We start from the raw sequence: 72,089 nt of genomic DNA on the forward strand, positions 1-72,089 counted from the left end.
ACACCAATTATACCTAATCAATAATCACATGTAATTGATGCCAGGTTGGAAATACTTAGCATCCCCGTCTCACTTCCAGTGTCACAAGTCGAATCGAATACAAATTATGTTGTGTTTACAGAGTAAAAAAGATGAATTATTATATATAAACAATATACAAACCCCGTTTCCATATGAGTTGGGAAATTGTGTTAGATGTAAATATAAACGGAATACAATGATTTGCAAATCATTTTCAACCCATATTCAATTGAATGCACTACAAAGACAAGATATTTGATGTTCAAACTCATAAACTTTATTTTTTTTTTTGCAAATAATAATTAACTTAGAATTTCATGGCTGCAACACGTGCCAAAGTAGTTGGGAAAGGGCAAGTTCACCACTGTGTTACATCACCTTTTATTTTAACAACACTCAATAAACGATTGGGAACTGAGGAAACTAATTGTTGAAGCTTTGAAAGTGGAATTCTTTCCCATTCTTGTTTTATGGAGAGCTTCAGTCGTTCAACAGCTTTCGTATTTTACGCTTCATAATGCGCCGCACATTTTTGATGGGAGACAGGTCTGGACTGAAGGCGGGCCAGGAAAGTACCCGCACTCTTTTTTTACGAAGCCACGCTGTTGTAACACGTGCTGAATGTGGCTTGGCATTGTCTTGCTGAAATAAGCAGGGGCGTCCATGAAAAAGACGGCGCTTAGATGGCAGCATATGTTGTTCCAAAACCTGTATGTACCTTTCAGCATTAATGGTGCCTTCACAGATGTGTAAGTTACCCATGTCTTGGGCACTAATGCACCCTCATACCATCACAGATGCTGGCTTTTCAAATTTGCGTCAATAACAGTCTGGATGGTTCACTTCCCCTTTGGTCCGGATGACACGATGTCAAATATTTCCAAAAACAATTTGAAATGTGGACTCGTCAGACCACAGAACACTTTTCCACTTTGCATGAGTCCATCTTAGGTGATCTCGGGCCCAGAAAAGCCGGCGGCGTTTCTGGATGTTGTTGATAAATGGCTTTCGCTTTGCATAGTGGAGCTTTAACTTGCACTTACAGATGTAGCGACCAACTGTATTTAGTGACAGTGGTTTTCTGAAGTGTTCCTGAGCCCATGTGGTGATATCCTTGAGGGATCGAAAGTCACGGTCATTCAATGTTGGTTTCCGGCCATGCCGCTTACGTGGAGTGATTTCTCCAGATTCTCTGAACCTTTTGATGATATTATGGATCATAGATGTTGAAATCCCTAAATTTCTTGCAATTGCACTTTGAGAAACGTTGTTCTTAAACTGTTTGACTATTTGCTCACGCAGTTGTGGACAAAGGGGTGTACCTCGCCTCATCCTTTCTTGTGAAAGACTGAGCATTTTTTGGGAAGCTGTTTTTATACCCAATCATGGCACCCACCTGTTCCCAATTAGCCTGCACACCTGTGGGATGTTCCAAATAAGTGTTTGATGAGCATTCCTCAACTTTATCAGTATTTATTGCCACCTTTCCCAACTACTTTGTCACGTGTTGCTGGCTTCAAATTCTAAAGTTAATGATTATTTGCAAAAAAAATATTTTTTTATCAGTTTGAACAACAAATATGTTGTCTTTGTAGCATATTCAACTGAATATGGGTTGAAAATGATTTGCAAATCATTGTATTCCGTTTATATTTACATCTAACACAATTTCCCAACTCATATGGAAACGGGGTTTGTATAATAATCAGAAATGAAGTGTGTGAACTAATCCAAATAGGTGTATGGTGTGCGACTATGTGTGTGTGAATTAACTGCAGTGTGTTACCGGGAGTTTTGCGCGAGGGGGCGGAAGTGCCGGAGGGGAAAGGCAGACTCGAAGGTACGTGAGATAGGCAGGTAGTCGGGGGCACGAGGTACAGATTAACTTCAAGGTTCAAACGCTGATGACATCTATTAAACAGACAAGAAGCAAGGAATCATGCAAAGACAGAGTTAAATTTGGCTCAATGAGGAGAGATGTTATTGGGCTGTACTCTTCTTACAGATCCAAACCACGCTCTAAAATCCTGCCCACGTGCTTCCTCTATTTATTTGGGAGGTCCCTGGTTACATCACTGAGGCTGCCGCTGAGGGAAGGGGGTAATCTCAACAGCCCGTTATCATTCATTTTTTATTTATCTCCTTCATTGATGTGCATCTTTGATCAATAGACAATTAAGCCTCAGCAACTAAACACATTTACACACCAATGCCTGAGAAGGAACAGGATGAAGAAAATCTTATATTTTCCTGCCCCCTTCAACATAATACGTAGTCTTACTTAATGGATGATGGAGTTAGACACAATATATGACTATTAATGAAATGCAAATGTGTTGACACTCGTGATATCGCCCTGTCTCTGCTCTGTCTGCGTCACGACACTCGATGTTCGCCCTTGGCAGTCAGCAGGCCGATTCTGGAAACAAACACTGATACGAGACGACTCGCTTTGCACAGATAGAAAAGTACAACTTCAGCACAATTGATAACAACTATAGCAACGGCCTTTAAGCATAAAAGTTGTGTGATAACTTACCCATAATTATTCCAACAAGCATCCCCGTCTCACTTCCAGTGTGACAAGTCGAATCGAATACAAATTATGTTGTGTTTACAGAGTAAAAAAGATTATTTATTATATATACACAATATATGATAATCAGAAATGAAGTGTGTGAACTAATCCAAATAGGTGTATGGTGTGCGACTATGTGTGTGAATTTACTGCAGTGTGTTACCGGGAGTGTTGAGCGAGGGGGCGGAAGTCCCGGAGGGGAAAACATTTCAGTCCCATCTTAAAACTCATTTGTAGACTCTAGCCTGTAAATAGACCCCCCTTTTAGACCAGTTGATCTGCCATTTCTTTTCTGCTCTGCCCCCTTTCTGCTTCATGGGGGGCACAGATTCGGTGACCACGGATGATGCGCTAGCTGTCCAAAGTCGGGACCCAGGGTGGACCACTCATCTGTGCATCAATTGGGAACGTCTCTGCGCTGCTGACCTGTCTCCACTCAAGATTATCTCCTGCTGGCCCCACTATGGACTGGACTTTCACTATTATGTTAGATCCACTATGGACTGGACTTTCACTATTATGTTAGATCCACTATGGACTGGACTCTCACTATTATTTTAGATCCACTATGGACTGGACTCTCACATTATTATGTTAGATCCACTATGGACTGGACTCTCACACTATTATGTTGGATCCACTATGGACTGGACTCTCACTATTATGTTAGATCCATCATGGACTGGACTCTCACACTATTATGTTAGATCCACTATGGACTGGACTCTCACAATATTATGTTAGATCCACTATGGACTGGACTCTCACTATTATGTTAGATCCACCATGGACTGGACTCTCACACTATTATGTTAGATCCACTATGGACTGGACTCTCACACTTTTATGTTAGATCCACTATGGACTGGACTCTCACTATTATGTGAGATCAACTATGGACTGGATTTTCACTATTATGTTGGATCCACTATGGACTGGACTCTCACACTATTATGTTAGATCCACTATGGACTGCACTCTCACAATATTATGTTAGATCCACTATGGACTGGACTCTCACTATTATGTTAGATCCACTATGGACTGGACTCTCGCTATTATATTAGATCCACTATGGACTGGACTCTCACACTATTATGTTAGATCCACTATGGACTGGGGGCAGCACGGTGAAAGAGGGGAATAGTGCGTCTGCCTCACAATACGAAGGTCCTGAGTAGTTGTGAGTTCAATCCCGGCCTCGGGATCTTTCTGTGTGGAGTTTGCATGTCCTCCCCGTCACTGCGTGGGTTCCCTCCGGGTACTCCGGCTTCCTCCCACCTCCAAAGACATGCACCTGGGGATAAGTTGATTGGCAACACTAAATTGGCCCTAGTGTGTGGATGTGAGTGTGAATGTTGTCTGTCTATCTGTGTTGGCCCTGTGATGAGGTGGCGACTTGTCCAGGGTGTACCCCGCCTTCCGCCCAGATCGTAGCTGAGATAGGTTTCAGCGCCCCCCGCGACCCCAAAGGGAATAAGCGGTAGAAAATGGATGGATGGATGTTAGAACCACTGTGGACTAGACTCTCACTATTATGTTAGATCCACTATGGACTGGACTCTCACTATTATGTTAGATCCACTATGGACTGGACTCTCACACTATTATGTTAGATCCACTATGGACTGGACTCTCACTATTATGTTAGATCCACTATGGACTGGACTCTCACTATTATTTTAGATCCACTATGGACTGGACTCTCACATTATTATGTTAGATCCACTATAGACTGGACTCTTACACTATTATGTTAGATCCACTATGGACTGGACTCTCACTATTATGTTATATCCACTATGGACTAGACTCTCACACTATTATGTTAGATCCACTATGGACTGGACTCTCACTATAATGTTAGATCCACTATGGACTGGACTCTCACACTATTATGTTAGATCCACTATGGACTGGACTCTCACAATATTATGTTAGATCCACTATGGACTGGACTCTCACTATTATGTTAGATCCACTATGGACTGGACTCTCACTATTATGTTAGATCCACCATGGACTGGACTCTCACTTTTATGTTAAATCCACTTTGGACTGGACTCTCACAATATTATGCTAGATCCACTATGGACTGGACTCTCACACTAATATGTGAGATCCACTATGGACTGGACTCTTACAATATTATGTTAGATCCACTATGGACTGGACTCTCACTCTTATGTTAGATCCACTATGGACTGGACTCTCACAATATTATGTTAGATCCACTTTGGACTGGACTGTCACTATTATGATAGATCCACTATGGACTGGACTCTCACAATATTATGTTAGATCCACTATGGACTGGACTCTCACTATTATGTTAGATCCACTAGGGACTGGACTCTCACACTATTATGTTAGATCCACTATGGACTGGACTCTCACTATTATGTTAGATCTACTATGGACTGGACTCTCACTATTATTTTAGATCCACTATGGACTGGACTCTCACATTATTATGTTAGATCCACTATGGACTGGACTCTCACACTATTATGTTAGATCCACTATGGACTGGACTCTCACACTATTATGTTAGATCCACTATGGACTGGACTCTCACTATTATGGTAGATCCACTATGGACTGGACTCTCACTATTATGTTAGATCCACTATGGACTGGACTCTCACTTTTATGTTAGATCCACTATGGACTGGACTCTCACTATTATGTTAGATCCACTATAAACTGGATTCTCACAATATTATGCTAGACCCACTCGACGTCCATTGCACTGGTCGCCCTGGGGGGGGGTGGGGGTGGGGGTCACCCACATCTGCGGTCCTCTCCAAGGTTTCTCATTGTCATCCCACTGGGTAGAGTTTTTCCTTGCCTTGATGTGGGATCTGAACCGAGGATGTCGTTGTGGCTTGTGCAGCCCTTTGAGACACTCGTGATTTTAGGGCTGTATAAGTAAACATTGATTTATTGATTGATTGATTGATTGATTGATTGAAAGGCAGGCTTGAAGGTCTGTGGGATAGGCAAGTAGAAGTAAGTCAGCTGAAATGGTTTTCATTTCACAAAAACAGACATCTTTGAATCTCAGTTAAACTAAAATAATGCTATTTGGTAACAGTAGAAGAGAAAGTCAAACACAAATACAAATAGACAGAATAGAAATTGAAAGAGTAAAATAAAACACATTTCTAGGTATAATGATTGATAATAAATTGAACTGGAAATCTCTTGTAAAGAAATATACAACTTAAAGTAACAATAAACACATAAATAATGAATAAAGCAAAACATGTTCTAGACCAAAAATCACTTTATATTCTCTACTGCTCGCTGGTGTTACATATCTGAGTTATTGTGTAGAAATTTGGGGAAAAACTTAATTCATTAACGATGTTACAAAAAAGATCAGTTAGAATAATACATAATGTTGGATATAGAGAACATACAAACCCTTTATTTATTGAATCAAAAATACTGAAATTCCATAACATGGTGAATTTGCAAACAGCTAAAATTATACACAAAGCTGTCATGATCCGTGGTCCGGATCATGTTTTTGTTATTTTCTGTTAGTTTTGGACTCTTTTAGTTCCTGTTTGTGACACCTCTGAGTTTGGTTTGATTGCCACACTGCAAAAAGTCAGTGTTCAAAAGCAAGAAAAAAATAAATAAAAAATAGGGGTATTTTATTTGAACTAAGCAAAATTATCTGGCTTGACTTTCCCAAACAAGTCAAATTAGCTAATATCAATGAACCCAAAAATAACTTAAAATAAGTATATTCTCACTAATAACAAGTGCACTTTTCTTGGTAGAAAAAAAAAAATTGAAAAATATTCTTAAATTAAGTAAATGCTAGTGCAATTATCTTGACATAATGATATGCGCTCACCATTACATTTCTTGAAACCAGCAAACTTATACTAACAACTAATTTATTGTTCTTAAAGGAAAGGCAACAAGGCAACCGGATGCTACTCTCGTGGTCTAGCTGCTCAGGCAAATCATATGGTCTTAAAATGCATTTTTCCATCGACAACATGACATCATCGCGCCAAGTGCGTGCTCTTTCAGTCAATTAGTGCGCATATATACAGCCCGGCCCCCCGGCCAAAATTTTTTTAATTGTAATTTTGACGAATTTATCTGAATGTGCATGAACTATTTCTGTTCAAAATTGTTAGAAATGTTTAAATATTAACTGTCAGTTTACTGTACTGTGCCAACTGTACTACTATATGAGTACGTGTTTTCTTTTGTTTCATTGAAAATAAAACAGCAAAGTCCATTTGGCTGTCATCTGTTTTAATTATGAGACAAAATTGTGTCAAAGTCATGATTTTTTTATTTCATGCTTGAAATAAGAAATTATTCCTTTAAAAAATAGTTTTATACTTGTGAGTGTTGATGACACAGCTTTGCAACAGTTGATATTCTAGTTTCAAGCATGTTTTAGTTAATATAGGTAATGAAATCTCAGCAACAAGCTGTAATATCTTACTGAGATCATTTAGGACCAAAACACTTAAAACAAGTAAAACACTCTAACATAAAATCTGCTTAGTGAGAAGAAGTATCTTATCAGACAGAAAATAAGCAAATATCACCCTTATTTGAGATATTTCATCTTACTTAGATTTCAGTTTTTGCAGTGCATGGCTGCTTATTGTTTTCACCTGCCTCTGGTTAGTGGTCGGCACGCTCAGCTGCTGTCAACCACTAATCAGAGAGCTTTTTATTCACCCTGCTCGCCACCCTCAGTCTGGCTTCCTTGTTTGCGAATGCAACAGTTACGTTGGGTATTCCTTGTTTTCTTGACTTCCAAGTTCATGTGCTAAGCTTTGCCACAGCTCCCATGCGAACAGGACGCTTTTTGGTATTCTTGTGTTTTGCATGATTTATGGACAATACCTCACGCTTTCGTCCGGAGTTTTCCGTCTGCCTTCCTGGGAGGAACGACCCCGCATAAAGATGCGACCCCTACCTGTCAAAAGCAAAATATATTCTGCTACCCAAGAATATACAACAATTCTTCTCAAAAAAAAAGAGGAGAAATATAATAGAGAAAAATGCAAATTAAAACATTTGTATGCACGTACAACAGTTAAGTAATAGTGAGAGTCCAGTCCATAGTGGATCTAACATAATAGTGAGAGTCCAGTCCATAGTGGATCTAACATAATAGTGGGAGTCCAGTCCATAGTGGATCTAACATAATAGTGAGAGTCCAGTCCATAGTGGATCTATCATAATATTGTAAGAGTCCAGTCCATAGTGGATCTAAAACATATTAGTGTGAGAGTCCAGTCCATAGTGGATCTAGCATAATATTGTGAGAGTCCAGTCCAAAGTGGATTTAACATAATAGTGAGAGTCCAGTCCATGGTGGATCTAACATAATAGTGAGAGTCCAGTCCATAGTGGATCTAACATAATAGTGAGAGTCCAGTCCATAGTGGATCTAACATAATAGTGGGAGTCCAGTCCATAGTGGATCTAACATAATAGTGAGAGTCCAGTCCATAGTGGATCTATCATAATATTGTAAGAGTCCAGTCCATAGTGGATCTAAAACATATTAGTGTGAGAGTCCAGTCCATAGTGGATCTAGCATAATATTGTGAGAGTCCAGTCCAAAGTGGATTTAACATAATAGTGAGAGTCCAGTCCATGGTGGATCTAACATAATAGTGAGAGTCCAGTCCATAGTGGATCTAACATAATAGTGTGAGAGTCCAGTCCATAGTGGATCTAACATAATAGTGAGAGTCCAGTCCATAGTGGATCTAACATAATATTGTAAGAGTCCAGTCCATAGTGGATCTAACATATTAGTGTGAGAGTCCAGTCCATAGTGGATCTAGCATAATCTTGTGAGAGTCCAGTCCAAAGTGGATTTAACTTAATAGTGAGTGTCCAGTCCATGGTGGAGCTAACATAATAGTGAGAGTCCAGTCCATAGTGGATCTAACATAATAGTGAGAGTCCAGTCCATAGTGGATCTAACATAATAGTGGGAGTCCAGTCCATAGTGGATCTAACATAATAGTGAGAGTCCAGTCCATAGTGGATCTATCATAATATTGTAAGAGTCCAGTCCATAGTGGATCTAAAACATATTAGTGTGAGAGTCCAGTCCATAGTGGATCTAGCATAATATTGTGAGAGTCCAGTCCAAAGTGGATTTAACATAATAGTGAGAGTCCAGTCCATGGTGGATCTAACATAATAGTGAGAGTCCAGTCCATAGTGGATCTAACATAATAGTGTGAGAGTCCAGTCCATAGTGGATCTAACATAATAGTGAGAGTCCAGTCCATAGTGGATCTAACATAATATTGTAAGAGTCCAGTCCATAGTGGATCTAACATATTAGTGTGAGAGTCCAGTCCATAGTGGATCTAGCATAATCTTGTGAGAGTCCAGTCCAAAGTGGATTTAACTTAATAGTGAGTGTCCAGTCCATGGTGGAGCTAACATAATAGTGAGAGTCCAGTCCATAGTGGATCTAACATAATAGTGAGAGTCCAGTCCATAGTGGATCTAACATAATAGTGTGAGAGTCCAGTCCATAGTGGATCTAACATAATAGTGAGAGTCCAGTCCATAGTGGATCTAACATAATAGTGAGAGTCCAGTCCATAGTGGATCTAACATGATAGTGTTGGAGTCCAGTCCATAGTGGATCTAACATAATGGTGAGAGTCCAGTCCATAGTGGATTTAACATAATAGTGTGAGAGTCCAGTCCATAGTGGATCTAACATAATAATGTGAGAGTCCAGTATATAGTGGATCTAACATAATAGTGAGAGTCCAGTCCATAGTGGATCTAACATAATAGTGAGAGTCCAGTCCATAGTGAATCTAACATAATAGTGAAAGTCCAGTCCATAGTGGATCTTACATAATAATGAGAGTCCAGTCCATAGTGGATTTAACATAATAGTGTGAGAGTCCAGTCCATAGTGGATCTAACATAATAGTGAGAGTCCAGTATATAGTGGATCTAACATAATAGTGAGAGTCCAGTCCATAGTGGATCTAACATAATAGTGTGAGTCCAGTCCAAAGTGGATCTAACATAATAGTGAGAGTATTTTTATATAGCGCTTTTCTCTAGTGACTCAAAGCGCTTAACATAGTGAAAACCCAATATCTAAGTTACATTTAAACCAGTGTGGGTGGCACTGGGAGCAGGTGGGTAAAGTGTCTTGCCCAAGGACACAACGGCAGTGACTAGGATGGTGCAAGCGGGGATCGAACCTGCAACCCTCAGGTTGATGGCACGGCCACTCTACCAACCGAGCTATACCGCCTTCAGTATTCATCAGTATGTGGAATTAAATGATGGAATGGATTAAGCAAAGAAATCAAACAATGTACTAATATGATCCACTTCAAGAAACTCTTCAAACTTAAAGTGTTTACAAAGTACAAAGAAAAATAACCTTAATAAACATCCTGAATGTATTTCATCCATCCATTCATTTTCTAGATAATCTTACTCATCTCACCATATGAAATATAACTTACTTCACTAATTATTATTTATTTATTTTTATTTTTATTTATATTACTTATGGAGTATATTGTGAATAAATTGAGAACAGGAAGTGAACACATTTTTTATCAACTGCTATGTAAAGGAAAAGGGGTAAGTAAATGTGTGTTGGTCATGTATGATGTCTTTTTGTTATTTTTTTTGGTGATGTTTAATGTTTATTGTTTAAATGTACGGCAGTGACAATGAATTTCCCCAAGGGGACCAATACATCTAAATCAAATCAAATCAAGATGAAATAAGCTTTGCTTCTTCCTACTCCTTTTCGAACATGTCGAATAGAGAAACTGGAAATTGTGATGTATCATGTTATATGCATGCATGTTCCAAATAAACTCAAACTCAACTCAACTCAGGTGTGCTTGAAGCTCATCGAGAGAATGCCAAGAGTGTGCAAAGCAGTAATCAGAGCAAGGGGTGAGCTATTTTGAAGAAACTAGAATATAAAACATGTTTTCAGTTATTTCACCTTTTTTTGTTAAGTACATAACTCCACATGTGTTCATTCATAGTTTTGATGTGACAATCTACAATGTAAATACCGTATTTTTCGGACTATAAGTTGCATTTTTTTTCATAGTTTGGCCGGGGGTGCGACTTATACTCAGGAGCGACTTATGTGTGAAATTATTAACACATTACCGTAAAATATCAAATAAGACTATTTAGCTCATTCACGTAAGAGACTAGACGTATACGATTTCATGGGATTTAGCGATTAGGAGTGACCGATTGTTTGGTAAACGTATAGCATGTTCTATATGTTATAGTTATTTGAATGACTCTTACCATAATATGTTACGTTAACATACCAGTTGGTTATTTATGCCTCATATAACGTACACTTATTCAGCCTGTTGTTCACTATTCTTTATTTATTTTAAATTGCCTTTCAAATGTCCATTCTTGGTGTTGGCTTTTGTCAAATAAATTTCCCCAAAAAACGCGACTTATACTCCAGTGCGACTTATATATGTTTTTTTCCTTCTTTATTATGCATTTTCGGCAGGTGCGACTTATACTCCGGTGCGACTTATACTCCGAAAAATACGGTAGTCATGAAAGTAAAGAAAACATTTTGATTGAGAAGGTGTGTCCAAACTTTTGGCCTGTACTGTATATATCACATATATTTTCGCATAAGCATTCCTGTAATTCTGGATGTATTGTATATATGTTAAAGCTTGAATATGAATATGTACTTTTACTACTGTAGTTATTTTGTACATGTAATTATAGCGTGGTGGGTCACTGAAGTATTGTTTGTTTTGGTAAGTATTAATTGAATGGTAGCACTAGTACAAACCCTGTTTCCATATGAGTTGGGAAATTGTGTTAGATGTAAATATAAACGGAATACAACGATTTGCAAATCATTTTCAACCCATATTCAGTTGAATATGCTACAAAGACAACATATTTAATGTTCAAACTGATAAACATTTTTTTTTTTTGCAAATAATCATTAACTTTAGAATTTGATGCCAGCAACACGTGACAAAGAAGTTGGGAAAGGTGGCAATAAATACTGATAAAGTTGAGGAATGCTCATCACTTATTTGGAACATCCCACAGGTGTGCAGGCTAATTGGGAACAGGTGGGTGCCATGATTGGGTATAAAAAAAGCTTCCCCAAAAATGCTCAGTCTTTCACAAGAAAGGATGGGGCGAAGTACACCCCTTTGTCCACAACTGCGTGAGCAAATAGTCAAACAGTTTAAGAACAACGTTTCTCAAAGTGCAATTGCAAGAAATTTAGGGATTTCAACATCTACGGTCCATAATATCATCAAAAGGTTCAGAGAATCTGGAGAAATCACTCCACGTAAGCGGCATGGCCGGAAACCAACATTGAATGACCGTGACCTTCGATCCCTCAGACGACACTGTGTCAAAAACCGACATCAATCTTTAAAAGGATATCACCACATGGGCTCAGGAACACTTCAGAAAACCACTTTCACTACATACAGTTTGTTGTTACATCTGTAAGTGCAAGTTAAAGCTCTACTATGCAAAGTGAAAGCCATTTATCAACAACATCCAGAAACGCCGCCGGCTTCTCTGGGCCCGAAATCATCTAAGATGGACTCATGCAAAGTGGAAAAGTTTTCTGTGGTCTGACGAGTCCACATTTCAAATTGTTTTTGGAAATATTCGACATGGTGTCATCCAGACCAAAGGGGAAGCGAACCATCCAGACTGTTATCGACGCAAAGTTCAAAAGCCAGCATCTGTGATGGTATGGGGGTGCATTAGTGCCCAAGGCATGGGTAACTTACACATCTGTGAAGGCGCCATTAATGCTGAAAGGTACATACAGGTTTTGGAACAACATATGCTGCCATCTAAGCGCCGTATTTTTCATGGACGCCCCTGCTTATTTCAGCAAGACAATGCCAAGCCACATTCAGCACGTGTTACAACAGCGTGGCTTCGTAAGAAGAGAGTGCAGGTACTTTCCTGGCCCACCTGCAGTCCAGACCTGTCTCCCATCGAAAATGTGTGGCGCATTATGAAGCGTAAAATACGACAGCGGAGACCCCGGACTGTTGAACGACTGAAGCTCTACATAAAACAAGAATGGGAAAGAATTCCACTTTCAAAGCTTCAACAATTAGTTTCCTCAGTTCCCAATCGTTTATTGAGTGTTGTTAAAAGAAAAGGTGATGTAACACAGTGGTGAACATGCCCTTTCCCAACTATTTTGGCACGAGTTGCAGCCATGAAATTCTAAGTTAATTATTATTTGCAAAAAATAAATAAAGTTTATGAGTTTGAACATCAAATATGTTGTCTTTGTAGCATATTCAACTGAATATGGGTTGAAAAGGATTTGCAAATCATTGTATTCCGTTTATATTTACATTTAACACAATTTCCCAATTCATATGGAAACAGGGTTTGTAAATAAGTCGGCAGGTGCGTCTTGATGTTGTGTCCTCGCAGTGATAATTGTTTTTGTAAGACTAAGGACATTATTTTGTTAGCTAAAATTATGTTATGAATTTATGAATTCAGGAAATTATTACAATTAACTTTTGCACTTGGTTAGAGTGCAAAGGTTTAGACCTCACACTTGCATATTAGGGTTGTCCGATACTAATATTTTGGCACCGGTACCAAAATGCATTTCAGTACTTTTTGACACTTTTCAAAATAAAATGGACCACAACAAAACTTCATTATTGGCTTTTTTCTTTTAAACAGAAAATCTTATACATGTTTCTTTTTGCAATCAAAGAATAATTATGTCATAAAATAAGTAAAATAGTGAACACACTAGACCAGGGGTCTCCAACCTTTTTTGCACCAGGGACCGGTTTAATCTAGGCATTCTTTTCAGGAACTGGCTTTCCACGTGTGACGGATAAATACATGTATAGCAAGTAAGTGCATGAAAAATGAATACATGAAAAAACTCACCATAACGTTGAATTAGTGGGAACCCCTGGCCTTTGCAAGAAAGCTCTCCATATACTTTTGTTTTGTACTCATTTTGGCTAATAGTAGTGTTATGTTTGACTAAGGGGAAATGACGGCAACAGACACCAGGGAGCGGTAAGTACAATGATGTATTACATATATAGTCAATATATATGTAATAATAACAAACAATACTATTAAACTGTAGAATGGAGTGTGTGACCAAAATACAAGAGTGTGTGATGTAAGAGAATGTGTGTAATTAATTGTTGTGTGTTACCGTGATGTTGAATCGAGGAGAGGGAACAAGGCAGGAATACAGTCCGAGGGGCAGGGAGATGATTCAGGGCGCGAGAGAGGCGTCAAGAGGTCCAAGTCCAAAGTGGGGGTCGAGGATCGAGGAAGGCAGTCCAAATCACAAGGGAGCACAATGGTTAAGACTCGGGAAGGAAGGTACACCAAGCGAAGGTATCCAAAGAGGTAAACTTAGTTCCCGCATGGATCTTTGGCTCCACTGGTTCTTTATGCAACTCGCCCTCTTCAGTCCCAGGTGTGTAGATTGCCGATTGCCTGCAGGCTTGTCGCTGCGTGGGCGTGCTGCGCTCAGCGTGACACTCAGTTGCAGGAAGGAAGCGGGTTCGAGTCCGCGCCGTGACAAGTAGGCTTTTTTTGGCTTTAGTATCTGTTGGGTTATAGGTGATACATCACATTCTCGGACAAGAGCATGGATTTATGATGAAGGTACAAATACTTGCCATTAGTTACAATAGATTTCCGTCTATTTCCATATGCATTCATATTATGTGCAATATTTCATAAGTAGTTACGCAATTGTTAGCTTTTTTCGCTACAATTTTCCATGCGTAAATACATGTTATTCCTAACTACTTGTGTAATAGGAGTATGTGCAATAATACTAGCACTTTAACTTATTAGGCCAAAAGAAATGTGTATTTTCTTCCTTCAGCACAATTATTATATGCAACAATTTAGCACTTTTTCATCTTTAACTCCTATGGTCACTTTCTTCCTGATCTACCATGATCTTAGGTCATCAACCAGCTGCGGACTGCAGATGGAACCTAGCTTTTGGCTACGATCTGGCACCTTTACATTTTATATATGTATTAATGTGCATTGTCCCATGTAAGAAAGATGTAACAAATATAGCAAATGGCGACTTTGTATCAGGAGTTGTATAATACCTCTATGAACAAGCTAATTGGTGTGTCTGGTGGGACTGATGAAAGTTAAGTGGGAGAAAATGCGGTCATTTATAAATTATTTAATGTCTCTGTGCGGCCCGGGAGCAAATGCGTCACGGACCGTTGGTTAGGGATCTCTTTTAGTAGTAAGCAAACAAACGCTCCCAATATGGCTGCTGATGTATTCAGTAACATATTGTGTCATTTCCCACTCTATTATGGTCAAAATGATGATGGAATATTAATTTCCTTGTTCACTGTACTTGAAGTACTTGTTCATTTACTGTTAATATCTGTTTACTTTCTGTTTCAACATGTTCTATCTACACTTCTGTTAAAATGTCATAACCACTTATTTGTCTGTTGTTTGATACTTTACATTAGTTTTGGGTGATTCTACAATTTTTTGCTATCAGTCCAACAATTAGTTTTAGTCCAATCCGTGTGCTTGCCCACGGATTGCCTTCTCGCCTTTGGTCTGACGATGTTATGGTTGGAGGAGGGAGTTGTGACGACACAGTTCCACAAGGGGGCAATATTGCTCTATGTATTTATTATATATATACAATATAATATAATAAATAATGAACAATATAATTAATAAACTATAGAATGGTGGCAGGCAGATGGTCATAATACATATGTAATACATATGTATTATGACTTAATACATATGTTATAATTCAAGTTTTTCTCTGTCCACAGACATAGTTCATGGGTTTTTAAACAATAAAAAAAACAAAAGATAAAAAAATATCGACAAAGTCATTGTGGTATCGACTATGTACGGCTTTTGTACTTGGTATCGTTACAGTTGACGTCTGTGTAAACCCACCCGTGGCATTTGTTTACATTCAGGAGTGCTATCTTGCTGTTAGCTGTGAGCGGTTAGCTATTGTATCGTCCTTCGGTGTGTAGTGAAGCATGTTTAGCTATTCCTCATGCTGCAGGGATAAGAAACGTACTTTATTTGTCGCCATGGCAGCGAGGATTAGTGATTTAGAAAGAGCTAAAACACTACCGACTGCTAATGGATGTTAGCCGCCAACTCGCTAACGGCTAACAAGAGCAAGAGCTAAGCACCTCTTGCAGAGCGGCGCTTGTGCTTCATCTTTAGTTTTTAAGACAACATGCATCCATTTTCCCTTTTCCATCTCCTCGCTGTTTCTACTTGTAAGTGCTCTGTGCGCATGCGTTGCCTAACATGCGTGCAGTGTCACGGCGTGACGACAGCGCTCCCTCATGTCCAAAAGGGAAAAAAGTACTGATATATTTCAGAAGCAGTATAGTACCCTTTTTAATTCATTAGTACCATGGTACTTTATTAGTAACATGTACCATTAGTACAGCATATACACAGATAGTATGTAGCCTATATTTGTATTTTATTTTTTCATTTTATTGCCTCTTAAATATTTTTGTAAGATACATCTATACAAAAAACACTTTTGTTGTGGTAATAACATGTTGAAACAACCTGGTATATGTCACGGTGCATGCGCAATCCTTCATGTCATCTGCTGCAAGCTTGGCCGGCACCTCCGCGAGAAGTGCGCTGGGACACGCCCCTGCTTGCTCTGCACGCATCGCGGCCACGCGCCTGCAAGGCTGCAGGAAATCACAAATCAGCGCACCTGGGACTGATGAAGACAGATTGAATAAAGACCAGCCGACCCAAAGATTCAGTGCCGGAACGTAGTTCACTCCTTGAAGTAAGCATCCCGTCTCTGGCTTCCCTCCTGCGTACTTGCTCTCTCTCTCTGTGCCTTCCATGTGCCCGTGTTTTAGGTCTTCTGTGTTCCCCACAGTGTTTTACTTGTTTCCCGTGATCGAGCTGTGTGCCTCGACTTCCCTCTGGATTCTGGACTGCCTCCCTCGATCCTCAACCCCTACTTGGACACGGACCTCCTTGCTTCTCTCCAGCCCCCAACCGCTTGCTTGCCCACAGACTGCCTTCTCGCCTTGCCCCTTTGGACTAACGATGTTATGGTTGGAGGAGGGAGTTGTGACGACACAGTTCCACAAGGGGGCAATATTGCTCTATGTATTTATAATATATATATATATATATATACACAATATAATATAAAAAATAATGAACAATATAATTAATAAACTATAGAATGGTGTGTGACAAAATCCAAGAGTGTGTGTGTGAGGCTATGTGTGTGATTAGCTGTAGTGTGTGTTACCTATTGTTGGATCGAGAGGAGGGACTAGACATAAAGGCAGTCCATGGGGACAGGCAGATGGTCAGGGCAAATAGCGAGGCGTAGGAGGTCCGTGTCCAAGCGGGGGTCGAGGATCCAAGAGGCAGTCCGGGAAGCAAAGAAGGCTATAACTGATGAGACGCACAGCTCGTCGACGCACGGATGAAGGCAGACTGCTGGGGAGGATGAGAAGGAAGAACAATGAAAACACGGAGGGGAAACGCAGAGAGAGAGAGCATAAAGCTGGCTAGTCTGCTTACAGTACAGAAGACTAAGTTCTGGCAAAGATCCTGGGGTCCACTGGTCTTTATACAGCTCGCCCTCATCAGTCCCAGGTATGCAGATTGCTGATCGCCGACAGCCTTGTGGGCGTGATGCGACCAGCGCAAGCAGGGGCGTGTCTCGGCGCGCTTCCAACTGAGGTGCTGGCAGACCCAGCTGCCGGAGAAAAGCGGGTTCGAGCCCGCGCCGTGACAGACAAATGATTCATCCAACACACACTTACAACAAACTCTGGTAATGTTGACATTGTTAAGTCTACACATCGTCTTGCACCATTCACATTCAGTAGCATACACACTCCACCAATTCATCAAGATCGAGTTCAATAACACTTCTGTCTTGCTTCTGGTGAGAGCGGTCGCATTTTTTTTCCGCTCCCTTCTTCTCCCTGCTTGCTCTCTTTGTTTTTGTCTTGTCTGAACTTTTTTGAAGCCTCTGTCTTTGCGCTGTCCTCCAAATCGAAACATCAGACATAGAAATTAAAAATTTAATATGAGAGCAGCCAGCATGGACGAATAGAACAGACAAGTCATTGTAATGTCTGTTCGCAGAAAACAAACATCCTAATCTACGATTTAACTCCCTCGAATGGCCTTGACGCTGTGAACAACAGGAACAGGCTGTTCTGAAAACACCCCCGAGGACACCTCAATGATGGACGCTTTTGACATCCCTCCCTCCTCTACGACAACGACAAATATTGCTCAAGACTTTGTGTCATGTTTTAACAAAATAAAGACATGTCAATAATAAATACAATATTTGGACAAAGACTTGGAAAACGGGCAAAAACGCGAACGTTTTTTCTTCATCTCAGCACCAGTTCTTAGTCGGTAGAGCTGACACTATAAGTCAAATAATGCCATTGCATTTTTTATTTTCATTTGATAAGACTTAACATAGCCCACCAAACAACATTTTTGTTTTGGTGCTTGACATTATGAGCACTAATCTGAAAATATATCGCCTTCTTCTTTGGAATTGCCTACTCAGACTTCCTTCACTGACGGTCCAAGACTGGATCCTTAGGATTATTACCATATTCATGAGCTAATTAGCATGAACATTTATGGACGATTGTGGTAGAAGTCAGTGGTGGAACTCTTCTGCATAAAATTCACTGCAGGTGGATTTATTATGAGAAGTGTTTATAGAAATGGCCGTAGCATGCTTTTATAAATCAGATTTTTTTTTTTGCGCGTACGTCTATTCTGAGTTTTGTGCTCATGCAATCTTTTTCTACGTTAAATTAGGGTTGTACGGTATTGTACGGTATTAGTATAGTCATCATCATCGGCGGTCTCTCGAACAAGTATGGCGATCCTCCTGGTAAAGGTGTATCCCTTTATGGAGGATGCCTGTGCGTGACTTAGTTTAACGTGGGGAGACTGGTGCACAGACAGTCACCACAGGATCCTTGACAGAATCGGGTCAGGGTCCAGTGGCATGGAGTCCAAGACGACTGGGGACCCTTTTCTGCTGCAGCCTTCTTCCGCCTTCGCAGCCGTTGTGGTAGTTCTTAAATCTACCGTCTTCCGCCTGCTCCGCCGTTGAGGTCTTCACCGTATCCCTGGCTAGGGGGCAGTCAGGTACTAGGCCTTTGCCAAGGGCCACCTGGGGTAACAGTAGTAAAGGGGTTAACCTCCTAGTGCCCCAAGACCCCATAGAGGAGCCTCCACTGCCGGATGCACTTTAACGTCATGCCCAGGACACATTAGTATAGTACCGCGATACTAATCAATCAATACTTAGTACTATACCACCTCTGAAAAGTACCGGTCCCCTGCTGCCGTCGTCCCATCGTGTCATTGCTGGTTTACGAGCAGAGGAGCATGTTCGGCAGCGCACAGTCACGGAGTACTTACAAGCAGACACAGTGTGCAGACAGAAAAGGGAGAACGGACGCATTTTGGCTTAAAAACTAAGGATAAAGGTGAAGTATTAACACTGAAATGCCCTCAGGAAGAGGTGCTTTAAGACATGGCTAGCTAGCTAGCTACTTCTAAATCACTAATCCTTGTCTCCATGGCGACAAATAAAGTAAGTTTCTTACAAGTATCATCCCTGCAGGACGAGGAATAGCTAAACATGCTTCACTACACACCGTAGCTCGCAATGTAAACAAACGCCATTGGTGGATCTACACCTAACATCCAATGTAATGATACCAAGTACAGGAGCGTATCTAGTCGATACTACTATGATTACATCGATATTTTTTGGCATCACAACATCTTTTTTCGTTTTTTTTAATTCATGTTATGTCTATAAACTCAGGAAATATGTCCCTGGACACAGGAGGACTTTGAATATGACCAATGTATGATCCTGTAACTACTTGGTATCGGATTGATACCCAAATTTCTGGTATCATCCAAAACTAATGTAAAGTATAAAACAACAAAAGAATAAGTGATTATTACATTTTAACAGAAGTTAAGATAGAACATGTTGAAACAGAAAATAAGCAGATATTAACAGTAAATGAACAAGTAGATTAATAATTCATTTTCTACCACTTGTCCTTAATAAATTTGACAAAATAATAGAATGATAAATGACAATATGTTACTGCATATGTCAGCAGACTAAATTAGGAGCCTTTGTTTGCTTACTTACTAAGTTGTCTATTATGTTCACTATTTTAGGACAAACCTGAAATAATAAACATATGTTTAATGTACCGTATGATTTCTTGTTAAAATAAAGCCAATAATGCAATTGTTTGTGGTCCCCTTTATTTAGAAAAGTACCAAGAAGTATCAAAATACATTTTGGTACCGGTACCAAAATATTGGTATCGGGACAACATTGTTCAAATCAATGCACAGTTTTATAAATGAGGCCCCACGTCAGCAGTGTAAGTGACAGGAAGAAAAGCTCTGACCTATGGACTGGACTCTCACAATATTATGTCAGACCCACTCGACATCCATTGCATTCGGTCTCCCCTAGAGAGGGGGGGGTTACCCACATATGCGGTCCTCTCCAAGGTTTCTCATAGTCATTCACATCGACGTCCCACTGGGGTGAGTTTTTCCTTGCCCTTATGTGGGCTATGTACCGAGGATGTCGTTGTGGCTTGTGCAGCCCTTTGAGACACTTGTGATTTAGGGCTATATAAATAAACATTGATTGATTGATTGATAGATTGACCTGCTTGGGATTACTTTGTTATGGTGCCACCTGTTGATTTTAAAATACAGTTTAAATCTATAGAAAGGGGAAACAATTCTGAGAATATGGTATTTTGTTAGTTTTTCCTCAAAAAGTTGCCTCAGCTCTAATGGGCACCAATGAACCAATGCAGACCGGTGCCTTGTCTCCAATAAACACCTGGAACTTTCTGGAGTTGAGTAAAAAGAAAAAGGCCACTTTTTGAAGAAAATGTGATCATTAAAATTAAATGGTGGTTGAGAAAGTTAAAAAAAAAAAAAATACCAAAGACCTTCTCTGGTTCCATTCACTGACCTTGATATCCCATTGAGCTGAGAAAGCAGACAAAATAAATTACACTTATTCCATGGCACATAATTTGACTGTAAGGACACGCTCGCTTTGTAGAAAAGAGTAAAAATAAAATTAAAATAAAGTCTACTGCATTGTTAGACTGAACACACACACACACACACACACACGCACACACACACGCACACAAACACTCTAGCATTTTTTACCTTCTTGAGACCTCTGAAAAATACCTACCTCTTTAGGACCACCCTTTCTAGATATATAAAGACTTGTATTTACAACATTAATAATATATACATACTATGCAAATATAAAAAAGCCTGTTGTGAAAAAATAGTTGGAATTTCAAAAGAGAAAGGTCACAATTGCACAAGAAAAATGTAGAATTTTGGCAGTATTATAATAAAAGTCGTAATTTTACTCAACGCAAGTCACAATTTTACAGGAAAAACTGAACATTTGTGCAATATTATGATACAAGTTGGAATTTTACTCAATAACAGTCACAGTTTTACAAGAAAAGCTTAATATTTTGACAATTTTATGAAAAGAGTCGTCATTGTACTCGACAAAAGTCACAATTTTACAAGAAAACTTTAACATTTTGGCAATATTATAATAATAATCGGAATGTTACTTAGCAAAATTATGACAAAAGTCAGCAGTTCACCTGGCGGTTTTTTTCAAGGATGAATTGGGAAGTCTTTCTTTAGCTGCCGTCTTGTTGTATCATATATTGCTGCCTTTGCACCTGTCAATGTTTACTTTTGTATGCACTTTAAATCAACAACAAATCCTGACTTTGGAGCAATGTTCACAGACTCTAGTATTTGGCTCTCTATTAGATGCAATGGTTTTCCGTATTGGGACCATGATTTCGGTCCTATCTCGTTCACCTCATGTGGAAGGTAATTTACCTTGTTGATGTCTCAAGATGGGAAGAAATACAACACACACACACACACACACACACACACACACACACACACACACACACACACACACACACACACACACACACACAAACGCACACACACATTCTTGTATTTGTTACCTTCTTGAGACCTCCGAAAAGTGCTTACCTCTTTAGGACCAGCCTTTGTAGACATATAAAGATGTGTATTTACAACATTAATAATATATACATACTATGCAAATATAAAAAAGCTTGTTGTGAAAAATGAGTTGGAATTTCACAAGAAACATGTCACAATTTCACAAGAAAAACGTAGAATTTTGGCAGTGTTATAATAAAAGTCGTAATTTTACTCAACGCAAGTCAAAATTTTACAGAACAAAATGAACATTTGTGCATTATTATGATAAAAGTTGGAATTTTACTTAATAAAAGTCACAGTTTTACAAGAAAAGCTTAACATTTTGACAATTTTATGAAAAGAGTCGTCATTTTACTCGACAAAAGTCACAATTGTACATATTCATATTCAATTTTACGTATTCATATTCAATTTTACTTGGCAAAATTATAACACAAGTCGGCAGTTCACCTGGCGGGTTTTTTCAAGGATGAATAGGGAAGTTTTTATTTAGCTGCCATCTTGTTTTATCATATATTTCTGCCTTTGCACCTGTCAATGTTTATTTTTGCATGTGCTTTAAATCAACAAAAAATCCTGACTTTGGAGCAATGTTCACAGACTCTAGTATTTGGCTCTCTATTAGATGCAATGGTTTTCCGTATTGGAACCATGATTTTGGTCCTATCTCGTTCACCGGTTCTCATATGGAAGGTAATTTACCTTGTTGATGTCTCAAAAAGGGAAGAAATAAAACACACACGCACTTACCTTCTTGAGACCTCCGAAAAATGCCTACCTCTTTAAGACCACCCTTTCTAGACATATAAAGATTTGTATTTACAACATTAATAATATATACATACAATGCAAATATAAAAAAACTTGTTGTGAAAAATTAAATGGAATTTCACAAGAAAAAAGTCACAATTTCACAAGAAAAACTTAGAATTTTCACAGTATTATAATAAAAGTCGTAATTTTACTCAGCGCAAGTAAAAGCTTTACAGGAAAAATTGAACATTTGTGCAATATTATGATACAAGTTGGAATTTTACTCAATAACAGTCACAGTTTTACAAGAAAAGCTTAACATTTTGACAATTTTATAAAAAGAGTCGTCTTTCTACTCGACAAAAGTCACAATTTTACAAGAAAACTTTAAAATGTTGGCAATATTATAATAATAATCGGAATGTTACTTGGCAAAATGATGACAAAAGTCAGCAGTTCACCTGGCGGGTTTTTTCAGGGATGAATAGGGAGGTCTTTCTTTCGCTACAGTCTTGTTTTATCATATATTGCTGCCTTTCCACCTGTCAATATTTACTTTTGCATGCACTTTAAATCAACAAAAAATCCTGACTTTGGAGCAATGTTCACAGACTCTAGTATTTGGCTCTCTATTAGATGCAATGGTTTTCCGTATTGGTACCATGATTTCGGTCCTATCTCGTTCACCTCATGTGGAAGGTAATTTACCTTGTTGATGTCTCAAGATGGGAAGAAATACAACACACACACACACACACACACACACACACACACACACACACACACACACACACACACACACACACACACACACACACACACACACACACACACACACACACAAACGCACACACACATTCTTGTATTTGTTACCTTCTTGAGACCTCCGAAAAGTGCTTACCTCTTTAGGACCAGCCTTTCTAGACATATAAAGATGTGTATTTACAACATTAATAATATATACATACTATGCAAATATAAAAAAGCTTGTTGTGAAAAATGAGTTGGAATTTCACAAGAAACATGTCACAATTTCACAAGAAAAACGTAGAATTTTGGCAGTGTTATAATAAAAGTCGTAATTTTACTCAACGCAAGTCAAAATTTTACAGAACAAGATGAACATTTGTGCACTATTATGATAAAAGTTGGAATTTTACTTAATAAAAGTCACAGTTTTACAAGAAAAGCTTAACATTTTGACAATTTTATGAAAAGAGTCGTCATTTTACTCGACAAAAGTCACAATTGTACATATTCATATTCACTTTTACGTATTCATATTCAATTTTACTTGGCAAAATTATAACACAAGTCGGCAGTTCACCTGGCGGGTTTTTTCAAGGATGAATAGGGACGTTTTCATTTAGCTGCCATCTTGTTTTATCATATATTTCTGCCTTTGCACCTGTCAATGTTTATTTTTGCATGTGCTTTAAATCAACAAAAAATCCTGACTTTGGAGCAATGTTCACAGACTCTAGTATTTGGCTCTCTATTAGATGCAATGGTTTTCCGTATTGGAACCATGATTTTGGTCCTATCTCGTTCACCGGTTCTCATATGGAAGGTAATTTACCTTTTTGATGTCTCAAAAAGGGAAGAATTAAAACACACACGCACACACACATTCTTGTATTTGTTACCTTCTTGAGACCTCCGAAAAATGCCTACCTCTTTAAGACCACCCTTTCTAGACATATAAAGATTTGTATTTACAACATTAATAATATATACATACAATGCAAATATAAAAAAACTTGTTGTGAAAAATTAAATGGAATTTCACAAGAAAAATGTCACAATTTCACAAGAAAAACTTAACATTTTGACAATTTTATAAAAAGAGTCGTCTTTCTACTCGACAAAAGTCACAATTTTACAAGAAAACTTTAAAATGTTGGCAATATTATAATAATAATCGGAATGTTACTTGGCAAAATTATGACAAAAGTCAGCAGTTCATCTGGCGGGTGTTTTTAGGGATGAATAGGGAGGTCTTTCTTTCGCTACAGTCTTGTTTTATCATATATTGCTGCCTTTGCACCTGTCAATGTTTACTTTTGCAACAAAAAATCCTGACTTTGGAACAATGTTCACAGACTCTAATATTTGGCTCTCTATTAGATGCAATGGTTTTCCGTGTTGGGACCATGATTTCGGTCCTAACTTGTTCACCGGTCCTCATATGGAAGGTAATTTACCTTGTTGATGTCTCAAGAAGGGAATAAATACAACACACACACACACACACACACATACATTCTTGTATTTCTTACATTCTTGAGACCTCCGAAAAATGCCTACCTTTTTAGGACCACCCTTTCTAGATATATACTCAATAACAGTCACAGTTTTACAAGAAAAGTTGAACATTTTGACAATTTTATGAATATAGTCGTGATTTTACTCGACAAAAGTCACAATTTTACAAGAAAACTTTAAAATCTTGGCAATATAATAATCTGAATGTTTCTTGGCAAAATCATGACAAAAGTCATAATTTTACTCAAAAATGTCACTATTTTACAAGAACAACAAAAATATTGTGATAAAAGTCAGAATTTTATATGACAAATGTCACCATTTTGCAGTAAAAAGTCAGAATTTTACATAAAAAAAAGTTTGCATTAAAATAATAATGCAAATATTGCATTATTACAGAAAGAAAAAGAATATGAGAAATTGTTCCCAATTTTCATTGTGAGAAAAAGACGGCTTTTAGGTAATTATTTTAATTTTAAATTTTGTTTGTTTGTAATTGGTTTTTAATCTTCATTATTTACTTGCAAATATTACAGTATGTCTCTATATACATATTCATTTTTTCCTTTTTAATAATTTTGGCCAAAGGGGGCGCATTTACATTTCTTACACACAGTTGTTATTACATATGTTGGCCAGAGGGGGAGCACTTCAAATTTTTACACACACTTGTTATTTCATATGTTGGAAAACCCTAATTTTGATAGATTTCACCAGCAGGGGTGCAAATGAGACATTCTCTATTAGACGCAACGGTTTTTCCGTATTGGGACCATGATTTATGTCCTAACTTGTTCACCTGTCCTCATATTGAAGGTATTTTTCCTTGTTGATATCTTAAGAAGGGTAGAAATACAAGAACACACACACACACACACACACACACACACACACACACACACACACACACACACACACACACACACACACACACACACACACACACACACACACACACACACAAGAACTGAACATTTGTGCAATATTATGATACAAGTTGGAATTTTACTCAATAACAGTCACAGTTTTACAAGAAAAGTTTAACATTTTGACAATTTTATGAAAATAGCCGTCATTTTACTCGACAAAAGTCACAATTTTACCAGAAAACTTTAAAATCTTGGCAATATAATATTCTGAATGTCGCTTGGCAAAATCATGACAAAAGTCATAATCATGACAAGTCATAATTTTACTCAAACATGTCACTATTTTACAAGAACAACAAAATCATTGTGATAAAAGTCAGAATTTTATATGACAAATGTCACCATTTTGCAGTAAAAAGTCAGAATTTTACATAAAAAAAGTTTGCATTAAAATAATAATGCAAATATTGCATTATTACAGAAACAAAAAGAATATAAGAAATTTTTCCCACTTATTCATTGTGAGAAAAAGATGGCTTTTAGTTAATTATTTTTATTTTAGAATGTTTTGTTTGTAATTGGTTTTTAATCTTCATTATTTACTTCAAGTTATTACAGTATGTCCCTATATACATACACATTTTTTATTTTTTAATAAATTTGGCCAAAGGGGGCAGATTTCAATTTCTTACACACAGTTGTTATTACATATGTTGGCCAGAGGGGGAGCACTTCAAATTTTTACACACACTTGTTATTTCATATGTTGGAAAACCCTAATTTTGAGAGATTTTACCACCCGGGGTGCAAAGGAGACATTCTCTATTAGATGCAATGGTTTTTCCGTATTGGGACCATGATTTGGGTCCTAACTTGTTCACCGGTCCTCATATTGAAGGTACTTTTCCTTGTTGATATCTTAAAAAGTGTCATGTCTGTGTGATCATGTTTTGTTTTAGTCATGTTCGGTTTTGTTTTTGGACTTTTTATGCACTTTTGTTTGTTTGTCACCATAGCAACCATTAGTTTTCACCTGTCACGTCACGCACCTGTTTTCACTAATCATGTCTGTAGTATTTAAGTTCATTGTTTTCAGTTTGTCGTTCTGGCGACATCCGGATTCATACCCCTGTCACACTCTGTTTACCTCTGCGCACTTCATAGTCCATGCCAAGTAAGTTTTTGTTTATTAATGCCACAGTTAGTGTTTTTGTTTCATTGTTCACAGTTTCTGCCTATGTGCAAGTTTTGTTTTCAATAGCCTAGTTTTGTACCTCCGCCATTGTGCACGCTTTTTGTTTGTTCTTTTTTGATATATTAAATAAAACATGTACTTACATTCCCGTCTCGCCCGAGCCAACTTTCTGTTGCCTTCAGGAAAAACAAAACCCCAGGACCAAGTCGTGACAAGAAGGGTAGAAATACAAAAAACATGCAAAACACACACACACACACACACACACACACACACACACACACACACACACACACACACACACACACACACACACACACACACACACACACACACACACACATACAGGTACCTGGTCAATTATCAGTAAAAAACATGTTGATTTTCTTCTTTCTTTTGCATTTCCACTGTTTGTACCAGGCAAGGTTTTATTGGCTATGTCATCCTTCTTCCGCTGTAGGCCCGACGTATTCCACGGTGCCATGTTTGTGAGTGTCAAATTGCAGTTTTCAGCCTTTGTTATCGATTTTTTTTGTGCGTATGTGCACGCAGCGCATACGATGGCTGGCAGATGGCCATAGTCTCATTATTCTCCGTGCTCCTGAGCCAGTGCTGGGAAGTCGATGTGATGTGATGTGAGAGGCCATTATTTGTGATGTCATACATTGAGGTATGTGTTTGGGTGGGGAGATTTCTTGACGTGATTTGTGTCTCACATAAAAAAAAAACACAGAATAGAAAACTAATAGTAACATGTGACACTTATGTAAATATTCAGGATAATGTACCATATGTTATGGACCATAGGGCGCACCGGATTATAAGGCGCACTGCCGATGAGCGGGTCTAGTCAAGTCTATTTTCATACAAAAGGTGCACCGGATTATAAGGCGCATTATAGGGGTCATATTATGATTTTTTTTCTAAATTTAAAAGCACTTCCTTGTGGTCGATATAACATGTGATGGTGGTTCTTTGGTCAAAATGTTGCATAGATTATGTTTTACACATCATCTTCAAGCCGCTTTCTTTTTGTTTTTATTTAGCCTTTATTTAACCAGGTAAAAATCCCATTGAAATCAAGGATCTCTTTTCCAAGAGAGATCTTGTCAAGGCTTGGTAAAAGGATAGGACTCAGATGCAGAGTAGGGAACTTAGACAGGCTTTTATTTTGACAGCTTCCTTTTCACCTCCAAAGTCAAGGATTACAATATCTATTTATCCAAAAACTAACCGGCAAAAAAAGGTTCCAAAAAATAGGAACAACCAAAATTCGCTCCGAACGGAGGAAAACACAAAAGCAAAGACGAACTATAATTAATATATGCTATAAAATGTATAAACAAAAAACGCTCCAACAGGAGGAAGAAACAACAACTATGAAAAATTCTATACTATCTAATCTAATAAAGTATTAACAAAAATTGTCACTCAAAAATGTGAGGAAAGAATGAAAAATAACTGAAACTTACCACTTCGGCTGAATAAACTAAATAACAAAAAATCACTCTGCTGAGGAGGAAGAAAGGAAAACTCAAAATAGCAACGAAGGGTTTCAGAGTCAAAGAACATAAGCACAAGACGAGGCAAGGCAAGACAAGGCATGGACATGGGCATGGATGCTGGAGAGTACGAATAAACGAAACAATCTGGCACAGAACAAAGGAAGGAGTGGGCTTATAAGACACATGAGGGTAATAGGGAACAGGTGGAAACAATTAGGGAATCGGGATGACGTCAGACTGATGACACAAAAGGAAGGGCAAGTTACCTGAAACGAGAGGAGAGTTACTTTTCAAACTAAAACATGCACATCACAAGACAGAAAAAACCAAGACAAGACATCCCTCACCGCGGTGTGACAGATCTGGCCAAAAGGTTAAATTAAAAACAGTAAACAACACATAAAACATCAAATTTACAACATTAAAACTTGCTCACATAAGACATGTGCATACAGACAAGGTAGACTACAATCCTTTCACAGAAGTTTTAAACGAGGGATGTCCGATAATGGATTTTTGCCGATATCCGATATTCCGATATTGTCCAACTCTTTAATTAGAGATACCGATATCAACAGATATATGCAGTCATGGAATTAACACAGTATTATGCCTAATTTGGACAACCAGGTATGGTGAAGATAAGGTACTTTTAAAAAAAATTAATAAAATAAAATAAGATAAATAAATCAAAAACATTTTCTTGAATAAAAAAGAATGTAAAACAATATAAAAACAGTTACATAGAAACTAGTAATTAATGAAAATGAGTAAAATTAACTGTTAAAGGTTAGTACTATTAGTGGACCAATCATGTGTGCTTACGGACTGTATCCCTGCAGACTGTATTGATATATATTGATATATAATGTAGGAACCAGAATATTAATAACAGAAAGAAACAACCCTTTTGTGTGAATGAGTGTGAATGAGTGTAAATGGGGGAGGGAGGTTTTTTGGGTTGGTGCACTAATTCTAAGTGTATCTTGTGTTTTTTATGTTGATTTAATTTAAAACAACAAACAAACAAACAAAAAAAAACGATACCGATAATAAAAAAAACGATACCGATAATTTCCGATATTACATTTTAACGCATTTGGCCGATATTATCGGCCGATATTATCGGACATCCCTACTTTAAACTCATTTAATGTAACAAGGGTTTGAAGTTGAAGATTAGATTGTTGGTTATTCCAAGCCTTCGGTGCTGAAAACCTAAATGCTTTCTTGCCCAGTTCAGTTCTTACTTTGCAGAACATTCATTGAACGAAGATTGTGACTTCCTTGTTTCTTTGTTAAAAGACAAGACAGATAGGATGGGGTGATACCCAGAATGGTTTTGTAGATGAACACATACCAATGATTGAGGCGTCAAGCACATAAAGAAGTCCAGTTAACCATTGAGTGTAACACACAATGGTGAGTAAGGGGAGCGCAGTTGGTTTCTGACAGTCGCTTCAGGATGCGCCGTTTTGAGGGCGGTCTTATTTACGTGGCTCACGTTCGGCAGCGTCTTCTCCCCGTCATCTTTGTTGTAGCAGTGTAGCGTGCAAGGACGGGAGTGGAAGAGGTGTCAAAAGATGGCGCTAACTGTTTTAATGACATTCAGACTTTAGTTCAATCAATACCGGAGCAGCATCTCCTCATCCGTGACTCACTAGTGCAAAAACCGTCCCACCGGAACTCTCAAATAACTAAAGTTCCTTGGGTGAATAATGTAAACTCACTACACCGGTATGTTTTAGCGCTTTCATGGCGATATAAGTAAGAACTTTACACTACTTTACATTAGAAATGGCAACAGCGGAGGATGAATGTCCCATAACAAGAAGATAGTGAATAAGAAGAAGCTTATCGACTACGGTATCGGCACGGACTACAGTGGCGGACACGCTCAAATTTTCAGGACATATGGTGAAACAAAACACCAGATAATATGTCTACTAATGGGTGCGGTTTTGCGGTCCTTATACACACACCATAGTAATACTCGTATTTCTGACTACTGTAGCCGTAATGGGCCGACAATCCATCAAGCGGTGTGGCTTCAAAGTCGTACTAAAATACTAAAACATTTTGACAGATATTTGAGTGCCGTGTGTAATGTTCTTTATTTTCAATGGAACATTTAAAGTTTTGGTGTTGTTTACTGGCGTCATATTACAGTCTCCACGAAAAGGATAAGCGGTAGAAAATGGATGGATGGATGGACGTATCTCTTATGTGTGACTACCATCTACTGGTCACACTTATCATTACTACATGCACCAAATAAAGTTGCTTCGAGGTCGGTAAGCACAACCAGAATGATGCCGTACATTAGGCGCACCGGGTTATAAGGCGCACTGTTGATTTTTGAGAAAATGTAAGGATTTTAAGTGCGCATTATATTCCGAAAAATACAGTACTTTTGCTCTGAGGCTGGAATAAGTCAAGTGCCCTGGAAAGGTTAAACATGATATTGCAGTGGAATTTTTGATTCGGTGTATACCACACCTAACAAAATCGTCTGGAAACATGATGTTTCCTGATTCCGCCATCTCATTCGATGCTGTCCAATGAATGCGTGTTAACTGGATTCCCTTGGAAAACAGATTGTTATTCTCAATGGGACTTTCTTGGGTAAATAAACGTTAAAAAAACAACTAATAAATACAACCACAATGCCTATCGTTATTTGGTGAGTGTTACCACAGTAGAATGTGACCACTCGTAAAGCTGCCGTGTTTGAACATCCTGGTACCAACAGGTGTTCAGCAATTTCATCTGGACCATGGTCACTAAACTATGTGACTATTGAATATACACTATTTATTTCCATGTAGCGTCTGTCAATTCATTCCATTTTGTTTTCGAGAGTTAATGTCCAAACTGCCACACTCTCCCAGTACAAACACAAACAGCTGTCTACTTAGGCCCTCTGATGCGTCACGCCTTCACAAACATTTGTACTGAACAGTACCTCTTAACATCACAAATACCGTCAGGGTGGTACAATAATACATACCGTATTTTTCGGACTATAAGGCGCACTTAAAATCCTTTCATTTTCTCAAAACTCGACAGTGTGCCTTATAACCCGGAGCGCCTAACGTACAGAATAATTTTGGTTGTGCTTACCAACCTTGAAGCTATTTTATTTGGTACATGGTGAAATGATAAGTGTGACCAGTGGATGGCAGTCACACATAAGAGATATGTGTAGACTGCAATATGACTCAAGTAAACATCACCAAAATTTGTTCCATTGAAAACATAGAACATTAGCTTTCATTGCTATGCTGATGACACCCAACTCTACATGCCCCTAAAGCTGACCAACACGCCGGATTGTAGTCAGCTGGAGGTGTGTCTTAATGAAATTAAACAATGTATGTCCGCTAACTTCTTGCAACTCAACACTAAGAAAACGGAAATGCTGATTATCGGTCCTGCTAAACACCGACATTTATTTAATAATACCACCTTAACATTTGACAACCAAACAATTACACAAAGCGACTCAGTAAAGAATCTGGGTATTATCTTCGACCCAACTCTCTCCTTTGAGTCACACATTAAGAGTGTTACTAAAACGGCCTTCTTTCATCTCCGTAATATCGCTAAAATTCGTTCCATTTTGTCCACTAGCGACGCTGAGATCATTATTCATGCGTTCGTTACGTCTCGTCTCGATTACTGTAACGTATTATTTTCGGGTCTCCCTATGTCTAGCATTAAAAGATTACAGTTGGTACAAAATGCGGCTGCTAGACTTTTGACAAGAACAAGAAAGTTTGATCATATTACGCCTATACTGGCTCACCTGCACTGGCTTCCTGTGCACTTAAGATGCGACTTTAAGGTTTTACTACTTACGTATAAAATACTACACAGTCTAGCTCCAGCCTATCTTGCCGATTGTATTGTACCATATGTCCCGGCAAGAAATCTGCGTTCAAAGAACTCCGGCTTATTAGTGATTCCCAGAGCCCAAAAAAAGTCTGCGGGCTGTAGAGCGTTTTCTATTCGGGCTCCAGCACTATGGAATGCCCTCCCGGTAACGGTTAGAGATGCTACCTCAGTAGAAACATTTAAGTCCCATCTCAAAACTCATTTGTATACTCTAGCCTTTGAATAGCCCCCCTTTTTTTAGACCAGTTGATCTGCCGTTTCTTTTCTTTTCTCCTCTGCTCCCCCCTATCCCTTGTGGAAGGGGAGACACACAGATCCGGTGGCCATGGATGGGGTGCTGGCTGTCCGGGGTCGGGACCCGGGGTGGACCGCTTGCCTGTATATATCGGTTGGGAACATCTCTGCGCTGCTGACCCGTCTCCGCTCGGGATGGTTTCCTGCTGACCCCACTGTGGACTGGACTCTTACTGTTATGCTGGATCCACTATGGACTGGACTCTCACAATATTATGTTGGACCCACTCGACATCCATTGCATTCGGTCTCCCTAGAGGGGCGGGGGGTTACCCACATATGCGGTCCTCTCCAAGGTTTCTCATAGTCATTCACATCGACGTCCCACTGGGGTGAGTTTTTCCTTGCCCTTATGTGGGCTATACCGAGGATGTCGTTGTGGCTTGTGCAGCCCTTTGAGACACTTGTGATTTAGGGCTATATAAATAAACATTGATTGATTGATTGATTGATTACACACGGCGCTCAAAAATCTATCAAAATGTTTTAGTACGACTTTGGTAAGCTTGATGGATTGTACTGTGCTTCAACATAGGAGTATTATTATGGTGTGTGTATAAGGTAAGACATTTTCTGGCGTTTTGTTTCGTAATATTATGCAAAAGCAACTTTTCTTACATTCTGGTACCTGTTGATGTGTATTTGGGATCTGCATAAGTCCTGAAAAATTGCCCGTAGTCGATAAGCTTCTTCTTTTTCTCTATCTTCTTGTTATGGGACATTCATCCTCTGCTGTTGCCATTTCTAATATAAAGTAGTGTAAAGTTCTTATTTATATCTGTCAGTCAACTCGCAATGAAAGCATTAAAACATACCAGTGTGTTGAGTTTACATTATTCACCCAAGGAACTTTAGTTATTAGAGAGTTTCGGCCGGACGGTTCATGGGACACATTTCCGTACGAGGAGATGCTGCTCCGTTATTGATTGAAGTAAAATCTGAATGTCATTAAAACAGTTAGCGCCATCTTTTGACACTTCTTCCACTCCCGTCCTTGCACGCTACACCGCTACAACAAAGATGACGGTGAAAAGACGCTGCCGAGGGTGAGCCACGTAAATAAGACCGCCCACAAAACGGTGCATCCTGAAGAGACTGTCAGAAAGATTATCTGTAAAACATCATGTATGCAACATTTTGACCAAAGAATCACCATTACATGGTATGTAGACCACAAGGAAGACTTTTACATTTAGAAAAAAACCCAACAATAATATGATTACTTTAATACGCCCTATATATATTGTGGAAAGGGAGTGTGATTGGTTGTGATCACACCACCTAATAAATAGGTCTATCTCGTCTTGGTACACGGACCCCTCTGTGTACCAAGACGAGATAGACCTATTTATTAGGTGGTGTGATACAAACCATCTTATTCTAAATGTGACCAAGACACAGGAAATGGTTTTGGATCCAATAGACTGCAACAGAGGCTATATTTTTTGCGAAGATTAAGATTGTACGGCGTAAGCAGCCACATCATGATGATGTTCTACCGTGCCATTGTAGAGAGCATCATTAGATACGAGATCACCTCATGGTTTGGCAACCTAACCGTTAGGTTAAAAAGCAAACTGCATAAAACGGCAATGAAAATCGTAAGGAGGAAAGAATATGAGCCTATACAGAGCATCTATGAGCAGGCAGTTAGGAAAAAAGCTAAGAAAATTATTTCCAACTCACAACACCCACTCTTCCCTGAATATGGAACCCTGCCATCAGGGAGAAGACCCACTATGCAAATCTAACCGCCTTAAATTATCATTTGTCCCAGCCTCCATTAAGCTGACCAACAATGTGCAATAGAATGTTATTACATAGGTTAGCACTTTTTTTTTTTTAGCACATAGCACTTTAGCACATAGCACTTTAGAACTAAGCACTTTAGCACACAGCACTTTATCCATGAGCTCTAGTGCAATGCACACTGGTACTTTATTTGTATCTCCATACTGTAGATTTTATGCCTACATCAAAGTGCCACCTATGTCTATCAAGCTCCATGTTCTGATGTTTAAATGTTAGTTGTCTGGTTGTGGTTGTGTCTGTGTTCTGTTGTTTTTGTGTATGTTAAGAAAGCAATGATGCACTGTGCCCAAGACAAATTTCCCCGCGGGGACAATAAAGTTGAACCTTGAACCTTGAACCTTAAAACCTTGTGATCAGCGCTCTGCAGGAGTAAAGGTCACCGCCTCTGTCCATGGTGCTGAAAACAGAGCACCATCCAACGGAGGCGTGGCATGTGCTGACGGCGAGACACAGCTGGCAGATGATTAGATTGCACAGGTGGTACGTGTTAATCTAATCATCTGTTGTCTTTAAGAGTGCAGGAGGAGGAGGAAGATTGGAGCGACTGAAAAGTCAACAAAAAGTATCTGTTGGAGAACTGCAAAAACATATTAAAACCCTGTCAACTCTGCACAACTGGCTTCCAGCGTGAATCTGTGAGACTGTAAGTAGACAAAGCTTACATATATATACTGTATATATATATATATATATATATATATATATATATATATATATATATATATATATATATATATATATATATATAGCTATATATAACTATATAACTTATATAACTAGACCAGCTCATCGGCAGAGCGCCTTATAATCCGGTGTGCCCTATGGTCTTGAAAGTACGGTAATAACAATTAAATAAAGGTTAAAATGAACAAGTATTACATTCGGTAGAGCACCCCTGTTTTAAACAATTGACATTCATTTTAAATGGTTTAACACGATGGTGGGATTAATTTCTTATCTGATTGCAGGTTCAAATGATTTACTGACCTGTATAGTAATGGACAAAAATCACTCAGTACCGTGTGTTCAGAGCATGTACATCAAACAATTAATCAATGTTTATTTATATAGCCCTAAATCACAAGTGTCTCAAAGGGCTGCACAAGCCACGACGACATCCTCGGTTCAGAGCCCACATCAAGGCAAGGAAAAACTCAACCAAGTGGGATGACAATGAGAAACCTTGGAGAGGACCGCAGATGTGGGTACCCGAAAATAATACGTTACAGTAATCGAGACGAGACGTAACGAACGCATGAATAATGATCTCAGCGTCGCTAGTGGACAAAATGGAACGCATTTTAGCTATATTACGGAGATGAAAGAAGGCCGTTTTAGTAACACTATTGATGTGTGACTCAAACAAGAGAGTTGGGTCGAAGATAATACCCAGATTCTTTACCGAGTCGCCTTGTGTAATTGTTTGGTTGTCAAATGTTCAGGTGGTATTATTAAATAGGTGTCGGTGTCTAGCTGGACCGATAATCAGCATTTCCGTTTTCTTGGAGTTGAGTTGCAAAAAGTTAGCGGACATCCATTGTTTAATTTCATTAAGACACGCCTCCAGCTGACTACAATCCGGCGTGTTGGTCAGCTTTAGGGGCATGTAGAGTTGGGTGTCATCAGCATAACAGTGAAAGCTAACACCGTATTTGCGTATGATGTCGCCTAGCGCATACTTGCCAACCTTGAGACCTTCGAAGATTGGGTGGGGGTGGGGTGTTGAGGTGGGCGGGGCTGTGGGGAAAGGGTTGGAGGGGCGGGGTTTGGTGGTAGCGGGGGAAGTATATTGTAGCCCGGAAGCGTTAGTGCTGCAAGGGTTTCTGGGTATTTGTTCTGTTGTGTTTATGTTGTGTTACGGTGTTACTTTGTTCCAAAGTCAGGATTTTTGGTTGATTTAAATTGCATACAAAAGTAAACATTGACAGGTGCAAAGGCAGCAATATATGATAAAACAAGACAGCAGCTAAAGAAGGACTTCCCTATTCATTCCCGAAAAAACCCGCCAGGTGAACTGCTGATTTTACGACTTCCGGTGCTGACGTAAGACAACCCGTGTCCCATATGTGACCGTAGGATGAACAAATACATTACGGTACTAAGACTTTAGTGGCCATTAACAGTTAGCTTCTAGTGGTGAAATCTATCAAAATTAGGGGGATCCCAAAAACGCGGGATTTTTCAAATTGACTGTGTTTCGGTTTTAAAAGTGCTCCCTCTCTGGTTAACATATGTAATAACAAGTGTGTGTAAGAAATTGAAATGCCCCTTTTTTGGCCAAAATGTATAAAAATAAATATGTATATAGAGACATACTGTAATAACTTAAAGTAAATAATGAAGATTAAAAAACAATTACAAACAAAACATTAAAAAAAAAAAAAAATCAACTAAAAGTCTTGTAATACTGCAAAATGTAATATTGCAATATTTTCTTGTAAAATTAGTACTTTTTCTTATATCAAATTATTACTTTTTAATGCAAAATGGTGAAATTTGTCATGTAAAATTCTGACTTTATCACAATATTGCCAATTTTTCTGTTGTTCTTGTAAGATAGTGACATTTTGTCCTAATTTTGCCGAGTAAAATTCAGATTATTATTATTATAATATTGCCAACATTTTTAAGTTTCCCTAGAAAATTGTGACTTTTGTCGAGTAAAATTACGACTCATTTTAAGCTAATCACATTTGTTATGGAGTAAAATTCCAACTTCTATCATAATATTGCACAAATGTTCCGTTTTTCTGGTCAAATTTTGACTTGCGACTTTTATTATAAGTTTTTCTTGTGAAATTGTGATCTTTTTCTTGTGAAATTCCAACTCATTTTTCACAACAATATTTTTATATTTGCATATGTATATATTATTAATGTTGTAAATACAAATCTTTATATGTCTAGAAAGGGTGGTCCTAAAGAGGTAGGTATTTTTCAGAGGTGGGCAGGGTTGTGGGGTAGAGGTTGGGGGGGGGCAGGGTTTGGTGGTAGCGGGGGTGTATAATGTAGCCCGGAAGAGTTAGTGCTGCAAGGGGTTCTGGGTATTTGTTCTGTTGTGTTTATGTTGTGTTACGGTGCGGATGTTCTCCCGAAATGTGTTTGTCATTCTTGTTTGGTGTGGGTTCACAGTGTGGCGCATATTTGTAACAGTGTTAAGGTTGTTTATACCGCCACCCTCAGTGTGACCAAGTATGTCTTGCAGTCACTTTCGTGTGTATGCAGAAGCCGCATACAACATGTGACTGGGCCGGCACGCTGTTTGTATGGTGAAAAAGCGGACGCGTCGACAGGTTGTAGAGGACGCTAAAGGCAGTGCTGTCACGGCACGCCCTTAGTATTGTTGTCCGGGTGAAAATCGGTAGAATGGTTGCTCCGGGAGATTTTCGGGAGGGGCTCTGAAATTTCAGGAGTCTCCCGGAAAAATCGGGAGTTTTGGCAAGTATGACCTAGCGGCAGCATGTGGATTCTGAAGAGTGCAGGGCCAAGAACCGAACCCTGGGGAACTCCACAGGTTACCTTTACACAGCCCGAGGTCACATTGTTATGTACATCATAGTCTTCACAAACGGGAGACAAGCAAACAGGTCAGTGCAGAGTTTAAACGTGAATGGCATACATTCTAACCCAGGATTACTGTTATTTGGAGTTTCATTTCAACAAAAAACATACATTTTACTTGCCTGCAGAAAGAGGTTGTTTTCTTACCCACACACACACACACACACACACACACACACACACACACACACTAGTGTATACAGTACATCCACAGCCAATTTTATTTGAGTCGATTCAGGCCAAGGTTTGATTTAGTGCACTTAAACGGCACTCGGAGTAAACAGGATTCCGTGCAGGACATCCTTATCTGTACTCTTTCATTTGTCCAGGGTGACGTTGTATATACCTCGCAGATAAATGTCTGCTGTGATAACCAACAACGCCTCGCATTGAACTTTGTGGCTGCAGAACCATGGTGCTCCTATAAAGTATTATTCTTTTATTGTATTTCAGGGTTGACGTGGAAGAAAATAGGGGCGGGAGGAGCCCTTTAGTAGGAGTCATTTATTTTCCCCGACTCTCAAGGTTGAAATTGGTGTATACCCTCATATTCTGTGCTGGCCACGGGACTCGACGTGGGATCCGAGCCTCGCTAGGTGAGACGTGATGAAGAACACCCTGGGCTCTCATCGCGAGCGGTGAATGAACGACCTGACGAATGGAGATGATTCATCACCTTAGCGCGCACAACGCAGGCGGTTTGTCATGAGTATGGTTTAATCTCATGAAGCCTATTCATTTGCAAACATTCTCACAATTCCCTCATTTACATACCGTAATTGTGGCCAATTTATTTCACCGACCAAAAAGGATTTTGTCAGGTGCTCTGATTTACAAAACCGGTGAAGTTGGCACGTTGTGTTATTGGTAAATCAAACCAGAATACAATGATTTGCAAATCCTTTTCAAATTATATTCAATTGAATAGACTGCAAAGACAAGATATTTAATGTTCCAACTCAAATAATTATTAACTTAGAATTGAATGGCAGCAACACATTGCAAAAAAGTTGGCACAGGGGCATTTTTACCACTGTGTTACATGGCCTTTCCTTTTAACAAGACTCAGTAAACGTTTGGGAACGGAGGAGACCAATTTTTGAAGCTTTTCAGGTGGAATTATTTCCCATTCTTGCTTGATGTACAGCTTAAGTTGTTCAACAGTCGGGGTGTCTCCGTTGTGGTATTTTAGGCTTCATATTGTGCCACCCATTTTCAATGGGAGACAGGTCAACAACAGTCTAGTACCCGCACGCTGTTGTAACACGTGGCTTGGCATTGTCTTGCTAAAATAAGCAGGGGCGTCCATGATAACGTTGCTTGGATGGCAACATATGTTGCTCCAAAACCTGTATGTACCTTTCAGCATTAATGGTGCCTTCACAAATGTGTAAGTTACCCATGCTTTGGGCACTAATACACCCCCATACCATCACAGGTGCGGGTTTTTGAACTTTGCGCCTATAACAATCTGGATGGTTCTTTTCCACTTTGTTTCGGAGGACACGACGTCCATAGTTTCCCAAAAAAAATTGAAATGTGGACTTGTCAGACCAAATAACACTTTTCCACTTTGCATCAGTCCATCTTAGATGAGCTCAGGCCAAGTGAAGCCGGCAGCGTTTCTGGGTGTTGTTGATAAATGACTTTCGCTTTGCATAGTAGAGTTTTAACTTGCACTTGCAAATGTAGCAACAAATGTAGTTACTGACAGTGGTTTTCTGAAGTGTTCCTGAGGTGATATCCTTTACACACAGGCGAGGTCGGTGAGCACAACCAAAATCACTCCATGCATTAAGCGCACCGGGTTATAAGGCGATTTTTGAGAAAATAAAATGATTTTTTAAGTGCGCCTTATAGTCCGAAAAATACGGTAATATACAGCATTTTCACACTGAGCCTTGTTTCTAAAAAAATGAAACATCTTCCATATTAGATTTAATCCATTCAGAATTAAATCAGCAAGTGACTCATGCATGACCATTATCAAGTGTCTGCACAGACAACAAGGATGGCAACTTATACAAATCTAAAAAAAAATACCCCATGTCTACTTTGAATAATGTTCATTCTCTCTCATTTGTATTCGATGCATGCTTGGCGCTAAGAGACTTAGCTGTCATATTCAAGGCCTTTATTGGAGTGTATATGGGTGTGTGTGTGTGTGTGTGTGTGTGTGTGTGTGTGTGTGTGTGTGTGTGTGTTCTTGTATTTCAACCCTTCTTGAGACATCAACAAGGAAAAGTACCCGGTGAACAAGTTAGGACCGAAATCATGGTCCCAATACGGAAAACCATTGCATCTAATAGAGAGCCAAATACTAGAGTCTGTGAACAGTGCTCCAAAGTCAGGATTTTTTGGTTGATTCAATGTGCAAAGGCAGCAATATATGATAAAACAAGACGGAAGCTAAAGAAGGACTTCCTTATTCATCCCCGAAAAAACCCTGCTCAGTGAACTGCTGATTTTACGACTTCCGGTGCTGACGTAAGACAACCCGTGTCCCATATGTGACCATAGGATGAAGAAATACACTACGGTACTAAGACTATAGTGGCCATTAACAGTTAGTCTCTAGTGGTGAAATCTATCAAAATTAGGGTGGTCCCAAAAAGGAGGGATTTTTCAAATTGACTGTGTGTCGGTTTTAAAAGTGCGCCCCCTGTGGTCAACATATGAAATAACAAGTGTGTGTCAAAATTGGAAGTGCTCCCCCTCTGGCCAACATATGTAACAACAAGTGTGTGTAAGAAATGGAAATGCGCCCCCTTTGGCCACAATTTACAAAAATAAATATGTATATAGAGACATATTGTAATAACTTAAAGTAAATCATGAAGATTAAAAAACAATTACAAACAAACCATTTAAAAAAAAAATCAACTAAAATACTTTTTTCTCATAAAATTGGGAACAAGTTCTCATATTATTTCAGTTTCTGTAATATTGCAATATTTTCTTGTAAAATTATTACTTTTCTTATGTCAAATTATTACTTTTTAATGCAAAATGGTGACATTTGTCATATCAAATTCTGACTATCACAATATTGCCAATTTTCTGGTCGCTCTTGTAAAATAGTGACATTTTGTCCTAATTTTGGCGAGTAAAATTCAGATTGTTATTATTATAATATTGCCAACATTTTTAAGTTTTCTGATAAAATTGTGACTTTTGTCGAGTAAAATTACGACTTTTCATAAATTTGCCAAAATGTTAAGCTTTTCACAACTGTTATTGAGTAAAATTCCAACTTTTATCATAATATTGCACAAATGTTTTGTTTTTCTGATAAAATTTTGACTCGCGACTTTTATTATAAAACCGGCAACATTCTAATTTTTTCTTGTGAAATTGTGACCTTTTTCTTGTGAAATTCCAACTAATTTTTCACAACAAGTTTTTTTATATTTGCATAGTATGTATATATTATTAATGTTGGAAATACACATCTTTATATGTCTAGAAAGGGTGGTCCTAAAGAGGTAGGCTTTTTTCAGAGGTCTCATAAATGTAAGAATTACAAGAATGTGCGTGTGTCTGCGATGAGGTGGCAACTTGTCCAGGGTGTACCCCGCCTTCCGCCTGATTGTAGCTGAGATAGGCTCCAGCGCCCCCCGCGATCCCGAAGGGAATAAGCAGTAGAAAATGGATGGATGGATGGATGGTGTTTGTGTGTGTGTGTGTGCGTGTGTGTGTTCTTGTATTTCTACCCTTCTTGAGACATCAACAAGGAAAAGTACCTTCCATATGAGGACCAGTGAACAAGTTAGGACCGAAATCATGGTCCCAATACGGAAAACCATTGCATCTAATAGAGAGCCAAATACTAGAGTCTGTGAACATTGTTCCAAAGTCAGGATTTTTTGTTGATTTAATGTGCATACAAAAGTAAACATTGACAGGTGCAAAGGCAGCAATATATGATAAAACAAGACGGCAGCTAAAGAAGAACTTTCCTATTCATCCCTGAAAAAACCCCGCTAGGTGAACTGCTGATTTTACGACTTCCGGTGCTGACGTAAGACAACCCGTGTCCCATATGTGACCATAGGATGAAGAAATACACTACGGTACTAAGACTATAGTGGCCATTAACAGTTAGTCTCTAGTGGTGAAATCTATCAAAATTAGGGTGGTCCCAAAAAGGAGGGATTTTTCAAATTGACTGTGTGTCGGTTTTAAAAGTGCGCCTCCTCTGGTCATCATATGAAATAACAAATGTGTGTAAAAATTGGAAGTGCTCCCCCTCTGGCCAACATATGTAACAACAAGTGTGTGTAAGACATGGAAATGCGCCCCCTTTGGCCACAATTTATAAAAATAAATATGTATATATAGACATACTGTAATAACTTAAAGTAAATTAAAAAACAATTACAAACAAACCATTTAAAAAAAAAAAAAATCAACTAAAATACTTTTTTCTCATAAAATTGGGAACAAGTTCTCAAATTCTTTCTGTTTCTGTAATATTGCAATATTTTCTTGTAAAATTATTACTTTTTTATGTCAAATTATTATTTTTTAATGCAAAATGGTGACATTTGTCATATCAAATTCTGACTATCACAATATTGCCAATTTTCTGGTTGCTCTTGTAAAATAGTGACATTTTGTCCTAATTTTGGCGAGTAAAATTCAGATTGTTATTATTATAATATTGTCAACATTTTTAAGTTTTCTGATAAAATTGTGACTATTGTCGAGTAAAATTACGACTTTTCATAAATTTGCCAAAATGTTAAGCTTTTCACAACTGTTATTGAGTAAAATTCCAACTTTTATCATAATATTGCACAAATGTTTTGTTTTTCTGATAAAATTTTGACTTGCGACTTTTATTATAACACCGCCAAAAGTCTTTCTTGTGAAATTGTGACCTTTTTCTTGTGAAATTCCAACTAATTTTTCACAACAAGCTTTTTTATATTTGCATAGTATGTATATATTATTAATGTTGGAAATACACATCTTTATATAGCTAGAAAGGCTGGTCCGAAAGAGGTAGGCATTTTTCAGAGGTCTCAAGAAGGTAGTGAATAATAGTATGTGTGTGTGTGTGTGTGTGTGTGTGTGTGTGTGTGTGTGTGTGTGTGTGTGTGTGTGTGTGTGTGTGTGTGTGCGTGTGCGTGTGTGTGTTCTTGTATCTCTTCCCATCTTGAGACATCAACAAGGAAAATTACCTTCTATATGAGGACCGGTGAACGAGATAGGACCGAAATCATGGTCCCAATACAGAAAACCATTGCATCTAATAGAGAGCCAAATATTAGAGTCTGTGAACATTGCTCCAAAGTCAGGATTGTTTGTTGATTTAAAGTGCATACAATCTATGTATATATTATTAATGTTGTAAATACAAATATTTATATGTCCAGAAAGGGTGGTCCTAAAGAAGTAGGCATTTTTCTGAGGTCTCAAAAAGGTAATGAATAATAGAATGTGTGTGCGTGTGTGTGTGTGTGTGTGTGTGTGTGTGTGTGTGTGTGTGTGTGTGTGTGTGTGTGTGTGTGTGTGTGTGCGTGTGTGTGTGTGTGTGTGTGTGTTCTTGTATCTCTTCCCATCTTGAGACATCAACAAGGAAAAGTACCTTCCATATGAGGACATGTGAACAAGTTAGGACCGAAATCATGGTACCAATACAGAAAACCATTGCATCTAATAGAGAGCCAAATATTAGAGTCTGTGAACATTGCTCCAAAGTCAGGATTTTTTGTTGATTTAAAGTGCATACAATCTATGTATATATTATTAATGTTGTAAATACAAATAATGATATGTCTAGAAAGGGTGGTCCTAAAGAAGTAGGCATTTTTCAGAGGTCTCAAAAAGGTAATGAATAATAGAATGTGTGTGTGCGTGTGTGTGTGTGTGTGTGTTGTTGTATCTCTTCCCATCTTGAGACATCAACAAGGAAAATTACCTTCTATATGAGGACCGGTGAACGAGATAGGACCGAAATCATGGTCCCAATACGGAAAACCATTGCATCTATTAGAGAGCCAAATATTAGAGTCTGTGAACATTGCTCCAAAGTCAGGATTTTTTTTTGATTTAAAGTGCATACAATCTATGTATATATTATTAATGTTGTAAATACAAATATTTATATGTCTAGAAAGGGTGGTCCTTTAGAGGTAGGTATTTTTCGGAAGTCTCATAAAGGTAAGAACTACAGGAATGTGTGTGTATGTGTGTATGTGTGAGTGTGTGTGCTAATAGTTTGCAGATGATGTGACAGCACGGGAGACAAAGTGCAGTTCATTAGAAGTGTTTGGTAAGGCGAGCCATCATTCCTAAACTCCACCTGGGCTACGGCTGCAACAATGCCACAGCGACATCATTTAATAATCCATAGTGCGTCATCAGACTCACGCTATATGGACTCGTGGTGTTTACGGGCTGCTCCTCCACTTGCTCCCGTCGCGGAAGGCGTGCAGAAACAATTAGTAGCGCTTTCCACCAAACGCGCAGAGGTTTGTCTTTATTAATCACTCTGCCAAGGCCGCTGATTGCAACCACAACAATCAATGAGACATTTTCAGAGTGGAGAAATTGAAAAATGAAAGTGTTCGCAGTTTGCAATTCTCGGTCGGTGAGGTGAGAGATTTTTTTTTTTACTGTCAGGACCTATAATTACATTTTAAAGTAGCAGTAAATTTTAAATGTGTGTGTGTGTGTGCGCCATTGGAAAGGAATCAGAGTGAAATATTAGTACTGCAGCTGCAGGCTGAGAAGATGCTTGTTTCAGCATGCTGTGCATGACACACCCGCACAAACAGCCCCAATCAATGATGCCTTGAAAAATCTCCCCTTGAGTTGGAGTCAAGTTTTCCGGTCAGTGAAGACCGTTGGCCCTCGCAACCCGACACCCCTCCAGCCCCCTGTGACCTGCATCTGATTCACACTTCCAACATGCTGCACTTGGTGTGACATCCGTTCTGCACCAGTCCATATGTTACATTCGGGGCCTCACCTGCCATCATGGAAAGAAAAAAAATGTAAAAAGAAAAAATAATAATTAAATTGTTATATGTATGCAGTGATTATACTATAAAGTTATTTTCCATTTAACTTCACCCGTTTTAGATTATTTTTATTCAAAATCGCTGAATTTTCACATTTGCCGTTCAAATACTGAGAAGAGACGGTGCGGTGAACAGCAGCCAGTTGAGGCACGTCACTCAGTGCCTCAACATGGACGGACTCGGCTAACTGCTGGCCTGCTGTGCAGTGAGACCGTATTGCTATATGAATTATATTATACATTTCCATAGTTTAGTTAGCTGAGGTATATAATGTACAGTGTATTTAGTCAACAACTGTATGTGTGTAACGTATTTCTTGTGCTGAGTGATCATAAAACGGCTGCAAAAGACGCACTGGCTGAAGCTCCAGTAGCCCCGCCTCCTGCACACCCGCCGTAGAATTGTTATATCAACTAAAGCCCACACTTAAACTTTCCACATGCAAGATTGAATCTATTTAAAAAAGTTATTTCATGAGAAGCCAAAAAGTGCAAAAACAGTAATGTTCGTGTTGGAGGAGTTGTGAATGACTGCAGGGCCACAACATTAGGTACACCTGCAGACTGCAGGTGTATCTAATTCACAACTCCTCCAACATGAACATTATTGTTTTTGCACTTTTTGGCTTCTTATTAAATAACTTTTGTAACCTATTTTTATGGGCTTTCCTATTTGTGATGTTAAGTTCCTGTTCTGCGCTGTTATACAGTATATGCCTTAAGCTCTTATTTTGAAGGCGCCAAGAGCGGAAGTGATGACATGTTGAAGTGGAGCGGAGGTTTTTGAAAGAATGTAAATAAAGTGGTCCTCGTGTAAACTGGAGCCTCCGTGTTTGTTATTTTGTAGTTTCATACAGTATAGGCGACATTTATAAACCCTCGGTTACACTTTTTTAAATAGATTCAATCTTGCACGTGGAAAGTTGAAGTGAGGGCTTTAGTTGATATAACACACCCGTCAGGGGGTTCATTAATCCAGCACAACAGCGGCGAATGGACTTTATTTATAAGTAAAGGTAAGACCATAATAACGTTTTTTTTATTAAATGTGCTTTTTTGTGTGCTACAGTTTGTATGTGTAAAGTTAAAGTTAAGTTAAAGTACCAATGATTGTCACACACACACTAGGTGTAATGAAATTTGTCCTCTGCATTTGACCCATCCCTTGATCACCCCCTGGGAGGTGAGGGGAGCAGTGGGCAGCAGCAGCGCCGCACCCGGGAATAATTTTTGGTGATTTAACCCCCAATTCCAAGCCTTGATGCTGAGTGCCAAGCAGGGAAAAATGCTGGTATGAGCTTTTAAACATAACCCGTTAACTGCTGCCAATCAAATGGTGAATAAGATACTCTTTAGGGTTCATATGTTTGTAAATCTGACTGTGATGAAGTCAGTGCCTCACCAGCCATCAACCTCACCGCACATCACTGCTGCTAGTAGAAGACCCATAGACGTAGGCGCCGATCTCACGGACAACGCCGAACACCCACGCGGGATTGATGGCAACTTTCGATCTTTGAAGTCATTAATGAGAATCCATAATTTTGTGGCAAGTTTGGTCCATTTTGCGTATTAAAAAAGTCATAAATCATATATATACAATTTAATAAATCAGAAACTGATGACATAGTGCTGTATTTTACTTCTTTATATCTTTTTTTCAACCAAAAATGCTTTGCTCTGATTAGGGGGTACTTAAATGATAATGATAAATGGGTTGTACTTGTATAGCGCTTTTCTACCTTCAAGGTACTCAAAGCGCTTTGACACTACTTCCACATTTACCCATTCACACACACATTCACATTTACTTGAATTAAACAAAAATTCACAGGGGGTACATCACTGAAAAAAGGTTGAGAACCACTGCTCTAAGGTACAGCTCCCGCATCCCTCTATTTATTCAGGAGTTCCACAGTCAACATCACTGAGGCCGCTTCTAAAATGAGTGGTCACATATATCATGCAAAGCAGGTCCAGTACACACAATACGTGACGGAATGTGCTGGGGTCTTGTGTTTTCGCCTTGTCTCTGCTTCGTCTGCGTTCTGTTGTCTTATCTTCGCTGAGGTCCTTGAAGTTCTTGGCTGTTAGCGGGCTAAAACAAAGATAACATCTGCGGCTGAGGCCACCCCTCAGACAAGAAGTTTTGTCCTTGCACAGATAGGGAAAATACAGCTTGAGCACAATAGCTAATAACTATAGCAACGGACTTTAAGCATACTTGTTGTGTGATAATATATATACATGATTATTTTAACAATGACACAATCATATTGGCTTTGAACACACTGGCACACGAGCGAATGAAGTGCATAATTAGTCAACAGCCATTCATGTCAGACTAAGGGTGGCAGTATGAACAACGCCAACATGTCATAAACATGTGCCATGTAGTGAAACCAGACAAAAACAACGACGACAAACATATTTTGGAAGAATATTTGCGCCGCAACACAACATAAACACTACAGAACCATGGACCACAATGGAAACAAGCCTTTTGGCTTTTTGTGCCATCTATTTGCCTTTTTAAAGCATTACATGGATTCAATTCTTTAAGATGTCAATAAACTTCTCAATCAATCAATCAAAGAACAAATTCCCAGAATTCCCTGTAGCACCAAATCTTCCAGGATGCTACAATATAAAGGGGAAGTTTCTGTCCCCCTAATGACCTCCCTCCACCCACCCCTAAAGAGAGTTCCAGACCGCAGGGAGCGCGTCTGGTATCCGCCCCTTGAGGGGGGGAATTAGGCCGGGATCTGTGCTGGTGAGGTGGCTCAGCTGCATTCAGCCAGGCAGCAACCTCCATCCTGGCCGCCAACACCAGTCTTTTGGCCTGCCAAGTCGCAACCTCCAGCTCGTCCTCCACCACCAGTCCGTCGGCATGTCAAGACGCAACCCCCAGCTAGGCCACCTCCACCTGCACCAAAGCTATCACCCGTAGCAGCTCCACGCCGCCAAGCGCCGCCCGTAGCAGCTCCACGCCGCCAAGCACCGCCAAGCCAAGACCAAGCCCCACCATGCCAAGACCAAGCCCCGCCATGCCAAGACCAAGACCCACGCCAAGACCAAGACCAAGACCAAGACCCACCACGCCAAGCTCCGGTACCAGCTCCACGATGCCAAGCTCCAGTGCCGCCAGTCGCAGCTCGACGCCAAGTGCCGCCAGTCGCAGCTCGACGCCAAGTGCCACCAGTCGCAGCTCGACGCCAAGTGCCGCCAGTCGCAGCTCGACGCCAAGTTTTGTTTTGTTTAGTTATTGGACTCTTTAGTTTCTGGTTGTTCACTCCCTTGTTTTGTTTCCATAGCAACCCATTAGTTTTCACCTGTCACGTCACGCACCTGTTTCACGTTTTGAGTCACGCACCTGTTTTCGTTAATCATGTCTGTGTTATTTAAGCTTTTCTTTTTCTGTTGGTCTGGCTGGCGACATCCGCATTTATGCTCTGCACACTCTGTTTACCTCTGCGCACTTCATGCCATGTCCAAGTAAGTTTTTTCGATTCATGCCACAGTTAGCGACTTTTGTTCATGTCCTTAGTTTTTTGCCCACGTGCAAGTATTTGTTTTCATAGCCAAGTTGTTTTACCTCCGCTGTGAGCGCCTTTTGTTTATACCTTTTTGTATTTTTTTGAGTTAGAATTAAAATGTATTCACCTTCACGCCATGTCTGATCCAAATCATTTGCACCACGGGAGAACAAACCACGCCATAGTCCAAGTCGTGACAGGTATCATCCAAAACTAATGTAAAGTATCAAACAACAGAAGAATAAGTGATTATTACATTTGAAGTGTAGATAGAACATTTTGAAACACAAAATAAGCAGATATTAACAGTAAATGAACAAGTAGATTAATAATTCATTTTCGACCACTTGTCCTTAATAATTTTGACAAAATAATAGAATGATAAATGACACAATATGTTACTGCATACATCAGCATAGTTGCCAACCTTGAGACCTCCAAATTGGGGAGGTTTGGGGGGTGTGTGTTGAGGCGGGAGTAGGGGGTTGAGGCGGGCGGGGTCGGTGTGTGTGTGTGGGGTGGGGGGGGGGCGTGGTTAAGGGGGGAGGAGTATATATTCATAGCTAGAATTCACTGAAATTCAAGTATTTCTTATATATATATATATATATATATATATATATATATATATATATATATATATATATATATATATATATATATATATTTATATATAAATATATAAATAAAATAAATACTTGACTTTCAGTGAATTTTAGCTATATATATATATATATATATATATATATATATATATATATATATATATATATATATATATATATATATGATTAAAATAAATACTTGAATTTCAGTGTTCATTTATTTACACTTATATACACACATAACACTCCTCTCTACTCATTGTTGTATTTGAAAGTGCAATGCTTTGCAGCCAGTTGCACAGCCTTTGAAGGAGCGTAGGTATGGGCAGTGTAATATTCTGGGTTGGAGTCAATGACCAGGCGAGGTGACAAAGTTACGTCTCTTTACTTAATACTTCAGAACCGACTCCCACACATGCCGCCAGGGTGCGCAATACAACGTAAACCGTTGGACCTGACCACAGGCTGTCCTCACTCAGGTCCGTACAGACCTGGAAGGGGATGTGCCTTAAGTCCGGCTGGAAATCGGGAGAAATTCGGGAGAATGGTTGTCCCGGGAGATTTTCGGGAGAGGCACTGAAATTCGTGAGTCTCCCGGAAAATTCTGGAGAGTTGGCAAGTATGTACATCAGCAGTTAAATTAGGAGTCTTTGTTCGTTTACTTACTACTAAAAAACAAGTTGTCTTGTATGTTCACTATTTTATTTAAGGACAAACTTGCAATAAGAAACATATGTTTAATGTACCGTTAGATTTTTTTGTTAAAATAAAGCCAATAATGCACTTTTTTGTGGTCCCCTTTATTTAGAAAAGTACCGAAAAGTAGCAAAAAGTACCCAAATACTTTTGGTACCGGTACCAAAATATTGGTATCGGTACAACACTAATACACACACACCGAGCACCCACTGGCAGAAATGTAGATGGGCGCCTATGCCCACAGATGATAACGTTACAGTTGAATGTGATTTTTTTGTTTTGGGTGCATTACTGTACTTTAAAGACTATTACTATACATGGAAAGACTGTTCTTAAGGTTGCTGGGTGTCAGGTCCAGTGGTGAGAAAGATTTTAAAATTGCAGGTCCCTCCATTGTTTGACAGCGACAAAAAATACCTCTGTGAAAGACTTTACTCTAGGACACCCAACAGAGAAAAAATAGCAAAACAGTTTTATGTATAAAGGCAAACTATTCAGGTCTATTTTCATACAAAAGGCTAATTATAAAGCTCATTAAAAAAGTCACAACATGATTTTTTTTTTCTACAGTTAAAACATTTCCTTGTGGTCTACATAACATGTGATGGTGGTTCTTTGCATAGATGATGTTTTACACATCATCTTTAAGTCGGTTTCTGACCGTCTTTTCAGGATGCGCCATTTTGTGGGCGGTCTTATTTACGTGGCTCACCTTCGACAGCGTCTTCTCCCCGTCATCTTTGTTGTAGCGGTGTAGCGTGCAAGGACGGGAGTGGAAGAAGTGTCAAAAGATGGAGCTAACTGTTTTAATGGCATTCAGACTTTACTTCAGTCAATAACGGAGCAGCATCTCCTCATCCGGAAACAACAACAACACCGGAAATGTGTCCCGTGAAAAACCGTCCGACCAGAACTCTCTAATAACTAAAGTTCCTTGGGTGAATAATGTAAACTCACTACACCGGTATGTTTTAACGCTTTCATGGTGAGTTTACTGACAGATATAAGTAAGAACTTTACACTACTTTATATTAGAAATGGCAACAGCGGAGGATGAATGTCCCATAACAAGAAGATAGAGAAAAAAAAGAAGCTTATCGACTACGGCGTCCCACGGACTATATTCTCAGGACTTATGCAGATCCCAAATGCAGATCAGCAGATACCAGAAGGTAAGAAAAGTTGCTTTTGCATAATATTGCAAAACAAAACGGCAGATAGTATGTCTTACCTTATACACACACCATAATAATACTCCTATGTTGAAGCACAGTATAATCCATCAAGCGGTGAGGCTTCATAGCTTACCAAAGTCGTACTAAAACCTTTTGATAGATTTTTGAGCGCCGTGTGTAATGTTCTATATTTTCAATTGAACAAATAACATGTTTGTGTTCTATACTTGAGTCATATTGCAGTTTACACGTATCTCTTTTGTGTGATTGCCATATACTGGTCACACTTATACCATGTACCACATAAAATAGCTTTGAGGTTGGTAAGCACAACCACAATTATTCCGTACATTAGGCGCACCGGGTTACAAGGCGCACTGTCAAGTTGTGTTATCAATTCTCAAGTTGTGTGGTTATCAATTGTCAAGTTGTGTTTAATTTCCCCAGTTCTTTGCCCCAACTTGAAAAGGGCCTTGGTCCTTGGAACGCAAGAACAACTCAAATCTTCTCTTTTTTTTCCCTTCCAGTTTAATATAGGGTTAATTCGAGGGTGATTAGGTTGATGACCTTAAACAAAGTAAAACATTGCATTATTTTGAGTTCAAACTAATAAACAAATCATCACAACATTGCTTTAAGTTTAACTAAGTTCATTAATCACACACACGTACCAGTAAATATACAGCTTAAATACCTAAGTAAAAAGTAAATAAGCAACTTTACTGAGTATTTAAACGTAAGCATAAGCCAAACATAAGCATCCACTTTGCTTTTGTTAAAACTTCAAATTGATAAAGCCAATAAGAGTTCAGATGAACACAAAGAACACAGTTTGTAGCTCAAACCAAACATTTGAAACAAAGCATTAACAAATTTAGAGCTATAGCATCCAAGTTCATTTCCTACCAGTTGCGTGTGACCAGGAACTAAGGAGTCTCTTTGGGTTTTTTCTTCTTCAAGTTGCTTGCTAGGCACAGTCAGGGTGTTGAGGGGATCTGGTTTGGTGGCTGCAGGATTAGGTCTCTGCTTTTTGCAGATGATGTGGTCCTGATGCATACTTGCCAACCATCCCGGATTTTCCGGGAGACTCCCGAATTTCAGCGCCTCTCCCGAAAACCTCCCGGGACAAATTTTCTCCCGAAAATCTCCCGAAATTCAGGCAGAGCTGGAGGCCACGCCCCCTCCAGCTCCATGCGGACCTGAGTGACGTGTCGACAGCCTGTTCTCACGTCCGCTTTCCCACAATATAAACAGCGTGCCTGCCCAATCACGTTATAACTGTAGAATGATGGAGGGCGAGTTCTTGGTTTCTTATATGGGTTTATTGTTAGGCAGTTTCATTAACGTCCTCCCAGCGTGGTAACAACACACAACAAAAGCAGTCACGTTTTCGTCTACCGTAAAGCAGTTCGTCTGTAAACAGCAATGTTGTGACACTCTTAAACAGGACAATACTGCCATCTACTGTGCATGCATATGTGACAATAACATCTAGGGCTTTTAGAGAGTGCAGTGCACAACTGCGCACACAACAAGGAGACGAAGCAGAATGCATCATCAGAGAGGGTGTTCAGCATGGTTAGAAAAATAGTGACAGAGAATAGAACAAGGATGGACAATTCAACCCTTAACTCAACAATGAGTAGATGAGTGTTATGTGTGTGTATATGTGTAAATAAATGAACACTGAAATTCAAGTATTTCTCTTATTTATATATATATATATATATATATATATATATATATATATATATATATATATATATATATATATATATATATATATATATATATATATATATATATATATATATATATATATAGCTAGAATTCAAAGTTCTTCCGGAGGTGGGAATTGAAACTCTCTCTGACAGGAGACTCTGCCAGACATTCCCAGCAAACCCTCACAATGTGTTTGGGCCTGCCAGGTCTGTCCGGCATCCTCCCCCACCATCGCAGCCAACTCACCACCAGGTGGTGATCTGTAGAAAGCTCCGCCCCTCTCTTCACCCGAGTGTCCAAAACACGAGGCCGCAAATCCGATGACACAACTACAAAGTCGATCATGGAACTGCGGCCTAGGGTGTCCTGGTGCCAAGTGCACATATGGACACCCTTATGTTTGAACATGGTGTTCGTTATGGACAATATGTGACGGGCACAAAAGTCCAATAACAAAACACTGCTCGGGTTCAGATCCGGGCAGCCATTCTTCCCAATCACGCCTCTCCAGGTTTCACTGTTGCTGCCAACATGAGCATTGAAGTCCCCCAGTAGGACGAGGGAATCACCCGGGGGAGCACTCTCAAGTACTCCCTCGAGTGAATCCAAAAAGGGTGGGTACTCTGAGCTGCGGTTTGGCGCGTAAGCGCAAACCACAGTCAGGACCCGTTCCCCCACCCGAAGTCGGAGGGAAGCTACCCTCTCGTCCACCGGGTTAAACTCCAACGTGCAGGCTCTGAGCCGGGGGGCAACAAGAATTGCCACCCCAGCCCGTCGCCGCTCACTGCCGGCAACGCCAGAGTGGAAGAGAGTCCAGCCCCTCTCGAGAGAACTGGTTCCAGAGCCCTTGCTGTGCGTCGAAGTGAGTCCGACTATATCTAGCCGGAACTTCTCCACCTCGCGCACTAGCTCAGGCTCCTTCCCCCCCAGCGAGGTGACGTTCCACGTCCCAAGAGCTAACTTCTGTAGCCGAGGATCGGACCGCCAAGTGCCCTGCCTTCGGCTGCCGCCCAGCTCACATCGCACCCGACCTCTATGACCCCTGCTATGGGTAGTGAGCCCATTGGAGGGGGGACCCACGTTGCCTCTTCGGGCTGTGCCCGGCCGGGCCCCATGGGGACAGGCCCGGCCACCAGGCTCTCGCCATCGTGCCCCACCTCCGGGCCTGGCTCCAGAGGGGGGCCCCGGTGGCCCGCGTCCGGGCGAGGGAAAACTGGGTTCCTTGTCAGTGTTCTTCATAGAGATCTTCAAGGATCTTCAGCTCTCGCTGGATCGGTTCGCAGCTGAGTGTGAAGCGACTGGGATGAGAATCAGCACCTCCAAGTCCGAGTCCATGGTTCTCGCCCGGAAAAGGGTGGAGTGCCATCTCCGGGTTGGGGAGGAGATCTTGCCCCAAGTGGAGGAGTTCAAGTACCTCGGAGTCTTGTTCACGAGTGAGAGAAAAGTGGATCGTGAGATCGACAGGCGGATCGGTGCGGCGTCTTCAGTAATGCGGACGCTGTATCGATCCATTGTGGGGAAGAAGGAGCTGAGCCGGAAGGCAAAGCTCTCAATTTACTTGTCGATCTACGTTCCCATCCTCACCTATGGTCATGAGCTTTGGGTTATGACCGAAAGGACAAGATCACGGGTACAAACTGTTTTGCGTCTGTATTTAGCACGTTTGAAATGTTAGTGCAAACCTGCACAGTTACACACAATTTACTGTCAACATAATAGGACTGTGAGTAATAAAAATATTATACAGGGCGTTTTTTTTTCCTCCGTTGATACATTTTATAATTTTAGAGCTGCTGGATGACTTGATGGGATGACTAACGCAAATTCAATTGATTTGTTCTGGGTTTTTTTTTTTTTTGTATTATTATTATTATTATTGTATTATTTTTGTTTTTTTGTATTATTATACATTTGATTATTTCATGATTCAATTAATATTTTCACGATTTAATGAGTGATTTCATGATAACATGTATTATTTAATTATCTAATGATTCTGTCTCAGTGTGTCATGATGTTATTTTATTCTCACAGAAATGGGACAAAATTCAAGAAATAAATATTATTTATTAGGTATTATTATACATTTTATCATTTCATGATTAAATTAATAATTTCACGCTTTAATGAGTGATTTCATGATAAAATGTATTATTTGATTATGTAATGATTCTGTGTCAGAGCGTCATGATTTTATTCTGGCAGAAATGGGACAAAAATAAATAAATAAATATGATCATTTATTAGTTATTATTGGGGACGGCGTGGCGCGGTTGGGAGAGTGGAACCAGGAACCTGAGGGTTCCTGGTTTGATCCCCACCTTCTAACAACCTCGTCACGTCCGTCGTGTCCTTGAGCAAGACACTTCACCCTTGCTCCTGATGGGTGGTGGTTAGGGCCTTCAGTGTGTGAATGTGTGTGTGAATGTGTGTGTGAATGGGTGAATGTGGAAATAGCTTTGAGTACCTTGAAGGTAGAAAAGCGCTACACAAGTATAACCCATTTACCATTTACCATTTACCATTTCCATTTAGGAGATGTATTATCATAATATATGAGAACAAACCACTTGCAATATGCATTTTCTTGGCTGGATCATTTCACACGCACCATCGCAACGATCCTGCAGAGCCTCCCAGAGACCACTTTCATTGTGCTAAAAATAAGCTCTGTTGCCAAGATCAGACTTCTTCATCATCCAAAAAAGATGGTTCATATTGAATTTTTTGGGCTATATGTCAATGACAAAGCACCACGGGTTTGAGCATTTGATGCCATGAATGTGGAGGGAAATGAGTGATGGTCCAGTTGAATTGTCATTTAATTAGGGAGGTCTGCACCCCTGTTAACCTCGTTAAATGGTAAATGGGTTATACAAACCCCGTTTCCATATGAGTTGGGAAATTGTGTTCGATGTAAATATAAACGGAATACAATGATTTGCAAATCATTTTCAACCCATATTCAGTTGAATATGCTACAAAGACAACATATTTGATGTTCAAACTGATAAACATTTTTTTTTTTTGCAAATAATCATTAACTTTAGAATTTGATGCCAGTAACACGTGACAAAGAAGTTGGGAAAGGTGGCAATAAATACTGATAAAGTTGAGGAATGCTCATCAAACACTTATTTGGAACATCCCACAGGTGTGCAGGCTAATTGGGAACAGGTGGGTGCCATGATTGGGTATAAAAACAGCTTCCCAAAAAATGCTCAGTCTTTCACAAGAAAGGATGGAGCGAGGTACACCCCTTTGTCCACAACTGCGTGAGCAAATCGTCAAACAGTTTAAGAACAATGTTTCTCAAAGTGCAATTGCAAGAAATTTAGGGATTTCAACATTTACGGTCCATAATATCATCAAAAGGTTCAGAGAATCTGGAGAAATCACTCCACGTAAGCGGCATGGCCGGAAACCAACATTGAATGACCGTGACCTTCGATCCCTCAGACGGCACTGTATCAAAAACCGACATCAATCTCTAAAGGATATCACCACATGGGCTCAGGAACACTTCAGAAAACCACTGTCACTAAATACAGTTGGTCGCTACATCTGTAAGTGCAAGTTAAAGCTCTACTATGCAAAGCAAAAGCCATTTATCAACAACACCCAGAAACGCAGCCGGCTTCTCTGGGCCCGAAATCATCTAAGATGGACTCATGCAAAGTGGAAAAGTGTTCAGTGGTCTGACAAGTCCACATTTCAAATTGTTTTTGGAAATATTCGACATCGTGTCTTCCGGACCAAAGGGGAAGGCATGGGTAACTTACACATCTGTGAAGGCACCATTAATGCTGAAAGGTACATACATATGCTGCCATCTAAGCGCCGTCTTTTTCATGGACGCCCCTGCTTATTTCAGCAAGACAATGCCAAGCCACATTCAGCACGTGTTACAACAGCGTGGCTTCGTAAAAAAAGAGTGCGGGTACTTTCCTGGCCCGCCTGCAGTCCAGACCTGTCTCCCATCGAAAATGTGTGGCGCATTATGAAGCGTAAAATACGACAACGGAGACCCCGGACTGTTGAACGACTGAAGCTCTACATAAAACAAGAATGGGAAATAATTCCTTTTTCAAAGCTTCAACAATTAGTTTCCTCAGTTCCCAATCGTTTATTGAGTGTTGTTAAAAGGAAAGGCCATGTAACACAGTGGTGAACATGCCCTTTCCCAACGACTTTGGCACGTGTTGCAGCCATGAAATTCTAAGTTAATTATTATTTGCAAAAAAAAATAAAGTTTATGAGTTTGAACATCAAATATCTTGTCTTTGTAGTGCATTCAACTGAATATGGGTTGAAAAGGATTTGCAAATCATTATATTCCGTTTATATTTACATCTAACACAATTTCCCGAATCATATGGAAACGGGGTTTGTACTTGTATAGCGCTTTTTTACCTTTAAGGTACTATTTCCACATTCACCCATTCACACACACATTCACACACTGATGGCGGGAGCTGCCATGCAAGGCCGTAGCCATGACCCATCAGGAGCAAGGGTGAAGTGTCTTGCTCAAGGACACAGTGGATGTGACTTGGTTGGTAGAAGCTTGGGATCGAACTAGGAACCCTCAGGTTGCTGGCAGGGCTACTCTCCCAACAGCGCCATACCACCCCTCAATTGTACAGTCTTAGTAGATTACCCACTAATACCACACACTATTTTTATTTGGTTTTTTTCCACGCTATTTAGCACTTGTTATTTGGAGCTTAGTAGATCAGGCCCCCATCTTTGGAAGCAAATTTGAGCCGTCTTATATTTAGGCCAACGTGATTTGTTATAGTTGACTAATTATTGATTGGTTAGTAATACAAATGTATACTTCGTCCCGCAGGAAGAGCTGGACGAAGTGGCTGGGGAGAGGGCTTCCCTGCTTAGGCTGCTGCCCCCGCGACCCGACCTCGGATAAGCGGAAGAAGATGGATGGATGGATGGACAAATGTAAAATTCCTCTGAGGGTAAATTGACTACCATTGCAGATTTTGAAAGACATTAGAACCCTGCCTACTCACGGTTCAGAATTTACTACACCATATGGTTGCAATTGGTTTTCTTTAAATATAAATGTCATGATCCGTGGTCCGGATCATGCTTTGTATATTCTGTTAGTTTTGGACTCTTTTGAGTTCTTGTTTGTGAACCTCTGAGTTTGTTTTGGTTGCCATGGTTACTCATTGTGTTCACCTGTCTCTGATTAGTGCTCGCCCGCTCACCTGCTTCCCGAGCACTAATCAGAGGCATTATTTAAGCTTGCCTTTGCCGGTCAGTCGGCTTGGAGTCATTGTTCGCAACATGCCTTGTCCACATAAGATTTGTTTGCTTCATGCCTTGTCCACGAACGATTTGTTGTCCACAGTCTATGCCAGGGGTCGGCAACCCAAAATGTTGAAAGAGCCATATTGGACCAAAAATACAAAAACAAATCTGTCTGGAGCCGCAAAAAATTAAAAGCCATATTACATACAGATAGTGTGTCATGAGATATAAATTGAATTAATATGACTTAAAGGAAACTAAATGACCTCAAATATAGCTACAAATGAGGCATAATGATGCAATATGTACATATAGCTAGCCTAAATAGCATGTTAGCATCGAGTAGCTTGCAGTCATGCAGTGACCAAATATGTCTGATTAGCACTCCACACAAGTCAATAACATCAACAAAACTCACCTTTCATGCACAACATTAAGTTTGGTGGACAAAATGAGACAGGAAAAGAAGTGGCATAAAACACGTCCTAGAAAGTCGGAGAAAGTTATACATGTAAACTAGAGATGCGCGGATAGGCAATTATTTCATCTGCAACCGCATCAGAAAGTCGTCAACCATCCGCCATCCACCCGATGTAACATTTGATCAGAACCGCACCCGCCCGCCATCCGCCCGCACACGCCCGTTGTTATATATCTAATATAGACGATGCAAGGCATTAGTGAGGTTATAAAGCTTTTGCCTGTTAAAGAAAAGAGACTGATCCAATGCAGCACAGACATTCGCGTGCCACGCTGTCACGACCCAGACGCACACCAGTGCGCAATCATATGGGAGCCGCGCTGAGCGCACCTCCAAGCGCGTCTCGCTGCCGGCGACGGCCGCGTATGGGCCCAACGCTCCAGCGCCATCCATTTTCAGGGCTAGTTGATTCGGCAGGTGGGTTGTTACACACTCCTTAGCGGGTTCCGACGTCCATGGCCACCGTCCTGCTGTCTATATCAACCAGGGTGAGCCCCACCCCTTTCGTGAGCGCACTGCGCGCGGAGTGACCCCTGTTACGCGCCCCCGGCAACAGGGGTAGCGGGCAGGTAAGCTGCGCGGGCGGAGCGCGCGGAGTGACCCCTGTTACGAGCCCCCGGCCACGGGGGTGGCGGGCAGGTAAGCTGCTTACCTGCTGCGCGTGACGCCGGCCGCGGCGAAGGCGGACGAGGCGGGGTGTCGGTGCAGTGGGCGCGGTGATGACCCTGGACGTGCGTCGGGCCCTTCTCGCGGATCGCCTCAGCTACGGCTCCCGGTGGGGCCCTCTCGGGGGAAGGGGCCTCGGTCCCGGACCCCGGCGAGGCGTCGGGGGCCTTCTCCGCTCCGTAAAAGTGTCCATCTCTTTTTCTTTTTTTTCTTCTGTTGTGGCATATGCTGCAGGTGCCTGCTCGTTTTTCGTATGTGGGTAACAACATTTAACTATGTATATATATTTCCGAATTGGTTTAACTGCCACCCGCCTGAATCTATTTAAAATCTAATTTTTTTTTATTTCAACCGCCCGACCCGACCCGACCCGCGGATAAAATCTAATTTTTTTTCAATTTCATCCGCCCGTTCCGCGGATAATCCGCGGACTCCGCGGTTGTGCCCGCAAACCGCGCATCTCTAATGTAAACAAACTACGGTGAGTTCAAGGACCACCAAAATTAGTAGGACAAAACGGCGCTCGCCAAATACTCGAATCAGTGAAGCATGTTTAATATAAACAGTGTGCTTTGTAACAATTAGGGAGGTTTGTGTCATGTTTGTCCTCCTACAGAAACCATATTAAAACAAAAAATAGATTTTTTTCCCCCTCATCTTTTTCCATTTTTCATACATTTCTGAAAAAGCTCCAGAGAGCCGCGGATTGCCGACCCCTGATCTATGCGAAGTGTTAGCTCCAAGTGCGATCTGCACGTTGTGCCTTTGCCTTGTGCTCCGTTTTTTTGTACTACTTTGAGTTTTGAGAATTAAATCATGTTTTTACCTTTGTCTGCCTTCCTGACAATAAACTGATTAGGAATATATATTTTTTTAATGGTAACTTGAATAGAAAATACAGGCAGCGGTAAAGTTTAGATCCATGAAGGAAAGAATAAAGTGGATGAATGTTTATAACTGAATACATTTATACATGCATAAAAATGTGTTTTCTTTTGTATAGTTTTTTTTATGAATTATGTAACATTTATGACAACTTTTTTCCAAAACACAATATAGAATGTGAGATACAACCATACTTGCCAACCTTGAGACCTCCGATTTCGGGAGGTGGGAGATAGGGGGCGTGGTCGGGACATGGCACCCCAAACCATCACTGATGGTGGAAACTTTACACTAGACTTCAGGCAACGTGGATCCTGTGCCTCTCCTGTCTTCCTCCAGACTCTGGGACCTCGATTTCCAAAGGAAATGCAAAATTTGCATGGTTGGGTGATGGTTTGGGGTGCCATGTCATCTGCTGGTGTCGGTCCACTCTGTTTCCTGAGATCCAGGGTCAACGCAGCCGTCTACCAGCAAGTTTTAGAGCACTTCATGCTTCCTGCTGCTGACCTGCTCTATGGAGATGGAGATTTCAAGTTCCAACAGGACTTGGCGCCTGCACACAGCGCAAAATCTACCCGTGCCTGGTTTACGGACCATGGTATTTCTGTTCTAAATTGGCCCGCCAACTCCCCTGACCTTAGCCGCATAGAAAATCTGTGGGGTATTGTGAAAAGGAAGATGCAGAATGCCAGACCCAAAAACGCAGAAGAGTTGAAGGCCACTATCAGAGCAACCTGGGCTCTCATAACACCTGAGCAGTGCCAGAAACTCATCGACTCCATGCCACGCCGCATTAACGCAGTAATTGAGGCAAAAGGAGCTCCAACCAAGTATTGAGTATTGTACATGCTCATATTTTTCATTTTCATACTTTTCAGTTGGCCAACATTTCTAAAAATCCCTTTTTTGTATTAGCCTTAAGTAATATTCTAATTTTGTGACACACGGAATTTTGGATTTTCATTTGTTGCCACTTCAAATCATCAAAATTAAATGAAATAAACATTTGAATGCATCAGTCTGTGTGCAATGAATAAATATAATGTACAAGTTACACCTTTTGAATGCAATTACTGAAATAAATCAAGTTTTTCAAAATATTCTAATTTACTGGCTTTTACCTGTATATACAGGGGCGCTGCTAGGGATTTTGGGCCCCATGAAGATAATCTTTACAGGGCCCCCAACACAGTGTCATTATTTTTTCTGTATTATAATTTCATCATCATTAGGGGCCTCTCTGGGCCCCCCTCCATCATGGGCCCCTAGAATCTGTCTTCTTTACCCCCCCTTTTCGGCGCCCCTGTATATATACATACGTACATATACATATATATATATATATATATATATATATATATATATATCTACATCCTGAAAGTATGCAAACAAAACTGTGTTTAGATAATTGATACTTCAAACTTGCATAAATAAATCTTAAGGAATTTAACATAACTTGGCTTCTGAGAGCTTCAAAATGTAATGAATAAAATGCTAAAGTTGTTGATAAACAAGTAATTATTGTAATAATTAAATATGGTCATTTTAAATGAATTATTATGATCATTTACAATTAATGATTTCAAATATGTTAATTTTAATGTATAATTCTATGGCTGGATAAAAAATAAATAAAAATACAATTAATTTTGATGTTTTTAGCAAAATATAGTAAAAAAAATGTTTTTTTATTTTTTTTGATTAATAAATATATTTATTTTTAGGTAAGATAAACGTAATAATACAATGCATCTCTAGTCTGGATGATTTAGTTATTGTCACCCCTGTTGTCATAAAGAAAAGGCTGTCCTCACTCAGGTCCGCATGGAGCTGGAGGGGGCGTGGCCTCCAGCTCTGGCTGAAAATCGGGAGATTTTCGGGAGAATATTTGTCCCGGGAGGTTTTCGGGAGAGGCGCTGAATTTCGGGAGTCTCCCGGAAAATTCGGGAGGGTTGGCAAGTATGGATACAACAGGATAATGCATACATTTAACGTTTGTTTTCAAAACGGTTACAAAAATTTACTGTGGGACCCCCATTTTTATGACTTAATGGGGTCCCTGGGAACCCAATTTAGAAAATTCCTAGCACCAACACTGATGGAGTATTGGTGCATGCAAAGGTGGCATGGCCCGGGGGGCCATAGATCATTCATTCATTCATTCATCTGGCCCGCGGGTCTTGACTTTGACACATAGGACTTACAGATGCTTTGACAAGATATAACGTTCTGTAACTGCACCTATTGTGCGTATGTTACTGTCCATCCACCCATCCATCTTCTTCCGCTTATCCGAGGTCGAGTCGCGGGGGCAGCAGCCTAAGTAGGGAAGCCCAGACTACCCTCTCCCCAGCCACTTCGTCCAGCTCCTCCCGGGGGATCCCGAGGCGTTCCCAGGCCAGCCGGGAGAGATAGTCTTCCCAACGTGTCCTGGGTAACGTTATTGCTCCGAACAAAATAACAAACTTATCACAGTGTTGTCAAAACTGCACAAAATCTTCAGTAAAAGCAGGATATTTGTTATTGGAAATATTAAATATTGTGTTAAATTTTTAATCGTTTTGTAAAAAACTAAGCATTCCTACTCGCCTTAAAAAGCACCGTGTCATTTATTCTATGTGGTAAAAAACAAACAAAAAAAATCTATATTGTGCATGGTTTTCTATCTTTACAGTGCAAGTGCAAGTAATGATTAGTCCACAATTGTGATGAAGAATTAGACTCGCCAGCACCATTCGTCTTGGACGTTTTAATCAATAATACATTAGCCACTTTCCACTCCAGTCAGTTTGAGTTTATATTTGAATAGTAGTTATCACACAGTACTAGTGGTACGTACAGGTAAGACAATGGCAGTGACAATTTAAAATGCTGTTAAATTGTAAAAAACAACAACAACTGGTGTGATAAAACATATTTTTAAGCAATATTTTCAATTGCCATTATGGACAAACTATTAATGAGAAAAGCAGGAGCAGAGATGACTATAATGTATCCCAGTTGACATCCTTATGTCATACTTGCCTCCCAGAATTAGGGAGATATTCAAAAGGCCCGCTGTAGGGGCGGGTGGGGTTTGGGGGTGAGGGGGGTGGGTATGGGGGGGTTGTGTATATACAGTATATATACTGTATATAGCTGTAATTCACTGAAATTCAAGTATTTCTTATATATATATATATATATATATATATATATATATATATATATATATATATATATATATATAGGGCGGTATAGCTCGGTTGGTAGAGCGGCCGTGCCAGCAACTTGAGGGTTGCATGTTCGATCCCCGCTTCCGCCATCCTAGTCACTGCTGTTGTGTCCTTGGGCAATACACTTTACCCACCTACTCCCAGTGCCACCCACACTGGTTTAAATGTAACTTAGATATTGGGTTTCACTATGTAAAGTGCTTTGAGTCACTAGAGAAAAGTGCTATATAAATATAATTCACTTCACTTCACTATATATATATATATATATATATATATATATATATATATATATATATATATATATATATATACATATATATATATATATAAAGAAATACTTGAATTTCAGCGAATTACAGCTTTATATATATATATATATATATATATATATATATATATATATATATATATATATAGCTGTAGGCATACTTGCCAACCCTCCCGAATTTTCCGGGAGACTCCCGAAATTCAGTGCCTCTCCCGAAAACCTCCCGGGACAAATATTTTCCCGAAAATCTCCTGATTTTCAGCCTGAGCTGGAGGCCACGCCCCCTACAGCTCCATGCGGACCTGAGTGAGGAGGGAGGACAACTGGGTGACAAGAAATAAATCATCAAGACGAGAGATAAATTGTATTATTATGTTTATCTTACCTACAAATAAATATATTTATTAATAATAAAAAATAAAAAAATCCTAATAATTCATTTAAAATGACCATATTTAATTATTAAAATAATTGCTTGTTTATCAAATAATTTAGCATTTTGAAGCTCTCAGAAGCCAAGTTATGTTATATTCCTTAATATTTATTTATGCAAGTTTGAAGTATCAATTATTTAAACACAGTTTTGTTTGCATATTTTCAGGATATATATATATATATATATACATATATATATATATATATATATACATATATATATATATATATATATATATATATATATATATATATATATATTTATATATATATATGAAATACTTGACTTGGTGAATTCTAGTTGTCAATATACTCCTCCCCTCTTAACCACGCCCCTAACCACGCCCTGCCCCACCCAACCAAGCCCCCACCTCCCGAAATCGGAGGTCTCAAGGTTGGCAAGTATGGCTGTAGGGCATCACGTTGGCACAGGGGTTAGTGCATGTGCCTCCCAATACGAAGGTCCTGAGTAGTCCTGGGTTCAATCCCGGGCTTTCTGTGTGGAGTTTGCATGTTCTCTCCGTAACTGTGTGGGTTCCCACCAGGTACTCCGGCTTCCTCCCACCTCCAAAGACATGCACCTGGGGATAGGTTGATTGGCAACACTAAATTGGCCTTAGTGTGTGAATGTTGTCTGTCTATCTGTGTTGGCCCTGCGATGAGGTGGCGACTTGTCCAGGGTGTACCGCGCCTTCCGCCCGAATGCAGCTGAGATAGGCTCCAGCGCCCCCTGCGACCCCTAAAGGGACAAGCGGTAGAAAATGGATGGATATATAGCTGTAACTTACTGAAAAATTAAAGTATTTATTTTATATATATATATATATATATATATATATATATATATATATATATATATATATATATATATATATATATATATATATATATAAATATAAATAAAATTAATACTTCAATCTTAAAATACGGGATGACTCCGTATTATAAGGGACGAGTGGCAACCTTATACACTCATCTTTCACTGTTTGAGTAGCCTTTGTTCTGCCATTTGCGTACTGGCGAGCGATCTCTGAATCCGGGAACATATCCTTCACAAAATTGTTGAAAACATCCGCAAATGAGAACGGGATGTTGCTTGCAGCTAACAGCATAAGTCTCGGCATAAGTTACACCCTCGGGTCTCTATTGAGCAAGGTGGCCCATAATACTGGGCTGGGACCGGTGTTGCGTTGCCGCAGCCTTGTGCTTCTCTGACCGTTCATGAGTGACTATATCCGTTCAGTCACCGTGTTCAATAGAGAAGTCTGATCTACAAAATGTGCAGGCAGCTTACCCCTTCCCCTTCCAGCTGTCCTGGATGAACTGAAATTATTTTTACCAATCATTTTGGAACTTGCAAGCGTACTTCTTCTTCTTACTCGTCGTCGCCATGTCTCTTCTTCGTTCTTCTGCTTCGTCTTCTTCTTCTGTTCTGATTGCCGCACTTGACTTCGAGGTGTAACCGTTATTATTGTCCGGCCGGAAACGGCGCCCAGTGAAGGATGGTTTAGCAATATTGTTGTCCGGGTGGAAATCGGGAGACATTCGGGAGAATGGTTGCCCCGGGAGATTTTCGGGAGGGGCACTGAAATTCGGGACTCTACCGGGAAAATCGGGAGGGTTGGCAAGTATGCCTCCTGTGCTGTAAAAGTGGTTGACAAAACGAAGACCGGAACATCTTCGACACCTGAACCGCCGTACACAAATGTTCACCCCTACTGAGCTATCTGTGCTATTACGTCTCATGGTGGCACTGTTATTAAAACCTCCCAGAGTTTGACACTATAAGTCGGATTGGCTTGAATTTTCTCACGCAGCTCCGTGCGCTCATCAAAAACATTCACTGTAACTTAAAGGGGAACCGCTTGTGTTTTGTAGTGACACATCCACATGCTACGGCTTTAGCCGTAAGCTAGCTACGGCAAGAGGTAAGCTAGCAACTGCATCAACAGCTGAATGGCTTTTGAGCTTGTAATGGACAACACAATGTGATAGGACATCAGAATGTGCTGACTGAAAAACATGAAAAATGATGTTACAGTTTCTGTAAAGTATTAGCCCACAGCTAACTTGACAGCGTACGTACTGTAGTTGTACGATGACATGCTACATGTATCACATACTTGCCAACCTTGAGACCTCCGATTTCGGGAGGTGGGGGGTGGGGGGGGCACGGTCGGGGTGGGGCGGGGGCGTGGTTGGGGGCGGGGCTAAGAGGGGAGGAGTATATTTACAGATAGAATTCACCAAGTCAAGTATTTCATACATATATATATATATATAAATAAAAGAAATACTTGAATTTCAGTGTTCATTTATTTACACATATACACACACATAACACTCATCTACTCATTGTTGAGTTAAGGGTTGAATTGTCCATCCTTGTTCTATTCTCTGTCACTATTTTTCTAACCATGCTGAACACCCTTTCGCAGGTACCCAGAAAGGTCTCGAGTACCACCAAAAAAACTGAATCTCTGAAGACAGTATAAAAATCTGTGTTAAAGGTGTACAAATACTGTTTGTATAATAAGCATGTTATTTTTTTTTTACAAATAAGGGTTAAGAGTTCAGTACTAAAAAAAAATAAGAATGTGGCTTAAGTACAGTTTTTTAATTGAGCTGCTGCATTTTTTGGTTGGGTTGTTTATTTATTTTGAGTAACTTCTATATATTTCTAAAAGGGGAATAATGTAATAGAGTTATCTATGTTTGTCTGTTGTCATCTCCTGGTGAATGTAGGCTATAGCGTACTGGGGTTACTTTTTGGTTGGCCAACAATTTACGTGGTGTTGTGCACCTGACGTCACTCAGGTCCGCATGGAGCTGGAGGGGGCGTGGCTTCCAGCTCCGCCTGAATTTCGGGAGATTTTCGGGAGAAAATTTGTCCCGGGAGGTTTTTGGGAGAGGCGCTGAATTTCGGGAGTCTCCCGGAAAATCCGGGAGGGTTGGCAAGTATGATGTATCATGATCAATAATATAGTGACTTACTCGATGGATTGCTAGTTGTCTGTTTGGTCAAGCTGGCCGGGGACGTTTCCGGTTTATGTGGGTAAGCACACCATTTATTTTGACATAGCTTGGCTCAAAATTCCACATTTGCAGGTAGAAGTCACACCAACCTCATTCTCTTGGCTTCCGTCTTCTCCAACGTTTCAGCCTCTTCTTCGTGCTCGCTTCTATAACCAGTAGTTCATCCTCCGTATGTTCAGCTTCAAAAATATAAGGTTGTGTCCAAAAATAGTCCTATTCGTCCTCCGTTACCAATTCTGTCATGATTAGAAAACAGACTTTATTTTCAAAAGTAGGAACACAAGTTGTTGCCGAAAGTCGGAAGTGCGGTGTTATAGAAACGGAAATAAGTGCGCCAAGGAAATAAGTTCCCATAATGCAAAACATGACCAAACTACGGTAATATATTACATGTTGTTATGAATTTGTATGTTACTACATTATATATATATATACTTGCCAGTGGTGGATGCTGGTCTCTCAAGGAGGGGAAGCTCAATTTCGGCCTACATCAGAAAATATGTTATACGTAAATTCTACCCTCCGTTCCTTTTTAAGAAAGTGATCTGTGACCCTGTCGTAAAAGAAGGTGTCTTTTCCAGGGATTTGACAAGTGTTCTCTCAATAGTCAGCAGAGCTCGGCTGCTTAAACGGCCTTGGCCCGTGGTGTTGCGGGTGTAAGACTTCCATCCATCTATCCATGTTCTACCGCTTGTCCCTTTCGAGGTCGCGGGGGGTGCTGGAGCCTATCTCAGCTGCATTGGGGCGGGAGGCGGGGTACACCCTGGACAAGTCGCCACCTCATCGCAGGGCCAACACAGATAGACAGACAACCTTCACACTCACATTCACACACAAGGCACCATTGAGTGTTGCCAATCAACCTATCTATTTTGTTTTGCAATATTATTATATTGCAATATATCATCATATGTACTGGGGATCTGAATAAGTCCTGAAAAATTGTGCGCGCGTCCGCCTTTGTAGTCCGTGCTGTCACCGTAGTCGATAAGCTTCTTCTTTTTCTCTATCTTCTTGTTATGGGACATTCATCTTCCGCTGTTGCCATATCTAATATAAAGTAGTGTAAAGTTCTTACTTATATATGTCAGTAAACTCGCCATGAAAGCGCTAAAACATACCGGTGTAGTGAGTTTACATTATTCACCCAAGGAACTTTAGTTATTAGAGAGTTCCAGTTGGACGGGTTTTCACGGGACACATTTCCGGTGTTGTTGTTGCACTAGTGAGCCACGGATGAGTTGATGCTGCTCCAATATTAAATTAAGTCAAGTCTGAATGTCATTAAAACAGTTAGTGCCATCTTTTGACACTTCTTCCACTCCCGTCCTTGCACGCTACACCACTACAACAAAGATGACGGGGAGAAAACGCTGCCAAAGGTGAGCCACGTAAATAAGACCGCCCGCAAAACGGCGCATCCTGAAGCGACTATCAGAAAGCGGCTTGAAGATGATGTGTAAAACATCATCTATGCAACATTTTGACCAAAGAACCACCATTACATGTTATGTAGACCACAAGGAAGTCTTTTACATTCAGAAGAAAAATCATAATATGACTCCTTTAATGCGCCTTATAATCCGGTGCGCCTTTTGTATGAGAAAAGACCTGACTAGACCCACTCATCTGCAGTGTGCCTTATAATCCGGTGCGCCTTATGGTCCAGAAAATACGGTAAATACAATATTTGGCCAACAAATATCTTTGCGGGGTGCGACTTTGCAACTAATTGCCAATAAGTCATTGACCATTCGTCTAATACTAATTAACGTACATGACTGTACAAATATTAGTATAGATTATAAAGTGATTGTGGAAGCTGCTTCCTATCAGTTCCACTGTAGACACGGCACTGGAGCCAAGCGTGCAGTTTTTAACAAAGTTTTTAATTACATAGGTTTTTATTAAAATTTCCGCGACCCCAAAGGGAATAAGCGGTAGAAAATGGATGGATGGAATTTATCAAAATTTCTCTCCCGCAGAACGTGACTTTTCAGTCACGTCCGTATCCTCTCTCCCCTCCTGCTCCCGGCCGCTCACTGTTAAAGACAACAGATGATTAGATTAACACGTACCACCAGTGAAATCTAATCACCTGCCTGCTGTGTCTCGCCGTCAGCCCAATGGTGCTCGTCCTCAGCACCACAGACAGAGGCGGTGACCTTTGCTCCTGCAGGCGCGCTGGCCACATCTCTCTCCACAGTGATGTAACAACAGTGTGTCGCTAATGTGAAGCCCTAGGGATAATAACAATGTTGATTTGATTTCCAAGCTGATGCACATTGACACATACACTATATTGAGGCTGAATTATGTTATATTAATTAGATTTTGCTCTACCAAGGTCGTATGAGAGGGAAAATGTCAATGAAGTCTTAAAACGAGGGCTTTCCTGAAGCTTCGTCTCAAAGTGGAAATTAGAGGAGTCGCAGTGACACGGCAATTTAAGCAGAAACTTTTACCTGACAAGAGTTTTGTTGAAATATAGCGCTGATGGTTGTTTAAAGGGGCATAAATGCAAAGTAGTTGTGACCTGGAAGGAAGTGGATGTGAGCAAACACCCTTAAATCAGGCTCCCAAGTCCTTGTTAGCTCGTGAAAATTATGGGCGGCAACTGCTCGCAAATGAAAACATCGAGGCTGCCAACGCCGCTCTCAAACTTTCAAGGTGATACCTGATTCTTTGCATCAGCGGCGGCAGCAGCAGCAGCAGCGGTGGAGCGTTGCCGGGGCGACAGAATTACTTGTCTTTTGATAAAGAATGTCAGGCAATCAAGAGGGAGCTGGGGGCGTTCGGAGCACATTCTGATAGGGTGACGATCGCCTACACCTCTTCTTCTCTTCTGGCGGCGCATGTGGGAAAAGCTTGCAAGTGCCAGAGTTTCTACATGGAGTCATTAGGCTTGATTTTTAATGGACATGATAATGGAAGCAGCTGTGACCACTGCAGCAATATACAGTAAAGCCATAATGAAAACAAATGGACACTAATGGGTCACCTGCACATGAAAGCCTGTTTGCTGCAGTGAGCATCGTGCACCTTCTGTTGGTGGTCAGTGCCTTGCTCACAATTATTGGCACTTAACTCGTTTTTTCAACACCAGGTGGCATTCAAACCAATAGTGCCGGTAACTAGATCTATAAGATCTGTGTTCGGGATACGTGCCAAATTTGTCCAAAAATAGAGATTGCTGGAATCATTTTTGGTGATTTAACCCCCAATTCCAACCCTTGATGCTGAGTGCCAAGCAGGGAGGTAATGGGTCCCATTTTTATAGTCTTTGGTATGACTCGGCCGGGGTTTGAACTCACAACCTACCGATCTCAGGGCGGACACTTGAACCACAAGACCACTGAGCAGATTCCAACCATTGAAATACTTTGTATATCAAGACTTACGGTCATTTGAAAACATCACTGCACATCATAATGGCGTCTACAGTTTCCATCTTAAAGATTTAAAAAAATATTTGTGAATGTCCGGTGGGCCAGATTGAAAAGCTTAACGGGCCGCATGTGGCACCCGGGCCTTAATTTGCCCAGATCTGCTCTATTGACAGACGTATGCTCTTCTATGACCATGACCATTGTTTGCGATTTGCATTTTCTTTGTCTTATTAGTAACAGCTATTCCAAAAGAAGCAGCGTTAGCATGGGGTGTTAAAAGATACACGAGGCGCTGCTCATTAGAGTTTATTTTTACAGTTGACTAATTTGCACATTTGGATGTCTATGGCTTTTTCATTTGTGTTGAGAAGAATTATACCGTGTACCATTTTCTTATATGATAGTGAGCTAACACTTTGTGTTTGGTCACAGAATCCTTTAGAGGATTATGCCATTATAGAAATATGCCCTTAGATAGCTTCGGCCGCAGAGGTCCATCACAAGCTCTCTAGACAGTGGTGGCTCTTGTTCTCAGGAAATTGGACTCTTAAAGGATAGCAGCAGTTGGATTTTAGGAGGAAGTGTATACACATTAGCAACATCTGGTAGGAAGCCCTCACAAGTAGGAGTAGAGGATAGGGGTCGGAGATCACCCGACTCAAACCAATCAGGGGAAATAGATTGACTGGCCAAGCAACAAATTGGGCTCTGTCCGAACTGGCCGGCTCTAAGGCTAGAGTTACAAAGAGCGGGGGTCTTCGTGTAAAAGGTATTTAGGGACAGTGGTCCGAGAGGACATCAGAGGAGTAATCAGGCCCATACTCTTTCTCCTGGAAGCTGCAGTTCCAGTCTGAGGCTCGCTGAAACAAATAAAGCTTTTTGTTCGACGATTCCTCGTTGGCGTCTACTTGGCTCATCACCCATCGCACGACTCGCAAATATACAACAATGTCTTCATTTTAAGGTCGCAAAGGCAGATTTTGAGGACAGAAAAATATATTTTGCAAGCACAGACATATTTTTCAAAGGAATTAAAGGCCTACTGAAATGCGATTTTCTTATTTAAACGGGGATAGCAGCTCCATTCTATGTGTCATACTTGATCATTTTGCGATATTGCCATATTTTTGATGAAAGGATTTAGTAGGGAACATCAAACGATAAAGTTCGCAACTTTTGGTCGCTGATTACAAAGCCTTGCCTGTACCGGAAGTAGCAGACGATATGCACGTGACGTCACAGGTTGTGGAGCTCCTCACATCCGCACATTGTTTACAATCATGGCCACCAGCAGCGAGAGCGATTCGGACCAAGAAAGCGACAATTTCCCCATTAATTTGAGCGAGGATGAAAGATTTGTGGATGAGGAAAGTGAGAGTGAAGGACTAGAGGGCAGTGGGAGCGATTCAGATAGGGAAGATGTTGTGAGAGGCGGGTGGGACCTGATATTCAGCTGGGAATGACTAAAACAGTAAATAAACACAAGACATATATATACTCTATTAGCCACAACACAACCAGGCTTATATTTAATATGCCACAAATTAATCCCGCATAACAAACACCTCCCCCCTCCCGTCCATATAACCCGCCAATACAACTCAAACACCTGCACAACACACTCAATCCCACAGCCCAAAGTACCGTTCACCTCCCCAAAGTTCATACAGCACATATATTTCCCCAAAGTCCCCAAAGTACGTGACATACACATAGTGGCACGCAC

The sequence above is a fragment of the Nerophis lumbriciformis genome, linkage group LG17 (genome assembly GCF_033978685.3).
Source record: "Nerophis lumbriciformis linkage group LG17, RoL_Nlum_v2.1, whole genome shotgun sequence".
NCBI classification, from domain to species: domain Eukaryota; kingdom Metazoa; phylum Chordata; class Actinopteri; order Syngnathiformes; family Syngnathidae; genus Nerophis; species Nerophis lumbriciformis.